Source organism: Alligator sinensis, unplaced genomic scaffold (genome assembly GCF_000455745.1).
Source record: "Alligator sinensis unplaced genomic scaffold, ASM45574v1 scaffold542_1, whole genome shotgun sequence".
Taxonomy (NCBI): Eukaryota; Metazoa; Chordata; order Crocodylia; family Alligatoridae; genus Alligator; species Alligator sinensis.
Genome location: NW_005841963.1, coordinates 395,069 through 467,157, shown reverse-complemented (window position 1 = coordinate 467,157; position 72,089 = coordinate 395,069). Strand labels below are relative to the sequence as shown.

Below are 72,089 nucleotides of genomic sequence, written 5' to 3'. Positions count from 1 at the left end.
ACCAATAGCCATGGGACACAAGATAAAGGTCAGTCAAAAATGTATATTATAACAAGTTCCACAACTAACATCAATAACAGGAACAACAAATCAAAACCATGAGGAGGCTAGGCAATCACCTAGCCAGGGTCTTTTTACCCCAGCATTCTTTCCTGCCCATGGCAGGGGGTTGGCCTTGATGATCTGCTCGGGTCCCTTCCGACCTTACCAACTATGAAACTATGAAGCAAACCAGTATATACGATATTTACAATAGGGAATCAAACAGCACCAACATATTGCGCTGAAAGATGGCAGTCCAGAGCATTAAGGGTCTAGTGGGGAAAAAGAGCGTGTTATTTTAGCCACACTCACTGAGGATTTCTTTGCTTTTGCCAGCTAAGTACTTAGCACTAGGTACTAAGGTATACTCAGATTTCGGAAGGGGTGATACTTTACCCTCACAATGAGTGGTAGGGCAGGTATACCAGGCGGATGCACTCAGATATGGTGGGTAATGTTCCACAGGTAAGTAACTTCCTGGCAATAACCCTTCACTTATACAGGCATTCTGTACCTCAGATCAAACACTGCCCACTCTTACACCCAGTAGCACACAATCCCAGACACACATGCCAATCTAGTTACATACACAATCCCACCCAGTTACACACACACTCGCCATCACATGCATACCTTAGTCACTTGCGCATGTACGCACACACACAACAACACATAGCACACTGTGCCATGGTACTGGCTCACACAGGCTTTATACAGGTCACATCACACTGCCTGTCAATCATGCTTTTATCCAATCATCAATCACATCACTCTATCAATCAATTATCCACTTCAGTTGGACCACTCAGAACCATTCTTACCATATGCCTCATTATCATATTTTCCCAGCCACAGCACTTACATCACTATGGTGGACTGTGCATGCTCAAAAAATATTAATGTATATATTTGGCCATGGCATCATTGAGGTAGAATTTCATATTTTCTGGAATCTTCAGCCCCTCTAGTCATGCCCACATGCACAAATGGTGTTATGATAGTTACCCAGCATAGGCCAGTATCTGGGGTCTACAGTTCCCTCCTCGATGATGGTTGGGACTCAGCGACTTAACAATCACCTTGTGACCATATGATGGAATTCTCAAGCCATAAACTCCCAGGTATTACTCAACTCCCAAGTGTTGCAGTGCTGGCAGATTCATCTGGGCAGTGCTATGTCAAGCCCCATTGCAGTAGATCACAGGTGTTGTAGCTGCCTTAACAGGTAACAAACAATAACAAACAATGGTAGAGAACACATTAACAAAACTGTCCACAATTACCAACTCATATATTTCCACTATTCACTCATTTCACTAGCATCCTCATTCATCTATGCAATTTACCCCAGACACACCATGTTCTTATCATACACAACAAGGTAATCACCTGATATACAAAAATTACTTTCACCAGATGTAGCAACGCGTTCAGGATTCTGGTTGCTCGTGATGACCATGCGAACACTGCCCCCCACCAGCTGTGGCATCTGGATTTTTCCACCTTGTTCAAAATCTTAACAATTCTCTCATCGTTATGTTCTGTTTCAATGATGATGTGCCTTATGCTCATTTCCTTCTAACGTTCTATGTAACTCAAGATGCTATACCAATCTTTGTATTACTTGGAGACTAATTCCCAAAGGAACTATCTCCAATTTCTGGTAAATAGTAAACTTTCTCTTAAATTTTAAAACTATTAACTCTAGCAGTTCAGTTACAAAATCACATCCCTGAATTTTGAATATTTCACAAGCACAAAAATTGCTGTGATGCTCTTTCACAGGATATGTGAACCAATTATTTATTATCACATATGGACATAATGTATTTACACAAGCACAACGTTCTGAAACTTGATGTACTATCGAATGGTTGAAGTGCATTTCTCTATTAGCCTGGTACTGACATGCATCGTGGCTCAGTATAATACAGCTAGAGGTCCAATCAAGATACCTTGTATGACAGCTAAAACCCAAATTAGCTTCTTTTTCACATTCAGTGATCTCCACTGATTTCCATTTCTCCTTATTGGCTGTTGCCCATTTATGATTAAATGTGGGCATAAGCAGCTATGAATTGACTCAAAGGCCTAAAGCAACAGTGGGAAATATTTGTACTATTTCCTCTGCAGATATTACAGTCAGTACTCGTGCAAAGATTTGGCTCTCAACTGGGGAGTATTCAAAGTAAACTAATTTCCATCAGTCTTGTAATGATTTCTCCACTTCTGTCCTGTTCTAGTATTATACCTTTGATCTCTATAGGAGGTTCTGTTGCCTTAATAATCCTAGCTTCTGGATCCAAGACTGGGCAGTCATTTCCCCCTAGCAACAGCCCCTGCTCCCTGATAGGCTCTAAAGTTTTCATAATGGAAGGATGGAAAGGGAACAGAGGGAGCTCATTCTAGGGGATCCCCAACCAGCACTGGAGGTGGGGGTGGGTGAATTGGAGCCCACCCACCCCCACCTCGAGGGGCCCCAATACACCTACCCCCTCTCCGGAGGGAGTTGAAAACTGAACTCCCTCCACTCCCTTTAAAACATTTAGACAGTATGTAGCACATGTTAACACCCTTTAATGGATGAATGCTCCTGTTTTAAGTGCCTTTATGGCAGTTTAAAGGTAATCTGTAATACCACCCTTAGTAGCTCAGTCCCTGCCATACACCCCCATAGAAAAGTCAAAACTTGCTAAGGCAGCCACATGTGCTTAAGAAAACACGTGAGAAAGGATAAAAAAAACTTGGGCAGACTTCACCATTTGGTGCATGGAATGTGGGAGGGTGCCATCTTTAAACATGGTGACAGTCACTCTTTGGTGATTGGTATCTCCTCTTTTAAGTGTGGTACAAAGGTAATCTTGGTGTCTAACCCAATGTTGTCAAGATCAAACAATCCAATAAAGATATTTCTAGTGTCATAGTAACAAAAAAAAGAAAGTAGGTTCCCAAGCTCCATATCCATGTAATTGAAAAATTTGGTACATATATTACTCTATCAAAATAATGATTGAGTTTTTCCAATGTTTGAGTTTGCTACTGACTTATTTTAATAAATAAATAAATAAAAGTTATTGAGCTGCTTAATTTATTGTGTACTCTTTTATTAACTGTGTATTGTTTTAATTTTTTTTTTACTGTATTAACTGTAGTTTAATGGGTTTAATGTTTTTGTTGAGTCATCATGTTTTCACAAGTAACTGTTTTGTCTTCTGTTTTTCAGTTGAAGTCTGTTTGAAATACAGTGAGATCATGGTAGATCATTTGGGGAGAACTTCAATTCCTGGGAAGTCATGGGAAGAACATCATGTTGATTTAAGCAAGTACATTATCTGTCAGGCCATTGAAAAAAGTCTAAAGAAGGCCACCTTGTGCTCAGAAAAAGAAAGTGACTGTCAACCTACCAGGAGCTGTTCTTCTGAAGAGGAGACACAATGAAGAACCCACTCTTACATGCAAACATCCATCCTCATATAAATCATCAGCAAAGCTTTTTTGTGTTATATGAGGCCAGCAAAGCCAAACAAAATAAAAGATAAGTTCTACATCTGTGAAACACAAAGGGCTTCCAAATTGTTGTCAGTTACTATTCTTCTCCAGGATGATGTCTTCTCTCAAGTTGCAGACCTGGAATCAGAATCCCAAGTGTTTGGAGCAGATGTACTTTATCACAAAGCATGCCTGGAAATGTACCTGAAAAATACAACAACACTTTTAAGCGGTTTGTTATCCAGAAAATACCCTATCTTAAGGATACAGCTTTTGAGAAAGCAAACGAAATTGTGGGGCCTATGTTGAAAGATGGTTATGGTTTCACACTTTCTGAAGTAAGAGATCTTGTAAATGATTTGGTGGGTGATGACATAATAAGGAATAATGAAGTTAAGATGCATTTGCAAGAGTATCATGGAGATAGTTTTAGTTTTAGTTATTTGAAATGCAAAAATGAGCCTATAAGGGTGCTTTCTGCTGATCTAACACCAGATGAAATCATTAAGGACATCAGAAAAGTAAATAACATTAAAACAGCAGTGAAGACATATGGGAATCCCCTAAGAAAGTACATTTTGGACTAAAAGATAGGTTCTGTGACTCTGAAGAACTGAGGTCAGCTGGTCAAGAACTCAGTTGCCAAATGAACTTGTCACAATTTTCACACTGCTACTCAATGTAAGTAAGAGAGTGTTAATATCCAATATGATGCCCGAGGAACACCAGCATGATCAGTCAGAAGACATCTCAGAGAAAAGAACTGATGAAAGTGGTGGTGAAGAGTGTAAGAAGGGGACATCTAAAAATCTTTCATATCAAAGGAAATCAGCCCTAAATGCTAGATCAGCAATTCCCAATCTGTGGCACGGGTACCACCAATGGTACGCAGACAACCTGTCAGTGGTACGTGTTAACAGATTTATTATACTTACTTTATATGACAAAAGTTTGCTGGTGGTACTTCAGGTTGTACTGAAAAATTTGCTGGTGGTACTTAGGGTTGTATCATTTTAAATTGGTGGTGCACAATGTGTTTGGGAACTGCTGTGCTAGAGTATTGTTACAGATCCTATACTACTCAGTTCATAATGACTGGGGGGAAGAACCCTCCACTTCAGATCATGACTGGTCATGCAGTATATGATAAATGCAAAAGCAAAGAATTAATGCCATGAACAAGTCATTAGTGTCTATAAGCTACAACAAAATGCAGCATCTCAGAAGAAAACTGTTCACGGCAGTGCTTATGGGGAAACTCCTTTACCTGCTCATTTCAGAAAAGAAAACTTTACACTCAGTGCTACAGGTAACTTTGACCATGAAGACCATTCAACAACCAGTGACATGCACAGTTCCCACGACACAGTGAGTGTTCTGTTTCAGGTGAAGCCCAGCCCCAGTGAAGTTCCAGTAAAGCCAAAAAATTCTGAAGCTGATGTGGCCAGAAGTGTAACCCATTTAATGAGCTGAGCTGTAGTGCCAAAAAATTCAAGATTACAGATGAGCACCTACTAAACCTTGTCTACCTGCAGATTTCCAGGCTGATGACCCCCTTATAAACTTTGAACACAAAGTTGAACTACAAGCAAAATCAGAGTTTGTTCTTTCTTTGTTGAAGAATGAGATTCTAAGTGAAAGCTCATCAGCCACACCCGCTCCTATATGGGCTGGATGTCATACCTTATTATGTAACCTGGCTGGTGGCCCAATAGTTGCCACCCCTGCCCAATATCAGAGATGGTGGGGTGAGAGTGGGGCAGGGCTTCTGGCCAGTAGCAATTTACTTTCCAGCTGGCCCCTGCTCCCCACAGAGCAGCCCGTGGTCCCAAGAAGGTCTAACACTTAACTGATTGAGGTACTTATACTTTATTTACAAAACAAGAATAATAGGAAAGGTTATTTACAAGTGAACTTAAATGGCATAACCAGAATCACAAAACAAACCAGAATGCATTAGTCAACCCTTGCCACAAGACCCACAGGTAGGGTAACTGGCAGCTTTTGGCTACTGCTGAGATGCTACCACAAGGAAGCAAGGTGGTCACTCCCAGCAGCTCCAACAGGTTTCCCAATAAGTGACAGACTGCAACAGGTTAGGCTCTTCTGGTCTGTAGCAATCAAATTGTATCAAACCCCAGCCCCGCAAAGAGCCTGAAGGGTGACCCTCCGTGGCAACTAAAAAGGCAAGCAACAAGCAACAGAGTAGGCTCCTGCAGCAATCAGCATGACCCAAGCACAAAGCTCAGGGACTCCATCCGATGACAATCAGCTGCAGAATAAGGGACAGGACTGAGTCCCCTCTGGGGCAGCCAGTGGCAGAGGGTCAGCAGCACAGGCAGCTCCCAGGGGTCATTGCTCCAAACCTCTGCTCCAGATGATTGGCTGGGCACCCCACATGCCTAACGGCTTGCCAATCCCGCTCCGAGCACTGGCCTGTGCCCCGAGCTCTTGGGGACCCTCCTCCTGGCACTCTGCTGCTCCTTGGGATCCCAATGCCTTGCCTGCTGCTGTCCCACTTCCCCAGGGAAGGGAAGGGGTTTCCTCAACTCACCGGCCCAGCTCCCTGTTCCAGATAAGGATGCCGCCTGCACTCCTGGCCTCTGCTTCTTCTCTGCAGTGGAGTTGGGGGCCAACTGCCACCCCTAGCCTCACAGACACCTGGCATGTCCAGCACACTGTGATGGGGCCTTGGGGCGCTAGCTCTGCCCCAAGCCCTGGCCGCTGCTCCCTCTCTGCTGCAGGGCTGGAGCCACGGCCGAGTGCCACTGCCTTCTTCTCCCAGGGCCTTCAAGGCTCTTCAGAGGGGTCTCTCTGCTCCCTCTGCTGGGTCAGCTCACCCCAGCTCTCCTTAGGCTTCCTGCATTGTTCCCCGGAGTCACAAGACAGGGCTCCCCTGCTCTACCCTTGGGGTTGCTCAGAGTTCACTGGCACTGTTTCTAACCCAGGGTAAGTATCTCAAGCCAATCTGGTGAGCCCACATTGGCAGTCTGTTACAATTATTAAGAACAAAAACACCACTGATGCATATTGGTTTCCTGCCAGTAATTCCAAAACCTGTTACAGGCTATACAATGGTTTATACAGCCCTTAAAAACCTTCAAAATGTTTGTTCTCAACTGAATCAGACATCTCTACCTGTCTTTTGTGATGAGGGAATATTCCATATAATCGCAGATATAATAATGTGTAACCCATCAGAGTTTACAGACATTGTTCCGATGATGGGAAATTTTCATTGTGCTAAAGTTGTTATGCACATTATTGGGAAGTACCTTCATGGGAGTGGTGCTCAGAATGCTTTGGTGGAATGAGGTATATTTGGTGTTAAAGTTGTAGAATCAGTTATGAAAGGTAGTCGCTATGTGTGGTCGTTCAAGGGATTTCTCATCTTGTCAGAAGAGATACAAAAACTGACATGAGGTGCCTTCTGGAAAATCACTCCATCAGACGAGTATTCTGCAGTACTCAAAAATGAACGAAAACTGAAGACAACTCTCACAGATAAGGATGCAAAGACATCTCAGGGCACCTATGAAACCCTTTCACTGGTGATTAATGATCCATATGAAAATTACAAGGCTTTCAGTGCTTCCTTTCAGGCAAAATCTGAAATGTGCCAAGTTTGGGGATGATTTCATTAAGCTAGTTCAGAACTCAAAAATCTGATTGCCAGTGATAAAGAAGGTGATTGGGAATCACATCTTCAAGCTGCACAGGATCTCCTGCCTATGTTTAGATAATTTGGCAGCAATCATTACATGCACTATGAATCTTGGTACCTTGAAAATATGAGATATCTCCAAGAACAACATGCAGATGTGTACCAACAATTTTTAGATGGCTATTTTGTTGTCTGACAACAGAATAGGTCATTCTCCTGATACATAACTGAAACAAACTATTCAGAGATCTCCAAAAAGTCCTGGTAGAGGTATACTTGGAGAGACTGGGCAACAAAAATATGTTAATGGATGGGAACTTGTTTATCATGAAATTCTTGCAATCAGCAATACATTCCAATAATTAACAGGGTCTGACAGAACTAGATATCATGAGACATCCACTCACCATGAGTTGCCTGGGAGTTTGGCCTCAAATATTGCATCATGTGTTTTCCTGTGCGTTCCATTTATGGAGGGTAGAGGGAACCCATATATCACAACCAGTCAGATGCAACTTCACAATTTCATAAGCAAGCAATGTGCCCCAAGAGAGGTAGATGAGAGACTGCTTTCATTCAGAAAACACACAAAGGAGGCTTATATGCAATTTAGAGATCAACATTTCATTAAGAAAACAAAGACGCTTTCAGATACCATTCAGAAGGTAAAATGTCCAGGATTTGTTTCTGATGGAGATAAACAGGTAGAAAAACATAACCAACTGCAGCATCAGAAAAGAAATCCTACTCTGCAGCTAAGAAAATCCAATATATAACAAAGGATCAAGGAGAGTCTGTCAAGAACATACTGAAGTATGATCTACTGCCATCTAAAGTGTTATTTAATGATTGTGGCCTTCTTACTAAACCAACCAAGCCAGTTCATTTAGGAGAGCTTGAGAAGCAACTGCAGCCATCTGGTTACAATTTCCGTCAGAACAGCAACAAAAAATGAAAACTTTTCAATAATTTTCGATACCATATGGAGGATAGCTTTCAGGCACAGCTGGTGAACTCAGACTGGTGGGGCGGTGGACTGTCAGGGGGTAAATATCACGTTTGACAGTTATGTGGAGAAGTCATTAGAAGAAGGTAAGTGATAGAGGAAAAAGACTAGTACACTGACAGAGTTTATGAAACTGGGTCCTGACTGCTTTACTTGTTCAGATGAAAAAGTCTTGGCCATCTTCAGCAAACAAAGAGTTATTACAGGTGTCAGCCAAACAATACTTCTATGAAAAAGGAAGAGTAGCATACATAATACGGTGTTAAGTGGAAAGATGACAGGAGAAAGTGACAGAATGGAGGCCATAATGATCGCAGATGGTGAAATTCAGGAATGCAATCATCTGTCTGCTGCTCTAGGAAAAGCAGATACTTGTCTGGTCATTGTTTATTTAATTCAGTTTCATCTGGTTTCAGGCGTGTCAGTGCTGCCTAACGATGCAGATGTTTTTGTCCATCTTCTTCAATGTCTGTTACAACTGTTTGAAGAAGGACTTTTGGAATTTAGGATTAAAGTAGGCTTAGGTGATAAAGTAGGATTGGTTCCTCTTCACATGCTTGGACAGAAACTAGGACCAACTTTGCACAGTGTTCTTATTAAGGCTCACATTTTCACCAGCAAAGTGGGAACAAAACTGTCAGCACTGAATGCATCACCAGAGAAATTCCTTCTGGTTTTGCTGAAGATAGCACACTTTCTGAGGACGTAGTTAACAGAGCTAAACAATACCTTGTTACGGTCCTACAGCTATCACTTCATTGCAAAACATTTGATGAGCTTTGTTTTGCACTGTACAAAAGTAAACTGATCTCACAGCTTCCCCCCACTTCTTTCTCTATTTGAAACGGACATCTCAGGAGATGCTTCTTTGTGACACATGAGTGCTTTAGCCTGGATGATAGAGCTACAGAAGTATTTTAAATTTGAAAGAATTTTGGTGGTACCAAGACAACAGTCGGAAGCCTCCAGATTGATTTGGAGAGATTCGACGATTCGGCCATAGACACAGCTTTATATGTTTTCTCTACATACCTCAAGGTAGCAGGGGTTTGTGAATGCTGAGATGGTGGGGTGGATGCAACATCCCACAGGAGTGCAGGGGGCCTCAGCACACTTGGCAATGGACCCAGAAGTGAACTAGAAGCACTTCCAGTCCATTTCTGGGTCTGCCCCAAACCTTGTGATGGACCCCCCTGCCCCCCCCCGGCTCAGCAACTGGTGCCTCTTGGGTCTGGGGCAGGCACTCAGGGTCCCCCTGTGGTTGATTGTGAAGCTGGGGAGGTACAGGGGGGGTTCCCCTGTGCGCTCCAGTCCACTTCCAGGTCTGCCACTGAGCATGCGGGGGCCTTTCCCCTGCGTTCCTTTGGGACACTCCATCCACCCCACCATCTCAGCATTCAAGAGCCATGCCTGGTACCTTGAGATATGTAGAAAAAAGATATAAAGCTGTCTCTATGGCTAAATCACTGATTCTCTGAATAAGAATCGAATCTTCAGATTTGGATTCATCTGAATCGAATCAGGACAGTGATCCAAATCAGCAAATCAAATCCCTGGCCCCTGAATCAGGCCAAATCCAAATCTGAATAAAAAATGGCCGCTTCGCACACCCCTACTGAATACTGCAAATGTGGTGAAAACTGTATAAGGAAAACCAAGTAGTCTAAAGAATGTGTTGGATCACCCCAAAACATCAAAAGAAAAATTATTTCAATAGTTGCATTAATTTGTTTAATAGAATGTTATATGTTATAGCACTTCTTATTAATTCCATATTGATATTTCAGTTTATATATAGCATTTAGATTTCAACTGGCATGTAGGAAAAATTTTCATAAATAAAGTAATATTTCAAAAACAAAGTAAACCCTACTTTCTTTTGTCACAATGACACTGGAAACAACTTTATTGGAGTGTTTGACCTTGAAAACATTAGTTTAGACACGAAGAATACCTTTGTACCATACTTAGAAGAAGAAATACCAGGCACCAAAGTGACTCACCATGTTCAAAGATTCATTCACCATGTTTACCTGCCACATTCTGTGCACCGAATAGTGAAGTCTGCCCAAGTTTTTTAATCCTTTTCCATATGTTTTCTTAAGTACAGGTGGTACAGGTGCAGCTCTGCACATGCCATCCCTGACATTGGCCCCTGGCTTCGTACCACTCGGGACTGGGCAGTTTTGTTACCATGCAGGCAGGTGGTGTGTTGGGAAGGGCACTAAAACATGGCACAGAAGTATAGGAGTGGATATGGGGCTTTTGGCCCACCACCAGGCCCGTCCCTGGGCTTGTCCACAAATTGTGCCCCCCAGACTCAGGGGGCCCAGTCACCCCTGAATATATGTGAGGAATAGTAAAATCCAATTTTTAAACCTCAAGAAATTTGTTGCTTCAAGTCTGGTTTAAAGCAGGACAGGAGTTTGGCCAGGTGTGAGCATTTCTGGTTTGTCTGTCTCTGGAGACAACTAACAATGATGGTAACAAGAGCTTTCAAGGAACATAACTAAGTATGGACAAGATTTCTTAATCGGTGAGTGTAATACCTGATATCAGTTTACATTTCCTGTGCCAATTAAGTCAATCAGTTCCATAGCCAGCAGTGCCAGGAGAACATATTATTTAAAGGGGCTGGGAGTATGGGGGACAGTATGGGGCAAGGTGCAGGGAGCGGTGCGAGGCCATTCCTCCCTTCCACAGGCCCATTGTAAGGCCAGTGTATGGAGGGGACACTGGGTGCAGTACTGCAGTGGCAGGGCAAGGCAGTGTTGCTGGAGCAGTGGAGCCACATTTGGGGGACTAAATCCCATTAGCCCAGCCTTCTGCCACATATGTCCATAGCTGTTTTAAAAACACCTGAAAATTCAGTCTTTAAACCATGCTCTGTCTCCGTATGGGAGAAAAGTACAAATTAATCAAGAAATAAAAGAATGTGAAGTCCTAATGTGAACACTTAACTGTCTATTTGAAAACTGTGCCTGTTTTTTAAACAATAAACCTCTAAACAGTTCTTTCTGTTAGAGTAAAATAGCTCCATTTTAGAGTCATGATGATGCATATGAACAAGTTAGTACTGTGGATTATGCTTTTTCTGCCCAAAAGTAATGCTATAGTCCTTGCATAACTGTATTATGACACATTCTAATACTGAATCCAGAAATGCCACATCTATTAAACTTGCTATATATAACAGTGATGCCTAACAATACCAGGTGAAAGAAAGAAAAAAATCCAAGTGTAATTAACCTTTTCAACTGTTGCCTCTCTATTCTAATAACTTTTCTGATACCCCATGTTTTATAGACAAATATATTCATTTCTGTTAAGGGAAGGGAAAATAGCAGAGGAGATAAATGGGTCACTCTAGGAATCTTGGTTAGTAAACACAGACACAGTCCTTTAGACCACTGACATTTACAAAGGTAATTGCTGTATTGACAGTAATGTTCAGAAACACAGAGAATTTGTCAGAAATTGACAAACTGACATCTGGCTATATCTGAGGCCAGACCAAAATCAGGTCTAAATAACTAGCTGTAAAAGTAGCTCTTGTGATCCATCTTTTAGCTCAGCAGTTACATGAACTTTGTTCCGTAGCACAGAGCAAATTTTCAGGTCCTAAAAGTGTGGGGCCTGACACTTAAGGGAGTTGATCCAAGCAGCGGTGTACCAATGGGGGCAGTAAGGGGTCATGGACACCGGGGTGGGGTGCTCGCTGGAAAGCCTCCCACATTTGCTGTGTAGCCCCCTACCCGCCTGGCGGGTTGTGGGCTTGTTCTGCTGTTCTGTCTGGAAATTCTGGCCATCACCCCTCCCACTGTGGCTGGTGTGGCACACTGGTAATTTCCACCCAGACTTGCCATGGGGCGGGAGGCAGGGTTCCGCACAGGCTGATTTGCCTTGGCCCCGCACCCTGCTCAGATCATCCTGGGGGGGCATAAATGGCGGCATTGGACTCCAGGCACCGGGGACCCTTAGTACTCCACTGGATTCAAAGCCCATTAACATCATGAGAAAAAGTAAAATTTACTCTTCTGAGGAAGGTGTTTGCCAAAGGAGGCCAAAATGCTCTGTTAATGCAACATATTTTACTTCTGGAAGAAGAAAGCATCTTGCTTCATTCACTAAAATTTAGTGAGAGAGAGATTTTTCAAGATTGCTTGATTTCTATTGTTTCATACTGTTGTTGTAAAATAGGATGGACAAACACCTATCTGTGATGATATAGGAGTAGCAAATATTTGAGCAGGGATTTAAATGAGATGACCATTGAGGTCATTTTTAACACTACATTTCTTTGAGTTCCTACCTTTGAAATCTAAAATGTTCATTATCTTTGAGAGACTGAAACACTGAAAAGTTCATAACACTTCAGCAAAAACATTTACATTTGCTGATATTTCCTTCTTTCTGCTTCACAAAGCAAAGATGATGAGCAATATTTGACACCAAATCTTGCCAAAGAAGGTCATAAATGGCAAGCCATCTTGCCAAAATGCAGCAAAAAATTAACACAGATTCAACAGAAAGTAAATGTGAATAAAATAACATCTTTTCAACAAACATATTTTACACAGACTCCCTCCTTATCTTGTCCATCTTGCATAGTTAATGGGTCACCTTAAGCCTTTCTTACCCAAAAGCAGAGTGAGATCTGTTGCAATGCCTTTATATAGGAAGAGGAGATGGAGAAAATCTATACAAAACCTTTACTTCTTCCCCAAAGAATAGCATGGTTGTCATAAGTAATAGAACATTCAGGTCAAGGGTTTAGGTGTGTCATTGGGGTGATTTAAGAATAGTACATTCTGCATCTAGACTAACAGTGGCAATCTGTTACAACTGGCCAGTTTTACACGTCAGTTGCACTTTGACACTTACACACAGGTAAAATTCTGCATGCTTAGACTATATATGCATTCAAACAGGAAATGCACAGTAGGTTAACCACTGGCCACATTATGCAAGCCCTTCTCTGGCACTCCTTATGAAGCCAACCCATTGGTAAGCCCCAAGAAGAAGTATGTAGCAAATATACGAGACTAGGAAGAAGAGATCAAGCCAGAAAGCCTTTGTCTTAATGAGGTGCTTTGCCCCCTGGGAAAGTGTGACTCCTGAACTGTGCTCACTGATGCGGAAGGTCCCCCTTGCACTGTCCACTATCTAGTCTTTCTGATGCAAATGTAAGGCACAGTAACTTGGGTTCAAAAGGTGCACCAGAGAGACTGCAGGATTTTGGCTGACCTGTGGTGTAGCTGGTTGAGTGCTGTAATAGGAAGTTAGAGAGACTCAGATTCAGCACCCCCGTCTTCTCACCCCAGTAAAGAAAACTTAGAACCTGGGTCTCTGGCTTCCCAGAGCCTTGGTCGCATTGTCATTAGGGACAAAATATGACCAAGTCCTACTTATCCTCTACCCTTTTGTTTCTGATACATATGCACATGTCCAGGCCCTGCATGTTGATGACTACAAAATGATATTTTGAGATTTGTTTTTAGGAAATGGCTTATATTTAAAGAAGTGAATATTGCATTAGAACAACAGTCCAGGGGGAAGGTAAGGGTTAATTGGTTTCTAAAAGTCTGTTTGTAACAAAGTTTCACTGTCTCAGCCTTTGAGGCAGACACTGTGTCTAGAGCTAACAGACAAACAGCCATATGCATCCTGGGAAATTGAAAACATAGAGACAGTGTTCCATATCAAAGATAAGGGACCCTAAAGCACTGGCACCAGCTCACAATGACCAGCTTCAAAGCCCCTGGGATTTCTAGTTTTGGTGGTCTAACCAAACTAGGACACTGGTAAATTACCAAATTAAGATTATTCATGTGATGGGTTTGTGGAAACAAAGAATTATGCTGACAGGACAGAATGTGGACAGTATGATGACAACAGGGAGACAAATCAATGGAAAGTCATCAGAGAAAACAGATTACAAAAGGAGGGATTGTCAGAGCAGCAGGGGGGAATCCTGGACCGCCAGGGCAAAGGGCGCCCCACTGGCCCATCTCACCCATCCCGTTGGTGACACAGGAAGCAATCTCAACCTCCAAGACTGCTGATGTCTGGATTTAAGAAAATAACCACAGGGTAGCGCTTGTGCACTTACCAGGAATACAGTCCCTCTGTGAGACACTGAAACTGATAGACAAGTAGGATCGGTAGGGGTTATTTTGTTTGCTTCAGTGCCATAGCAAGGAAATTTGGTGCCCAGGGCAAGCCCACAGCAGCAGTTCATCCTCATTGCACGCACAGATCCAGGGGGTACATGCCCTCCAATGCCTGTCCAGGGATGCATGCAGCAGTGGGAGCCAGCCCCCTTCCCCACGTCCCTGCAATGAGCTGCTCACAGCTCCATCCCATGCCCTAGCCCAGCAGAGCAGTGCCTGCCCCAGTCCCAGCCCCCCTTCTTCCTCACTGAGGAGGTCTCAATCTGCCCCCCCAATGCCCCTTCCCTCACCCCGTCCCTTCTCCCCCACAACAGACTCACCAGCTGGACAGTGGTCTCCAAGCTGCTGGGCTACACACATGCACATGGCATTTATTGGCCACATCAGCCAAAGTTTTTTGAAATATTTATAACAAAATGACTATAACAAAACAAGAATGACCAGGAGCCAGTGAAGACAGAGCCCAGCCTCTGGCCCTGCACCTCTGCTCCCCCTGCCCTCATCTGTCCCCCGCCACACTTCAGGCCCAACCATATGTCCTCCGCTCCCCTGTCACTTCATGCCTGATCCCATTCCCCCCTGGCAGTTTGGGTCCAGGGCCACTTCTCCCCTGTTCCCCTGCCTCTGCAGGCACAACCCCATTCCCCCGCACTGCAGCAGGCCCAACCCCATTCCATACCCCTGCCACGGCAGCCACGACCCCATCCTCACCCCACCCTACCTGCCGCCATGGCCTGATCCCTTTCCCCTCAGTGTACCACGCCCAACCCGTCTCCCCTCCCCACCGCTGCCATGGCCTGATCCCGTTCCCTCACCCCAGTGCAGCAGGCCCAAACCCATTCCCTGCTCCCTGCCATGGAGAGCCCAACCCCATTCCTCCCCCGCTGCAGCAGGCCCAAACCCATTCCCCACCCTGCTGCAGTGACCTTACCCTGTTTCCCCCCAGCACAGCAGGCCCAACCCTGCTCCTCCTCCCAGCACAGTGGGCCTCACCCCATTCTCCCCCACCCCCTCCCCGTCACGGCAGATCCAACCCCATTGCCCCCCCTCACTCTGCTGCCGTCACCACCTCCAAGTAGCAAGGGGGCAGGAGGGATGCTCGTCCCACTATCCCCTCTGTCTTCCTCGGCCAGCACCCCATGCCACCATTGCAAGCAGGGAGCAGAGCCAGTGGGGGTTTGCAAGGCCAGCAGTGCTAGCCTTGCCCCACTGTTCCGTCCCCTTTGTCCCCTCTGTCATGGTGGCGCTCTGCCACGCCACCTCCACCACCTCCTGTCCTAATCACTGTTGGAGCACTCTGATTGGCTGCTGAGACAACCAATCAGAGTGTGAATAAAGTGTTATAGACAGACAGACAGACAGACATACTAAGGCTTTTATAAATAGAGAATATATTGACTCACCTGTTAGCACCCCTTCACTTTAGTGCCTGGGGCAGTCAACCTGCTTGCAATGATACCAGTTTGCTTGCCTGCATTACTCTTATCTGCTATCACTAGGCACACCTATATGAGATATTTTACTGTGCAGTACCATAGTTTACTGTACAGTAAACATATGCTTCTACACCTGTACATGCTTACTGCACAGTAAACCTCGCTAATTGCGAGTAAATTTGCTACCTGCAAATGCAAATAGCAAGTTTACTTTCAATTAGTAAGAGCACAGTAGCACTCATGTAGACACCTGACTGGGAGCAAATCCTTATCTTCCAACCCCCACTTTGCCATTGCGGTCAGGGAGCAGGGGGCTGGGAGACCCTTATCTCACAGTGCCAGCAATGGGGCTGCAGAGCTCAGGCTGGAAGACCCTTATCTCCCAGCACTAGCTCTGTGGTCATGGGATAAGGATCTCCCAGCCCAAGCCCCATGATCACGAAGCTGGCACTGAGACCTCCACACTGGTGGTGGCTGACGAGCCTATTCCCCACCCAGCTCTGTGAGTATGGAACAGTGTGGGGAACAGTTTAGGGAGCTTGTCCCCACCCATCTCTGCACTTACGGAGCTGAACAGGAAACAGACTCCCCGATCTCCACCCCACAATCATAGAACAAGGGCTGGGAACTGTCCTAGTCAGGGACAGGTCTCAGCCCCATGCCCCAATTGGGTGATTGAGGAATGGGGCTTGGGAAGAACTGCAGGGGTGGGGCAGGTCCCAGCCCTCCAGCCTAATGTGATGCCCCATCCAACAGATTGGGACAGGTGGCTGAGACTTGCCCCTCCCCTGAATCTCTTTCTAAGGCCCCTGCCTCTGATTGGGGAGCCATGACCAGGAGCTCTGTGCTGCTGGGGCAGGGGGACATTGTCCCCACCTCAGCAGCAGGCAGCCCCCAGGGGCAAGGTCTAATGTCCCAGCCCCAGTCTCAGTGCCCCGCCCCCCCACCCCCAAGAGACCGCTGTCTTCTGGCCCAGTGCTCCCTTCCCTGGGCTAGCACCCAGGGGGAGCCTAGATCTCCCCCTAGTGGCAGCAGGGGGGCCTTGCAGGGGCCCCGGAAATGGGCCATGGCAGGGCCCCAGGAAGTGGAAGCAGTTTGCTGCCATTAGCAGCAAATCTGCTCTTGCTTCCCTGCATGTGTAAATGCCTGCCTGGGAGCATTTTCTCATGAGTAGTCTTCTCATGAGTAAACTAATCCAAGATCAAATGCATGTATAGATGCCCCCACTGTGTACCAGTAAAATTTGCCTATTATCAAATGGTGGAAGCCATGGTCAGTCTGAGGGTTTGGGTCCACCTGGAGCAAGGTATCAGGATTGGGTCATAAGTTTGTATGTGATTTTCCAAATATGCTGGCTTAGGCTTCCAGCAACAACATTTCTACCTGGATGTAAGTGCTGAAAATGTTACTTAGGGATCCTCTACACATGCAGGTAAAGGTGCAATAGGATCTCTCAGCCCAAGCCAATAAGATCCACACAATTGCAGCTTCTTCCATGCCACACATGTATAGCAGAAGGTGCAATTGTGGGATCCCACATTAGATGCCATCTCGCCTTAGTGCTTGTGCACGGGGAGCCTAGGATCAGGCCACAGTGGTGCCCACACACTGCATCTGCTCCAGTCTCCTAGCCCTGGGGGCACCCCACATATTCCCAGGGCCAGGAAAGCATATCTGCTGTGATCTCTCAGCCCCAGGGGTCCATGATCACAGCAGGTGTCCCTGTGGCTGGGAAATCACAGCAGCACCCCATGGCTGCTGGGATCCTGAGTCCCACAGCTACAGATTCTGGGTCCTGGTAGGGCCCCATGGCTGCCGGGACCCAGCATCCACAACTGCGAGACTTTGGGTCCTGGCACCATGGACTCCCATCCCTGGCTGTGTATGATTCATAGATGTTAGATTCATAGATGTTAGGGTCAGAAGGGACCTCAATAGATCATCGAGTCCAATAGATCATCGAGTCCAACCCCCTTTTAGCTGCAGGGGTCCTGATGCACCCCTGCAGCTGGAAACCAGTCAGCTGACAGGGCTCCCAGCCACAGGAGCAGACCTTGCTACATTAGCAAATTAAAGTGGGATAACAATGAGCTATAGAGTTAGTATACATTTTGAGGTCTAATTTATAGTAGGTTGGGCCTTTTTATGGCATGATAGGTACTTTGCATGTCTTAGTTAATTGTGCAATTAACCAGCTAATTGCATAATAACTGCAATGTGTAGAATGGGCCTTAGACAACCAGATCTTCAATATAAATTACCAAAACTGTGCCCTTAGATGAAAGAAAAGAAATAGAACATCATCCCATGTAACCCTTAAAGTCCCTTTCAACCCATTATTCTATGATTCTATGATGCCGAAAGTGTCTAATAATTGGGATATCATTTTGGACATCATTAAGGCCTCTTTTCTGAAATTTGTGACCCCTAAAGGTCTACCTCCAAAATGTCCAAAAATAAAGTGATCCACATTCATTAGTACCTTTTGCAAATCTCCAATTTAACATATAAGCCATTATCCTGATATACAAAACCCTCCATTTTGTTTGCAATAGATTCCCAAGGAGTTTGGAAAATGTTAATTTGGCCTCAGTTGGACCTGAAAAGCGTTATAATCTCTTTACATTGTGGCAGCACTGATATTTGTCATAGAGCAAATAACCTTATGAAGCACAAGATTAAATGGAGGGCCTGATGTCTGATGTTATTCTGGAAAAATCTGTAATATTGACATTGCAAAATTCAGAAGATTCAGAATTACAGTGTGTCCATTGGTGACAAAGGGGGTCACATGGTGCTGTAACACCTACTTGCTCCACTGCAGCAGAGAAAGTATCTTCCATAGAGAGAACAGTAATTAATTCTGTACAGTCACTTCTCAGAGTCAATGGTGGTTTTCACAAGAGTTCCAAGCAATATGATTGAAAGAAACCACCGCTAATCTCTACTGAGAACAGAAAGAAGTAGTCTTTCTGAAAAAGAAAAAAAATGTTTCCACTATGGAAAAATGTAATTGTATAGATGCTGTTTGTTAGATGTTTTCACATTGGCATCAGGGTAATACCTCAGATATTTTACTGACAATAAATACAGCCTCATGTCACCTTTTTTGACTTCACTTTTAGAACAGAATACTCAACAGACAGTGTTCCATAATGACCATTTTAATTCTTACAACACAGATCCATCTGCAGATAGCACTATACAAATAATTTGTATATATACAAAAAGCTAATTGAGCCATAGCAAGAGAGACATTCAAAATGTTTTGAGGAATGCATCTTGTGATAGAAAATAACTAGAAAAGCTCCAGAGAGGTTAAGAAATTCATCAACACTATGCTACCAAACTACATAAAAAGCATAGCCCACGCAAACCAGCTGGTTTGCTCAAGTCAAGCTTTGATGATGATGTCTGAGAAACATGAACTGAAGATATATTGGTTCCCTGTCAATAAGGACCTATGTGCTATCCCAGTGTTGTTCTCTACACAATTGAAACTGCCAAGGTAACTAGCTTGGGGAGTTCTGCCAGGAAGCAAGGCTCATGCTGTCTGTGTCACACAAAGCAATTTAAAACAGTAAATTGAAATTGAACACAAGTGAAATGTAAGCAGCAAGTAATCTATTATAAAGCAGGATATTTTTTCAGAGTGGGACATTGGTATCATCAGGTAATCACCAGCAAAGTGTTGGTATGGATTAATACAACTTTCTGAGGCACTTTGCTGTGCAAGGAGTCTGCCAGGCCTAGGTGAAAACCAGGGAGGCATAGGTGAGATAATCAAAGAGAAAGATGGCCAAGGTCAGAGATGACTCATCTTTCATATTATGGGGCAAAAAAAAAAGGGTCAAGTAGGATTGTGAGACTAAACTGATGGGGAGAAGTCAGGGGTGGAGTTGGCATTCTGGGTGTATTGATAACAAAAGTTGTAAGAGAAAATGTAAGAGCACGTGAAGTCACCCTGGGATAATGAGCGGAACAAGACAAGAAAAGGACAAAATAGAGGAATGTCAACAGAAGGCAACAGAGGGAACTAGCTGGAAAGGGAGAAAATGAAGAAAGAGTCGCAGAGGTTATAGGAGAATGGATATGAACTATTATGTGATATGCTGCTTGTTCTGCGTTAGATAAGAGTGGAGACCATTCATTCTATGCCAGAATTCTTCTGGTTCAGTAATTCGAGTAATCCAGTATTGACAAAATCACATACTTCCCAAAAAAGCACTCTAGAGTCTGAGAGGCATTTCTGATGTTGTCATTGAATCACAGTTTCACCAAGCCTGACGAGTTTATCAATTCGAATAATGGATATCAGTAATGTAACTAAGCTGGGGTGAGGGGAGAGAGGTGTCTGGGGAAACAGCCCCAGCCTCTACTTTCATGGAGGTGGGGGGCACAAAAATTGTCACTGCTTCAATGGCAACTGATAGTACCACCAAAACTGGCATGGTGGCAGCACACATTGCTCTATGTGTCATGACTGCTCCAGATGCAGAGCTGCCCTGCTACACCTCTGATTGGTATAACTATATCTACCTCACAACTGAGCTATACATTTTAACATTTATGGAACTGGATGATATTTGGATTGAAGGCACTAGGTTCAGATTCTTTCTTTTTTTCCCCCTTTCTCTCATTCTACCTGAAACTCCAATCCCTTTCTAGCTAATTAAGTGCAGCTTTCAATGCAATCTTTTCTATATATAATGCCAGTCTTCTGATTATACTGATGCTTACTCTCTCTAGAGCAGCAGTTCCCAAACTGTGGCCCACAGATGTGGGTCATGACCCTAAATAGGGTGGCCATCATAGAGGACATTCATGTTTTCTGCTAGTCTGTCTTCTGTTGATACAAAACCCGACTCCTTTATGTCCTCTATTTTTCTCTTCAAGAAAAAATAGAGGACATAAAGGCATTCGGTTTTGTATCAATAGAGGGCAGAGGACAACCAGACTGTCCTGTATGATAGTCACCCTAACCCTAAATGGGGCTGCAACATCAATGGATGCAGTCGCAGGGCTTGGTGGGGGAGGGGGGGGGGGCATTGGGAGTGAGGGACCATGCAAAAGAAATGGGGTCGTGCTGCGGAAATGGGGCCAGAAATGGAGTCATGCTAAGGAAAAGTTTGAGAAGCAGTGTTCTAGCATGTTAAACCCCAAAGTGACAGTAGGATACAACTTGCCTCTTCATTCTCTCATGGGGTAAATGTATTTTCCCTCCAATGTAAGTGTATAGTCCTGATTCATCATATCATAATAAGGCTATTCATGTGCTTAAAATCAGTATCCAAATCATCATGCAATGCAATGCAATAATTTGCTAATTTAAAGAGAGGTAATGTTACATTTCTCTGGGTATCTGAACAAAAGACTGTTCCTTGGGTCCTCACAACAATTTTCTTCTTTTTGTTCTACAATGATGCTAAATGTCAAATAGTTATCCTCAAAGAGGCAGAATTAAAACTGGGACATATTAGACCTTCGTTCATTGCTCTGTGAAACGTGGTTTTAATTAGCAGCAAGTTATTATTTTCTCTACTGTACACTAAGAGCTGGCTTCTGGTCATTTAAAACAAATGGCTAAATCTAAAAGTACATTTTACTTCATTGTAAGAGATTAAAGTTAATTAAAAAATATTAGGGCAAAGTAGATTCATTTAATCAAAATGCTAATGTAGACAGTGACTAGGGCTAGCTGGGGCATGAGGGTGCTAAAGTGTGGGGGCTGCCTGCCACCCAGTCCCATGCTTTAACATCCTCAAGCCCCTGCCACCCTTCTGCCACCTGACACTGCCACCTGGAGCCTGGGGTTGACCCCCTAAGTCCCCTGCTAGCCCAGGGTTTCTCTGCCCTGGCTCTAACTGCTGCAGTCCTGGGTACACGTAAAGATACTTTGCCCGGGAGCAGCTGACTCCAGTGCAAACTACTCTGGAGTTTATTGAATCTCACTAATTGCATGTGTAGTGCACCTACTGACTCTTAACGGGATACAGTAAAAGCTCTGTTATCTGGCACTTTACTAACCAAAATACTAACTGGAATTTCCAGCACTGGGACTGAATCTCCAAAGAGGCAGTAAATTATGTACAGTGCAGTACATGTAAATAGTTTTAGTTATAAGTGTTATAAGTTTAGTTATAAGTGTAGTGTTAAGTGTACTGTACTTTTAAGTGATCTAGGTGTACGCCATGCGCTGCCAATAGTGTACTACATGTAACTTTAGTGTACTCTACATCACTGTTTCAGGATTTCTTTTCATTCCAATGCTGCTTTACTACTACTTGATCGGTGAATACTTGTATACTATTTTCTTCTCTAGACAGTATGTTATACTGTAGTGTATTGTACACTAATTCTTTGAAAATTTATACTACAAGTATGGCACTGTATTCCTTGATAGTATAACTCTCAGATAACAAGAATTTTTAGATAACTGGCACCCCCCCTACCCCTCTCATTGCAGATAACAGAGCTTTTACTGTAGTTACATTTTAAACCCCACATCAATGGCTCCTAAGTCTTCAAGCAATATTTGTGTTACTGTTTATTATTTATATTACAGCAGCACCTACTAGTCTTGACTGTGAGCCAGATTTGAAAATCTTACCAATAATTTTGCCTAATTTTATTTTCAAATTTCCACGAAACATGGTGATTGTTTCCAGCCTTGAGAGCGAGGTCAATGAAGGCACTTAGCAGAAGCAAATTGTAACTGAAGTTTAATATACAATAAACACTATATATGATCCAGTGGTGTTACAGGCCTCACAAAATGATAGAATTATATTTTTAAATGTTGAGTTCTGTAAAACATTTAAGTTTCACAAACTTAATTTTCAATGAAAATGTCATTTAAAATTTTTTTAAATTCTAATTAAATGTAAGCAAAAATCACAAATTCTTTCACTAGAGATTTTTGATCTGTTTGTATGATTAAAATATTATATATATATATACATATATATATATACACACATCTGATATAGTCATACTATATATATATATGTATATACACACACAGATGTAATGCAGTGTTCCTGATGGTTAACCATATCTGGAAAGGACTTTAACTTCAACATACACATTGTTTTAGACATAATAAAGTTGACAGAACTATGCAGATTTACATAAGCTGGTCTTGCAAATTTTGATTTCCCTTCTGAATCTAGAACCTGTGACATTGGAGTTGGTTCTTAATTTGTTCAGACCACCATGAGCAATCAGCTACATTAAAAAAGCATAAATTATTTAGTTCAGGAATCAATATTTTTCTTTAAGTAACACCAGTTCAGCTATACTACTATTCAAACCAAACCTCTGACATGCCAAATGTACAGTAACATTCTTTAAAGTCATTTTCCTCTTCTCATTCAGAAATGTCTTTCTTAAGTGAAAGTAATAAGATTTTAACATGAGGTAGTCTCAAATAAAAAGACTTTATTCAATACTTTAGATCAATCATATTGTTAGACAGGTGAGAGAACCTGAAATTATTTGCATGGCTGTAAGATAAAAGCTCAAATGAATTTCCAGATCAAGTAGTACACTGATTAAATCATAATGACACATCTTGTTTCAGGTTGTGCCCATTCAGCAGAGTCATGGTGGTCACCGTGTTCCTGGCATTGCTTTTTAGAGAAGTCATCCGAATGGCAGAGGAGCTAAGCAGGTAACTGGTAGATCTCTCTTGATGAGATTTCCTCTCACAGCAAAGCTGGCTGTTGAAATGTCTCCTAAAGCTCTCACTGAGCAAATACAGTGCAAATGGGTTGACACAGGAGTTGCAGAAGCTGAGTACTCTGGCCACTAAAGTAATGATCATATGTCCTAGTGATAAGTCAATCTTATTGTAATTGAAGGACCGGTACATGTATAGCACATGGTTAGGGAACCAACAGATAGCAAAAAAGCCAACAAAGACCAGGACTATTTTTGCCAGGCGCTTTCGAGTTTCCATCTAAAAAGATAAATGAACAGAACCCAAATGAACAACACTGAATAGAGTTAATCCACATAACTGACTTAATTAAAACATGTAGCAGATACCACTTTACATTAACTTTAACAAAAACTCAAATAAGATCAGCCCTTCTTTCAAGACTCAGTTACCTTTTCCATCTCATTTACTTCCATTTCTCATGTACAGTGTACTTGCATTAACCAATCCTCAGGTGCTTGTAGTTACACTATATTGGTTTGTTACTCACATAAGTGTCTCAGGATGAAATCATATTTTAAGTATATACTGGCTTGCAGCCCAAAAGCACCCACCAAGTAAGCTAGTGAAATGTATTCCTTTTAACCAGATCTCAATGCTTGGTTGGTTTGGAAAATGACTAGTAAATTACAGGCATTAATAATCTGATAAGTAAAGCCTTAACCATGTAATCGTAATATTGCTGTTTTCTTCTTCCATAAAGATTTTATCAAGAAAGATGATCTCTGTAGGATTATGGAGTTGCCATAATCCTGAGTCAGTTGCTCCTGACTCAGCATTGCTTTCTACTTTATGTAACCATTTATATTTGTGTAATGAATAGAAACTGTTTAAAACTGCCATTTTGATTCCATAGGATTTTCACCCTCTTCACACACATTAATATAAATTGCAATGGAAACTTAAATATGCAATCTGAAGGTATGTACATACATTTGGGAAAGTTAGGAGGTTAGATTGAGTTAAAAACAGCCACTCAATCTAAAGTTAGTTAGGATGGGGAAGGGGGTAGAAGGGACTGGGGAGACCAGCAAGGTCCACAGGGGTGTTGGTGGGGTCCAGTAGGGTTTTGCAGGATATGGAGGGACTAGCATGGTCTGTGGGGAGGCTTGGGAGGAGTCAGGGAAGGGTTGCAGTACTAGAAAGTCTCTCCTAACCTACCACCTCCCCCACCCCTGGGACCTTCCCAGCCCCTGCCAAACTGGTCCTGATCCTGCCAACCACTCCTGGTTGGTTTTACTGGCTTTCACCAGTCTGAGGAGCCTGACTGAAGTAAGTCAGGGTCGGAAGAAGAGCAGAAGGATTGGTGTGCGCTGGTGGCTCTGCAGGGGAGTTTTGGCAGGATGGGGAGTTCTCTCTCCCCATGTGACCACCTCTACCCCAAGACAAATAACCCCCCCACCCCAGCAAAACAACTCTCCCATCTTCTTTGCCCCTCTCCCCACCCCAAAATGCTTCCTTGGCTCCCAGCACTTGTGAATGCCAGTAAAGCCAACAACTGGGAGTGGCTTGCAGGATGGTGAGAATTGGTGGGCTCGGGAGGGCTGGCTGGTACATGGGAGAAGTTGTTCATCTGGGAGTGGGGCAAGGGCCTGGGGGTCTAAATAGAGCCTGGTGCCTGGGAGGGGTGGGAACAGTACAGTCCCCAGGATCAGGCCAGCAGCTGGGCTTTCCCATCCCCAGGGCTGTGCTGCACAGAAGTTTGGTCTTACGGGACACAATCTATGTTAGTCTACCTCCAAGGTACAGTTAACATAGATTGGGTTGGCCATTTTTAGATTAATTTTACCTTCCTGAACTGCTGTACAGTTCACACTTAGATCCACCTAGCAAAGGATCTAAGTGTTAGGTCTGAACTTGGGCAAACTAAATTCAATTGGGTGGTCTTTTTTAACATGATTTAACTTCCCCCTAGCCTCCCTGAACATCTGTACCTAGCCTGTACATACATTTTTCTTTCTTTAGAAACCTGGTTAATAGAACAAATCTAAATCCTATCTTTCTGACAAATGGTATGTCCTATATTTTTCATCAAAAAGATAAACTAGAAAAATAAACTGACAAATAGTGTCTCTATTTAAAAAAAAAAATACTTTCTAGTAGTTTCAGCAACATGATGTGAATATGCTATACTTTTCCATTCTGTGAGATCAGCTAAATGTCTCTCTGCATTTCACAAATGATAAGATAAGAAAATAATCCATGCTGATAAGTATGTATTTCTGCTTTAAGAAAATCCTACAATATATTAAAAGTATTAAGTGAAAAAGGACACTGTTTTTTTTTTCTTATTAAGATTGTGCCCATTCTTCTCAGTCGGACTAAATGTACACAAGAATGTGGGCAGCAATAGCTTGCCTTTTCTTTTTGTGAGCACTATTATTAAACAATTTAAGTATTTCTGTAAAGTAGTTGTACATGTCTGAATCACTTTACCTCATCTTTGTAGAACGGTAAAACTATTGTGTCATTTGTTCTGATGAGTAGTGTTTTACTATCTTACTGTCTGCTTTTGTGTCACATTGATTTGAGTGAGTGGTTAAAATGCCCTTTCTCAAAAATCTTTATCAAAGGATGTAGAAGATGTTAAGATGGATGTGATTACTATCTCGGCATTATGATAAGCTTGGAAAGTTTTGGCAGTTTTATTCAGGAACACATCACCTTCCACAAGCCACCTTACTGTAGAAATGGGTGGAAAATTCTACAAGTTTTTTCAAGGAATTTCAAGCACTCTTTAGGTACCTATACACAAGTATGGAGGCTGCTCTGATGCGCTGTAATTACAGCATGCCAGAGTAGACATGATTGAGTCTGCTGGAGCATAGTAATTACCATGCTAGCCTCCGTGTCTCAAGTATCAGTGTCCTTGTACATCAAAATGGCAGTGGGGTCTCTTTATCTAAGGCTCGTTGAATGAGCTTTAGATAAAACACCCCTGCCACCATATTGAAGCATGGGGATGCTGATACATGAAATACTCCAGGCGCTTTAATTAAAGCAGCTCTCAGACCCACTCTAATCAAAGTTCCCCACTTCCAGAGCCCTTTGGTTTCAAGATGGATGAGAAAGTCCAGAAGGATAATCTTTCCTGTAGTATGTCAGTCCTTCAATTTTTGGTCACAGACAAAACAAGGGAAAATCCTCAAACTGTTCCCAAACTCCTAAAAAGATTGAATTTTCACAAAATTCAGTAACCTTTTCTGATGTTTTTCTTTAATTTTAATAGTTGCAGGGTAAGTAGATCAGGTGTAATAACATAGCTTCCACTATTCTGTTCACAAAAAAGCTGTTATGAGATTTCAGCCACATGCAAATCAAAACAGCTAAAGTCAGCCTTTGATTTTAGATTTCACCTACTGCCACCTCTAGAGGATCAGTTCTGAAGCTAGAAATTTCTAATATTATTACACCATGTAGAAAACTGGCTCTTTACGTTTTTTTCTATGTGGTAGTTTGGGATGTACTGGATTTTTTAGTAAAGCTATTACTAGGAGCCCCAGCTATTTCTTAATGAACATAAAAGTAGAGGTTAAACCCATAATATGTACGTATACACCCACCAATATCATACTCCATTAAAATACTAATTAATGTCATCAATTGATAACATTGATGGATAACTACAAATGTAATAGTAAAGAAAGAAATGGTCTTCAGCTGCTTTTTTTTCATTGCATTTCATATATAACATGAAATAAAAATGCTCACTTGCAAGTTATGTAGATTAGTAGCAGATGCAAATCAAGATTTAAGACAGATATTTTTGAATAATACTAATTTGAATGCCTGACTGTTGGAATGCTGAAGTCTTCATAAACCTTTATTGTGGATGTTAGAGCTTTTGCAATTTTATTTGTAAACTTACACAACAGACTCTCCCTCGCTGAGGAAAATAAAGTGCAATTCACTTACCTGTCTTCTGGAATGCTCACTATGTTCTCCAGGGATATTGTGTGCACTCTTAATTAAGGTCCTTGCAATGTGATAGTAGTAGATACTAATGATGGCAAGAGGGATAAGGAAATACACTAAGAAAATCAGAACGGAGTGGATCTTTGGGTGCATCTCATCAGTCTGGGGATATGGTATACAGTCCAGGAAACTGACGTTATCTGTGTCATTGATGATGGCCAACTCAGAGAACACAGCTTCAGGGACTGCTAACAGCATGGAGATGATCCAAATGGCAGTAGCTTTAATACAAGTCCACAGGACAGCACTGGATGCTTGGATATCCATGGGATTTACAATTGCTTTGTACCTGGAGACAGTCAAAAATAAATAAACTGTCATAAAATAATTGACACTTATTATATAACATTTTATGCATAATGAACTACGTGCTTTTGATGAAAAAGTGTAATGAGGTTTTTCTTCCTATATGACATCATACTTTTATTTGTAATCAGCCCACTTATTTGACTATATTTATTGGACTAATGTATGTGACAGGCAAGGATGCTTGTGGGTGATATCATTTATTGAACCAACTGCATTGTTGCAAGAGATTTTTGACAATCTGTTATAAATATATATATATATATATATATACACACACACACACACACACACACACAAACACACACAATATAAAATTATATTGTAATTATAATTATAATGTCATATTATAATATCCTATTGACAGAATTGATGACATTCATAATCAAGTACCAAAAAGTCAAAATCATTCAACTGAGCAGAACTATATTACCATAGTAAAGTAAAATGTATATTTAAAAAAATGGAAGTAGAAGTAATTGAACAAAATGGCAAAACTTTTCTGTTAGAAAAGACTGAAAACTAAAACTGTCCATGGGAAAGGACTGAATTTTACTTACTCAAAAATTATTTTGAAAGAGAAGTATCAAAACTGTTGAAATGTATTGTGTAGACATTTTCATAAACACTGATTATCCAGTTTGGAAAAAAAAAAAGAAAAAAAAATAAACGTGTCGGCTAATTATTGTTTAAATAAAAATTTCAGTTAACCTGACCTAATTTTTTTTCCAACATTTTGGCTCAAATGTTGAACTTATTTGAAATAGGGCTTTTAAAAAAAATTCAAAACATCGAAAAAAGGGGAAAGTTTTCCATACAACTCTAAACAAAAATATGTACTTGCTGTATATACATAAATTCATAGGCCACCTAAGTAGATAACCAAGGATAGACTTAGCCACAGTCTAAAAACAGCCACTATCTGTACACTGTAGTTGTACTGTTGGAACAAACTCTGACTCCAGGCATGCCTACACAACTGCATATAAACTCCCTAGATTACAGATCAAGGCACAGAGATGAGGGCACAAGTTCCAGGTCCAGTGCTTCTCCCACACTGTGAGCAAGTAGATGAGATGGTTTTGTGTCCATATGTACCTGTGAAGCTGCTGGGAACCAAGGGGAACATAAACTACGCCACATAAAGGCCAGTAGCAAATTTTTAATCTTATGAGCTGGGGAATTTTTTTCCTCCAAGGAGTTTGTCCGAGGCACAATTCAACATGAGTCTTCTATTGAGACAATAAGGGCTATCTACCTCCTGTTGCTCAAGGCTGTAAATGAGTACAGTACCTGGCCTTTCAGGCTGGGGGAGTCAAAGGCAGCTGGATATGATACTACCTACATCACTCTCTCATGAGGCTGGCTATAGGAACTGGCATGTCTTACCTGCCATATCCCAATGGATTGTTTGGTTCACACTGAACTTTGACTACTTTATACTTCACATAGTCAAACAGCTGAAAACAACAGACATTTCTATCCAAAAGTTCACTAAAGTCAGAGGAAAGACCTTTGTTGATTTCAGTAGGCTTAGAACCAGTCCCTGATGCAGAAAATTGAACTTGAAAAAACAAGCTAGTTGTGATCATTTATGTTCATTGTTTCTCCCAAAACAGAATTCCCTGGGCACCTAGGTCTACTGGATATCCTTAATGGTATCAGGCCAGGGACAGCAAAATTCTGTAGAATATGAAGGCTTCCAAGCATAAATCATGACCTTATTAGGCAATAATTTGTTTCCTACTGCTGTCTTCTTTGATATCATTACAGAATGACAAACTATCTGTTTCACTTTATTTGACTGAGTTGCCTTAAGCTGACATCTGCCTTTTTTTAAACGTTTATAGTGCCATTTTCTTTCTTTTAAAACTGTGCATTTACAAATTATATTTTTCTTTCTCCCACTACATGATTTTGGATTATTTTGGCCTCAACAATATCATTTGGGACTGTGGTCTCATCGGCCAAGCAGTATTTTGCCTGTTCAATACCTAGGCAAGAAGCTGCCAAAAATTGATGCTGGTGATTAGCAGTGACCCAGCTCAGCTTGTAGCAGTTCCACATTGTGCCACTGGAGGTGATCACTTTAAGATTAGATAAAAAACCAAGTGTATGATCACTTGAAAGAAAGATCCCAGGGCCCTTTTCACAGGATCAAGGATGGGCAGCCTGGCAAATATCATCTCTATGTTCTGTCTACCTAAATTCCCCGTGTAGTTTCAAATGGCTTCAGTATTTAAATGGTTACAGTAGTCAGACTGTCTTTGCCTAGGGTCCACTCCCATTATGTGGGACTGAAGATAACATGTATTGCAAGGCATTCAGCACCTAGAAGAATTGGACAATCGGTTGTCCCTGTAAAAGGAGGTAAAATAGAAAACAAAATCCAGATTAGAGATGAAAGAAATATAAATGATGGATTCAGTAGTACAGTTAAGGAAGGGTGCTAAATATAATTACCAATCTTCTGTCTTTGTACATTATTTCACTGAGTTAAATTAGGGATCTCAAACTTATGGTCCATGGGCCAGATCCAGCCTGTAGAACCATGTCATGTGGGATGAAGGGCTGGTAAAGGGACTGGGGATTCAGGGGAAGGGCCTGCCACTGAAATCCAGGGCACAGAGACACATTGGGCAAAGAGTATTGACTGCAAGAGGTGAGCAAGAGCTGTGTTAACCCCCACTGCCTCCACTCACCCCACCACTGCTGCTTGGCCCACCACCAGATCCAAATCCAGCCCACGTGGAGGTCTGTGGTTCAGGTCCAGCTAGAGAGGAGGGTGTTTGTCACCTCTCATATAGCTAATAGCATAGCCTAAAATCTATTAGATGCAAGTTTTCAATAAATAAAATTGACAAGGATTTATTCTGGAATAATATTTGGAAATGAAGCAAAATATGAAATATTTTTTATTTACTTAAATTATCAGTTAAAATCTACACCTCCCCCCCACCCCCATTAACCTCTTAGGTGAACCTAGTCAACTGTATGTTGCCATTTAGACCAGGAAGTTATTATAAATGAGTCCTTGTTTTAATTAAGTCTTCAGGCACATTTGAGCTTCCTCCATCCTTTATCATTGCCACTGCTGGAAAAAGCAATTAATTTCTAGCAATATTTTTATAGTCTTTCTTTGGAAGCTGGTGCCTCAGTCTATAAACACATTTACATGGTCTCTTGAAGCCCCACTGTGAAGAGATTAGGCAGAATCCTGTTGCTTTGGGCCCACAAAGGGTAGCTTTTGCGTAAGTCATAGATAAATGACCAAACTGTGTAGGCATGATTCTAAAATCCTCCAGGTAGCATAAGTGTCTCCATTATTAGTACAGGGAGACAGGCAGGTAGGGTATACAGGTAATGAGAGGGCAGCTATGGACTCCTTTGTGGCTAGCTGCCCACCACGAAGGCTGTACAGAGCCTGAACTTGCTCTAAGCAAGATCAAAGATCTCTTTCACAGGCAGCATCTTCAACATGCCAAGAGTTGCATGGAGCTGCACGAGCACACCAGCACCCACATATGGCATGCCTCACAAGAACACCTACCTGCATTCAAATGCTGTCCGCATCCCTGTCCTTCAACAGCCCATGAACCTCATGGAAGACACTCCCTGTTATTCCCCAACACACACTTCCCTTTGCCCCTTCATTTGTCCTATCCACCATCCTCCAGGGCATCCTCTCATGCTCAAGGGGAGCATTCTTGGTCACCCTACCATGCTGACTCTGAGGGATGTGCAGTATAGGGGGCACATAATCCAGCCAGAGCTACTGTGGCCCAGACCCTCCACAGGTGAGTCCCAGGAGGGAGAGGGACACTGCACTCCAAAGGAAAAACACCAGGACAGGAAAGGTTAGAGCAGAGCAGGGAGTGGGGCACACTGCCAGAGATGTGCCTCTCTCATTAGAGAGCACAAGCCTCCACAGCCCCCCTATACCCACTGCCCCAGGTTATGCAGAGGTGAGCTGCTCACTAACAGAAAGCTGCCTGACAGTGCAGCTCCTGTCTGCTCACTAACAGAGGTGAGCTGCTCACTAACAGAAAGCTGCCTTACAGTGCAGCTCCTGACTGCTGCTCAAAGCAGTAATATTGCTTGACGTATATGTGATTATGGCAGAGCATTTAAAATAGGGCTATTTATATACCCAAGGCTCAGTTCATTCTACTGTACTTCGGGGATGCAGCCCAAGGATGGAAAAACCATCCCTCTGTCTAGTCACATTGTGGCTTCACAACCAGGCAGGGAGTCTTCCCAGCAGGTCCTGACTGACCAGGCAAATCCAGGCTCCACTTAAAGAGACCTGCCTGCAGTCTGCCCACTGTTAGTGATCACAAAATGAAACTAGTAGATGGTAAATTTAAAGCTAACAAAAGGAAGTTCTTTTTTACACACTGTGTGACTAAAGTGTGATATTCATTGCCACAAGATGTAGAAGTTGACAGTTCAGCCAGATTAAAAAAGGGTTTGGATAGATTCTTGGAGCTACTGCACATGGAAGTTAGGGATGCAGCCTCTGAATCAGAACTTCCTAGACGTTAAATGCTGGAGGCTACAAGTGCGAGAGGAACAGTGGAAAAAACCCGGGTCATACCCTGTTCACTCTCCCTTTCAGGATCCACTCTCTGCCATGGTACAACACAGGATACTGAGCAAGATGGACCAATGGTGTGGCCCAGTAAATGGCATTTCTTACTTTTTTTGTTCAGAATGCACACAGCAAATACACACCTCCAAAGATGGAGCATGCTCAGTGGATCCACAATCAATACATACAGCTACATAATAGCCATGTAGTTCATCTATGCTTGTAAATGTAATTTAATTCTGAAAAAGGGGAATTAGAAGCACAATTATGCATGTTACCATCTAAGTGGCACTTATGCACCACTTACACACCTAATGAAGGAAAAATATGTGGTCCTTTGACTACCAATTGCTTCTTACTCTGGGTAAACAGAAAACAGAAAATTCAGGTGTGTTAATTATATGTGGAGACATGCCCAATAGCAATGAAATAGTATGTCAGGATAATAATGTCTACCATATATTGGTTTGTTTCATGAATAAAATGACAATCCTTTTATTTTCAAGATGTATAACTATGGGTGTTTATACATATGCTCCAGGAATGGTGGAGGGGGGCACTTTAATTAGAACAGCTCCAAGAGGTAACTCGCTTGCACAGGCATTGAATCTGCACAGTTAAAGCCAAGCCTGGACACAGTCAGGGCCTTAAAACCACACAATAAAAAAATCTTCATTAAATTATTTGCAAAAGCCAATACAGTAGTCAAAAGAGTATATCTTCACAATAATGCTTAAGGAACTTCATTTTCAGTTAAATCTTCTGGAGACAAGATCCATTTACTCAGTGTTTGACATGAGTCTTATACATATATAATGAAAACCATTTCTCTGCCGCTTTCCAGGAGCCAGTCCTTTCAAACTATTTACAAAGAATGATGATTAACATGGTTCATGTGCAGGAGAATACAAACAGATTTATTTTCCTTGTATTACCAATACAGTTATTCAGGTTAGAAAACAACTCTACTAAAGCCAGACTACTAACTGCAATTTCTTATGTCAGCGATGTCAAACATGCCCCACAGGCTGGATCCAGCCTGCAAAACAAGGCCATCCAGCCTGCCAGTCTAAAGGCAAGCTACTGAAAGCTAAAACAGTAGCCAAAGAGGGGCATGACCCACTACAGAATTTTGGGCCCCTGGACATAGCCAGCAGCAGCAGGGGGATGCCCATTTCTGTCCTGGACCCATCACAGTCACTGGCCTTCCAGATCCAGCCTGGAAGGAGCCTCATGCTCTGGCCCTGGCTCAGAGTTTGGGGTCAGTTTGACACCCCTGTCTTATGTAAATAGAAAATGTACTCTAGACCAGGGGGTCATTTCATCCTGACGCACCAAGCAATGCTAGCACTATTAGGTGTGCAACACCTACACATGATTCATAAGAAGGGATTCAGGTTTTCTGTTTGTGGCAGAAAAACAGGGATTTTTCAATTAAAGAAGAAAAACACAGATTTTCTCCTTTAAAGGAGAAAAACACAGGAAACCACAGGTTTCCCCTTGCCAGCTGGCAGAGTTCCAGCCTACAAGGAGCTAGGGGGAGCGGGACCCAGGTAAGAATACAGCCCCAGACAGTGGTGGAGAGAGCAGCTTCTGCAGGTAAGTCGAGGGGATTTGTGCACCCACAGCCCTATGCCCCACTGGGTGCGGTGGCCACACATTCCCACCCTGGTTCCAGGCCCCACACATCACTGTCCGCAGTCCTGTCTGCCAACCCTTCCCCACTCCCTCTCTCTCACCATGGCCACCTGCAATGTTGCCATGCAGGAAGGGGTGCCTCACTTTGGTGGTGCAGCTGGTACAGGGATCCTGGCAGCAGCTGTAGCACTGAGCCTTCCTGCCCTGCTCTGCCCTTCCATGCCAGGTCCAACCCATTGGGCAGCGGAGGCTCCTGAGGTGAGAGAAGCAGGGTCGGGAGCCCTGAGCTCCACTGCAGGCAGCCCACATCCTCCTCCCACCTGCCATGGGCTCTTCTTAGCTCCACTCTGGCCATTCCTCCCACTTGGGAAAGAAAGAGCCCACCTGTGTGTGCAGTGCGGCCAGGGCTTGGGCACTGCTGGCTGGCTGTGGTTGGTGCCCACCAAACAGGGAGCAGGCAGGATGGTCCTGTAGCACTGGCAGCTGGGGATTCCCTCCAGCAAGGCTGGGGGGTAGGCAGAGGGCTTTGAGTTGGGAATGAGGGGCACCAACAGAGCCAGGGCCCTGCAAGTCAGAATTGAGGGGCACCAGCAGGGCCATAGGGTTACAGATCAGGAGTGAGGGGCACCAGCACAGTTGGGGGGAAGGCAGGCTGTGGGTTGGGAGTGAGGGGCACCAGCATATCAGGGCTGCTCAGCACCACAAAGCAGCAGAAGGGACAAGTTCAGCTGGACCCACATCCTGGTGTGTGAAGTGAGTAGGAGGATCTCTGATTTTCTATGATAAAAAAAACAAAATCAAACACCAAAACATATAGACATTTAGAATTTATTTTCTTATAATGATTGTGGCCTTAGTAGGTTTCTAAATTGCTTTCAGATTGTAAATATGTCAATAAAACTTTGTGTTCAACTGATACCTGTATATATAGTGATGTTTCATTTTAAACATGGGGAAAATGGGGATTTGGTGGGGGTTAATCAGAGAATTTTAGATTTTTTTTTAAAGCAGAGAATTTGGGATTTTTAACCAGAGACAACCAGGATCCCTGTAAGATAAACCCAGAAATTTCAAAGAGAAATCCATAGTGTCAAACAGTCTGACCAGTTGTGGTCTTTGCAACAGAACTGCTCTGCTATTGATCCATTGTCAAAAAAATGAGTGAGAGCTTGCATTTTCTGAGAGCTGCCTAATTAGCTCCACAGTAAACATCTCAGCATCTACACATGTGGCCCTATTAGGGCACTGTAAACTAAACACTCTGCCACACGTTAGTACTTGTAAATACAAGTAATATCCTGCAGCAGAGCTTTTAGTGAACAGCAACGCACATGTAGATGCTGACCCAGCTGGCTAAGGTATAAGGATGCTTCAGTGTGGGGGCTGCCTGCCAGCTAACCCCACACTGAAGTACCCTTGTGCCCCAACCAGCCCCTTTGCAGCATGTTGAGCCAGGTCAGAGGAGTATCAGGCTGGCAGGCTGACCCTCCCAGGGTCCTCTGACTGCCAGGGCTGCTCTGACCCAGCTCAAAGTGCTGCAGTCCCAAGCACATGTTTAAATGTGGTGCCTGGGAGAAATACATTCTGGCACAATGTGTGCAGGAGTTTATTGCTTCCAATTAATTTCACGTGTAGATGTGCCCATTGAGAAAAAAGTGTTCTTCTATTTAATTTTGTACCTACTATTTTGATGACAGATTGTGTTTGTCTGAGACAGCAAAAAGATGCTAATGGTTCTAGCTATTGCCCAGGAGATGCAAAGGTGTTGATTCCTAAGATAAAATTTAAAGCCATTTACTGCAAACTGCTGTTGTATTACCCTGATTTATGCTGAATGTTGTTTGAATGCTAGTGGAAGTGTTTTTTGATTTAGGACACAGCTTCTGCTGGACGCCCCATTTCTGTGCATTGGGCCCAGTGCATGGATTGCAGCCGCTCACCACATAATGGCATCTACCTTGCATAACTATTTATTGACAACTTACTATGTGACTAGCTACAGACTGGAAGCAAAGGAAGACATTGCTGAGATTAACACTGTAAAGGATCATTGTGAGTCTAAACACAGAATGAAAATTTTGTACTCGGCATTTATTACAAAAAGACAGTGTCATGCAAAGTAGTCATGTAAAGTGAAACCTTAGACAGGTCCAAATCCTCTTTTTTCTTAGATGAGTAGCTCCATTAACTTACATGAATCTGTTTATTTGTCTCAAGGTTATAGAACCATACTATTTACAGCACAGTGTAAATTGACTTTGTGTTAAAATTTTTCATTCGATGTTTCAGTGTTTGAGGAACTTCTTTTAAGACACCTGGAATATCCCCATTTAGCATTTTATCAGACAATCAATTTATTTTGAAATAACTACAAGCTGCCTGTTCAAGATCTGTTCCTTTACTAAGTACAATTGGCTCAGCCAGAAGCAAATAGTTCAATGATATGATCATTCAACATGATCAACTGTGTTTGGAATGAAGATAAATTGATTGTATATAAACACAATTAAAGTTGTTTCTCAAAGTGAATGTCAGTGACACATGTTCATGATAGGTAGGCACCCCAAGGAAAAAAAAAATATTCTGCTCCAAGAAAAATGTAACATTGAGCAAGGAGCTGGCAGCAACAATACTCCAGCACAGTCTGTTTCTCTTCCTAAAATATCCCCGTAACAATTTTTTAATTTTATCTTTCATTTTGAATCCTCTAATAGAAGGAAGAAAAAGTTCTATCATATAGAACTTTTCCCAGATTTTCCCTTCTCCCAGATTTTCAGAGAAGAAAAAAGACATTTCTCTGCCATTTCTCTTGTCTCTGCTTCAACATATCATCTCCAATTAATCTACTACAGTTCTTTAAGGGTAATAAAAATCTTGCAAAATATTAGCCCTTCAGCTGAAATCACTAAGTCCTTCTGCCTGGCACAGCAATCATAATAGTCCCTGCTGCCAGAATAATTTCTAGGATATTTTTCCATGATTGTCTAATGCAAAATTCATTAACAGTTCTGGCATCAAGGATTAGAAGCCAGGTCCTTTCCCTCCTATGTCTCACTTGATTTCTAGACAAAAGGTAATATGATAAGACAATAGGAGAGCAATGGTGGATGAATTAAAGGAATGATTTCAGGAGAGCTCCCATTAATCAATTTTAAACCTTGTCGTGTGCCCAAAGATTCACTATTGGGCACATTTTATAAAAGTGTACTAGGGCAGCTTTAGCTAATACAAGCCTTGCTCATAATGGATAGTGGTATCTGGGAAAATAGAAAGAAAAAGGGCCAGATCCAGATCAGCCTTGTAAGTACAACTACTTAAGTGTTACAACTCCTAAAAAATAGGTACCTTGTTGCAGGTGGGCAATCCAAATTGACAGGATTAGGTACTCATGCTCTGTGTACAAAAGGCATGAACAGTCTTGGCACAAAGGATGAAACACTAGGTCCTCTCTTCCTCTTCCTGTCCACCAGGTAGAAAGGTAATCTTCAAGACAAAAAGTGTGTGGCAGTACCACTACAATCTGTCCTTGAGTGATATTCATCCTGACCGATCCTGTTCTCACTGAATTCAGTGTTGTCAGTGTGAGCATGTTCTGTGAGTTCCTAGTAGACTGGAGACATAGGTAAACTTCAGGTGTTTCTCAGCCCCATTCTATATTGCAACAGATCGTAGGTAGGAATTAGGCATCTGGCTGCTTGAACTGGATTGCTTCTGAGCATGCTTAGAAGCCTGCATCTAAGTGCCCAGACATCTTGTCAGGATCAAGCAAAGGCAACTAATGAATTTAAATATGTAAGCAGTCTAAGGCCCCTGACACATGTTCCATTTATTGTGCAATTAACTGGTTACTATTGCATGATAAAAATAGCCAACCAGTCACCAGCTTGTTTTTATCAAGCTTGAATTTGAACATGTGGGATGTCACACATTGGGTGATGTGCCTCACACACGTGATGTGCCTCACACATTCTCCAGTATCCCAAGGTGCGCTACTCCCTCCTCCACTTCACCAGCCACCTATATGCTGATGCTAACAATCACCTGGTTCTCAGCAGCAGCATGAGACTGGTGGTCAGCATCAAGACTGGGACAGCCCCAGTCTGAACGCTGAAAATGAGCTGCTTGGGAAGCAGATCTCAAGGCTCCCTAGTGGGAACCTAGCAACCCCCAAACCTGACAGCCATTCCTGCCTTGCTCTGCATCCCCTCAGTGTCTCAAACCAGTCCCAGGACTATCCAGGATTGGGTCTGACAATCAGCTGATTGTTGGACCAGCTCTGGACAGCTCTAGCTGTGGAACCTACTGGATTAGGCTGGGGGGACCCTCTGCAGCAGTTGGAATTGGAGGAATTTTATGTTCCATCCCAAACATTGCATCTCCTACCATACACACATGGCATGGCAGGAGGCATGATGTTTGGGATGGTGCAGAAAATTCTCCCAATCCTGCCATTGTTTTAATATCTGCCAGGGGCCTCACAGCTGCTGGATGGCAGTGCTCCCCACCTTGCTGTATGAAGCTGAGACATGTACAACATACAGGAGACACCTTAAAGTTGTTGGAGAAGTACCATCAACACTGCCTGTGGAAGGTCCTCTGAGTTCAGTGGGAAGACAAATGCATCAACGTTAGTGTCCTCCTGCAAGTAAACACTACGAGCATTGAGGTGGTGATCATCCAACATCAGCTTCATGGGGCAGGCCATGATATCTGGATGTCTGACTCCAGACTCCCGAAGCAAGTTTTATTCTCCCAGATCAATCAAACATATAATCAAGAGGAGGGCAGAGAATACACTTCAGGGACATCCTCAAGGCCAACTTAAAAAAAGTCATCAATGTCACCTTGTGAAAAACTTTTGCCTAGGACCTCCCCAAATGGAGGATGTTTGCTGCAGGGATCTCAGTATTTGAAACCTAATGACAACAACCGGAGATGAAAAAGCCGAAGCAGAAACTGCATGTTGCAGACCAAATCAAGAACCCAGCACCACCCACCTCACATGGAAAAACATGTCTGAGCTGCAGTAGAGTCTGTCAGTCCCAGATAGGCCTTATCAGCCATCTTCAGACACACAGATAAGACAATCATGGAAATCAATCATCCTTAACTGCACAGGTTTCCCGAAGAGCAAGAAAAGGGCAGCCACTGGAGTGAGATTTATCTGAATTGTTTTTTGCTGACTCTCCATTCAATCCACTACTTTTAAACCACCACAACTATATTATAATAACAGCCTAGGGAGAAAAAAAAAACTTATTTCTATGGGTATTTTCTCTTGGAGTTTTGAATTACCAAGGCACTTTTGAGGCAGAGTAGCAGATGGAAGTTTGTTTCTCACTCATTCTCCCAAGTATGTGCCTAATACAAAGCCCTTTGAAGATACACCCCTTAGTGACACATTGATTACCTTTATATAATCTACTGTATGTGCAATGGTTCTTCACATCCTTAGGGAAGCAGTCAAGAGTTACCTTGCTGATCTGCACATGCTCAAATAAGAAAGATTGATTTCCATCTCCTAAAGGCATGACTACAGAAGCAAAAGGTCAACAGCAATATCAGTTGCACAAAAGCACAAGTGACTACAGGCAGAAACTTACAGTGCAAAAACTGTTTAATAACAGTTTACCTTTGTAAATCTATTATTGTTTCAAAGCCATGTCTTCTGTTTCCTTTCATAACATAGCAATAGCCTATGCCTGTAATAGGTAGAATAATTAATAAGAAGCTCTTAAAAGGAAAATAACATCCTCCTGATTTTCAGATATCTTACATGCCGCAAAGCGTAATTGAGCAAACCTTGATTGAAGCTGTAGGAGCTGTGCACAGTACAACAGCTGGAATCTGCTCCTACATCCTTAACTCCCGAATAAAAATGGGTTTCTGTCTTATCTAATTCTTCACGTATTACTATTTCCATCAACCCATCCTCTGCCCCCCTTTCCAAATTGTTATTAGGTTTCTTTTCATTTGCATATTCCCCTAAAGTTTTGTATTATAGCAGCACAGAGAAATCTACAATAAACCAATATATGCAGTTCTAAGAAAAAAAAATATTAAAGGCATAAAAGTACATTTAATATCCCCAAAGGTCACACAGCTAATGTAGAAATACAGAAATGAATAGAAGTATATGTAAAGGTATTGAAAAAAAAAACAAAAGTCCAATATAATACACAGAAAGGGGTGAGTGGGGACCGGCAGAGCTCTGAGGGGGGTTGGAGCACAGTGCAGCCAAGCTGCTACAGGCAGCTGGAGTTGGCTGCTCCTGGGGCCAGGGTGAGTGCCATGCCCTGCGCCACCCATGGCTCCGCTTGTCCTCACTTACCCCATTCCATGCTGGAGCGACCCCAGAAGCAGCTGACACCAGCTGCCTGCACCAGGGCACAGTACAGCCCAGTAGCTGGTCCTGGTGCCACTCCATCATGGGAAGGAGTGAGTGGGACCGGCAGAGCCCTGGGGCACAGTGCAGCCCAGCTGCTACGGGCAGCTGGAGTCGGCTGCTCCTGGGGCCGTGTGAGTGCCATGCTCTGTGCCACCCAGGGCTCCACTTGTCTGCACTCACCCCAGCCCCTGCTGGAGTGGCTCCCGGCGCAGCTGACACCAGCTGCCTGCACCAGGGCACAGTGCATTCCAGCTGCTACAGGCAGCTGGAGTCGGCTGCTCCCAGGGCTGGGGTGAGTGCCAATCTGTTCCCCCTGGTTTGCTACCTTGTGGGAAAGCCCCGGAAGCAGTACCCCTCCCCCTGCCCCTTTCCTAGTCCCAGCCTCACTCCCTCCCTCCCTCACTGCCACGGGAACCTATCCGTATTTATTACATTATAAAGTGGGTTCGCTTTATGCAAATTTAATTTATGCTCCGTTCTCTGGGAAACCATGTACCACATAAATCGAGGGAAACCTGTAAATCCCATGTTCGCTGGGAAAGACTTGTCCAGCTAAAGAAGTTCATTTTACACATGGTCTCAAAGAAAACATTGAACAAAAATTATTGAGAAAGTAACAATAGAACACCAATGTTTCAGGTTGGGTGTTCTTAATAGCCGTTCCACAGAGGTTTTTGTACTTTTGACAAGGCAACAAAGAAACATTTCCAGCCTTCTCAGAAGGAAAGTGATACCATAAACCAAACCGCCTGTCTCCTGATGTTTGCCTCTATTGTTAGTAAATTTTTAGATGATTTGGGCTATCTCACCAAAGTTGGACTTTCCTCCTGAAGAATATCCCCTAGTCCCAATCTAGTTGTCTGTCTCATAATAATACTCTGATCCCTTTCATTTCCAGTTTAGAATTAATCATTTTAATCTGTTAGGTTGATTTAGGAATACCATATGTACTCAAATATAAGATGACCCTGATTATGATATGATCCCCCAATAACTAGATCTTATATATGGAAAATTAATAAATTTGATATCATTTTCCAGGTAGAGAATCTAATTATTGGAAGTTTGGCTTGAATTTCTCCCCCCTCCCACTGCTACAGCAAGGAAAATAAATCTCAGGGATCAGGTGGTCCCTTTGCTCTCTGCTTCCCTCTAACTTCTTCCCCCTGCAGCCCCTTCCCCTTCTCCCTTCTGTCAGACCCTGCTCTCCCAGAGCCCATGGAAGTGAGGGGCAAATTTGAAAGCACTGACCTTGAAATTAAATGTAGCTGTAGAATTTGTATATAGTACCCATAGACTTAGTTCATTCAGAATTGATGTGTTTGACCTTTTTTGAAATTGCTACAAGTTTTAGCACACATACTCTATACACATACTTTTAAGTAGCACTTTGGCACCTACTGGGCATGTCTACATGAGATATTTACTGCAGAGCTGCCTAATTATCTCTGCAGTCAATGTCTCAGTGTCTACACATGCAGGCCTGTTAGGCTGCAGGAAAACGTATTAACTCTGTATTTACAAGTACTTACAAGTATTTACAAGTAGTAGCCTGCTGCAGAGTTTTTTACACAGCACTTTAAGCTGGGCAGGAGCATCCCTGGGCTGGGAGGCTGACCCCCAGGGCCTCCTGCCAGCTGAGGCTGCTTTGACCCAGCTCAATATGCTGCGAACCCAGTTGCACATTCATTAATTGTACACCCACTTACATATAGCACAAACTATGCATAATATTAGTCTAAAGCCAAAGGGCTCATGATTTACCATATGTTTTATTAGGTTGAGCCTCAACAGAGTCAGTAGGACTTCAAGCCATGGTAACTACATAGCTCATCACTGCACAGTTTGTGTATGTACTCCAGATACCCCTGACAAAGGATCCATGTGCTGTTAGTTCTCCATTCATGACTGGAACTGGATGTTCTTGAGTCCTAGAATACTCCAAAAATATATATACAGATGATGCACAGGGCATCCTGGTCCAACTTTACCTCACGGAGGTCAGAGCTACACTAATCATTAGGCTCGCCAAAGGTTTTGGAAACATCTGAAGCCCCAAATAGGGGTGGAGGATGTTTGCCAGTAGTAGGGCCACTTATGGTTCTGGACTCAGGGATTTGGAATTTGTTTTGGCTAATTTGGCCTGGAATACAGAATTTTTTTTAAAACAAAATTGTCAGCTCGGATCAAGCATAATTCCTATGCTTACCTAGCAGGGGAAAAACCGTGACTACAGAGGCAGTTTTCCTAGTCACGCCTGGGGATGGCTGCTCTCCTGGCATGGGGGTAGTACCCACAAAGGTAATGCATTAGTTAACCTCCCACTTAGCTGCTGGAGTAAAGAGATCTTGACTTTATGCCCACTTTATGGAAATGGGAGACTCCTCCCTAGCTTGCTTCTGCAGCCATATGGCTGAAGGCAAGCGAAACTCCAAGTCTCCAGGTTTGGGCCTGCATGTAGGATACCCGCCAAAGGATTTGGGAACATCTGACATCCTAGATGGGTGTGGAGGATGTTTGCCGGTAGTAAGGCCACTTATAATTCTGGAGTGACTCATGGATTTGGAATTGATTTGGCTGATTTGGCTTGGACCACAGAAAATGTAAATGTATATATGTAAGTGTGTGTCTGTACACACATGCGTGTGTGTGTTTTATAGTCATGCTCGTTTTGAGCACATGTTGCTTTTGTCAGCAGTTTAATGATAGACAATGTATTTAATGAGGTTGACTTGTATGTGAATGTAAGATAAGGACCTTTTCCCCTATACTGCCTCATCTTATATTTAAATACGGTACTTCTGCATCTCTGTGAGAAGTCCTTGACATTAACATGTCAAAGCAGAAGAGCTTTGTGTAACATCCTAGAATATGGTACCCTGTGAATATATAGTGATATGAACATTTCTGTCCCATTTGTTCATCAAAAAGTAGTTTTTCACCTAGAAATATGGGGTTGTAAATAATGCTAAACTTCGTGTCTTTTAGAACTAAGCCAACAGGAAAGAGCATATACGGATATGGGTATCAGGATGAAACCTTGTGCTTTGTGGTTAATGCCTCTATTGAATGTGTTGTCAATACAGTTCATGTCCTCCTTAAAGACTGTTATCTTGTGGCATCAACTAAATGTGATACAGGCTCAGTAAATTCTGTTTATCAAGCAAGTGATTGAACAAGGCCATAAGACAAGGCAGACACAGAACAGTTCCAACAGGATGCGTCTACACAAGATGCTACATCGCCAAAGCAATGCGCTACGGTGACATAGCGCCGGTGGGCATAAACCATGATGCCGCAGCAACATCAATGCACCAATGTCACCATAGCAACACATTCTGTCGCTATAGCATGTTACTACAGCCATGTAGCAGCTAAAAATAACTGTGCGCTGCTGGCATAGTGCAGTATGGGCTGTTACTGCACTGTCATTTAGTCCTTCTAAAAGGAAGTACTAAATGATAGCACAGTAACAACAGCACATGTAGACATGGATGCAGAGTATAATTATACTATTCAAATTCCAAAAAGGATGTAAACAAAAGCCTGAATCCAGCAATGTACATTTGCACAACTTGAGGCATGTCCTTATGTGCTCTGGGATCAGAGACAAGAATTAATGAAAATTTCACAAAAATACATGAGGCAAAGCCCTGGCTCTACTGAAGTACTAGCCAAGTTCCATTTGCAGTTCCAAGATTTCACCTATGACTCTTACACACCTAGGCTAGTATCTGTCTCATCAGAGCAATCCCTGACTTGCTTCTGAAGAAAAAGATAAGCGTATTCTATATGTATGTTGTAGCCTGGTCTAACTTCATTGATTTCAAGGGCACAATGCACAAGGAGGACTGCATTTGACACACTGCATTTAAACTCACCCTTAAAAAAGAAAATTAAATTTAGGGAAGGCAACAGAATTATATTTCAGTCCAATAATAAAAAATATATGACTAAGCAAATGAAGTATAAGCCATAAAAAGAGCCAATGGGGTTTTTAAAAAGAGGTAGCACATGTTAGGCCAAATCCAGAGCTACTACGAATCAGAAGAACTTCATTTACAGAAGCTGGGTTTCTGCTTTATTATCTTAACTCAGTCAATTTGTACTTATTCTATTTGGCTTCCAGGCATATTTAATACTTCCCTTCCAGGCATTTTGTAGCTACTACTGTTTCTAATTGACATTTGTACTACTCTTATAGGAATCCATGTATATGGAATGATTCCTACTTTCTTATGTTTTAAAGCTCTGATTTTAAAGCTCCTCCCATATCGTGCATCCACAGGTACATCTCAAGTAGGGCCAAGGAGGTGATCCTCCCCCTCTACGCGACACTGGTCAGGCCACAGCTGGAGTACTGTGTCCAGTTCTGGGCACCCCACTTCAAGAGGGATGTGGACAACATTGAGAGGGTTCAGAGGAGGGCCACTCGCATGATCGGGGGACAACAGGGCAGACCCTACAATGAGAGGCTACGGGACCTGAACCTGTTCAGCCTTCACAAGAGAAGGCTGAGGGGGGACCTTGTGACCGTCTATAAACTCACTAGGGGGGACCAGAAGGGTTTGGGGGAGACCTTGTTTCCCCTAGCGCCCCCCGGGATAACAAGGAATAACGGCCACAAGTTGTTGGAGAGTAGGTTTAAATTAGACATCCGTAAGAACTACTTCACAGTCAGGGCGGCTAGGATCTGGAACCAACTTCCAAGGGAAGTGGTGCTGGCTCCTACGCTGGGGGTCTTTAAGAAGAGGCTTGATGCCTACCTGGCTGGGGTCATTTGAGCCCAGTTTTCCTCCTGCCCAGGCAGGGGGTCAGACTTGAAGATCTACAAGGTCCCTTCTGACCCTACTTCTATGATTCTATGATTCTATGTATAAGCATTCTGATAGGGAAATTAATATAAACTTGACCTTCACCCAAAACAAGTCAAAGGTCACTACTCAAAGGTCATAGTGTACAGTCAATGGTCAATTATGAAAATTGTACTTGTAATATTTCATTCTCAGAGACCATCACTACTGTAGCACAGGGGCTCAAGCATGTGGCCCATGGACCAGATCTGGCCTGTGGAGCTGCTTCATCCAGCCTGCTATACTATCAATGGGCAACCAGAAAAGTGGGGGGGAGGGCGTGACCGTGGAAAATGGCCTGCTAAAGAATCCAAAACCCCTGGGCACCAGTGGATGTGTCCATCAGCAGCTGGATGGTGATCAAGGGTCATCTATACACAGCTCTGCTGGCCCTGTGGTCACTTGCCCTAATGCTGCTGGTCCCACACAGCCACCACAGCCCCTGATATGCCCTCCCCACCCAACTGCCCCTATTCAAGTCACTGCTGGCCACATCACCACACAACTGCCAGTTCCACTGTCCCTACCACTATCCGCATCAGGATTAGGTAAAGAGATTGGAGAATATCAATCTTTGGGACTCCATAAGAACAGGTTATACAAACACTTGGTTGTGATAATTTAGATGGGAATGATCCTGCCTTGACCAAGGCATAGGAATAAATGACATCCTAAGATTTCTCCCATCTCAGTTTTTCTCTGACTGTATGTTTTTTAATGTTTCAACCCACTGAAGTTTAAAGGAAAACCTTTTATCCCTTTTCCATCCAAAAGCTAAAAAAGAAATATGAATCTCTTCTTTAAAGTAATTTGCATTTTCTAGTGGAGACCTAAAGATTATCAAATTATGAATAAAAAACAACAAACTTTTTTGTTACAATTTACTGAAAAATACTTCAAAGGATACCAGTAAAAAGAGTAGTCCATCAAAAAGAATGCATTTATTGTGCATAAAATTAAATATATATTAAAATATAAGCCCCTTTAACACATACTGTAATCCTGCATCCCATTGGCATCAGTGCCTCCTACTTAGCTTATTGTTTCTAGCCTAGAAACACACACACAAGGAGGCTTTAGAAGCCCATTAAGTTAAGACTCTAGTTGGCTTCTATGAAAGTTAAATCAGACTCCAAAGTAGCAGAGACCTAATTAGAAACCTAATTAAGTCAGTGGCATCAAGGTTGGTAATTATCTACTAAACCAATACATTCTCAGTAAAAGAAAACAAAATCTATGAGAAAAAGGAAGAAATTGAACCATGAAATAATATGTTTGGCTTTCCCTTTTCTGAAATTCATAAAATAGCACAAACCTCTGAAATGTTGAAGGAATACACCTATGATGAAATTATATTTGTATGGTGGAGTTACAAGGGCATAAGCTGTTTTCCAGGTCATGAAACACTAACTTAAAAATAGTCTTCATAAATGTAGTATTTTTACTACTTACATCTTCACTAGTTTTAGAGCAGAGATACACAATTGTACATGCAATACAAAAATAATCAAACACCAAAAAGCTGTTGAAAGTAAAATAACTGAGTAAATCCTGAACCGTTACACTACCACTGCCTCCCTTCACTCATGTATCTCTGAAGTTTTGACATCCCTCTCAGAAAAATTCGTCCCATATCAAATAACATGTTATGATTATATTTTTAAAAGAAATATCACATGTAGCAAAATGCAGCTTTCTTGCATGTCCATGCTTTATACAGTTGAGGGCAATTTGAGATAAAGTACTGAACTGATATGATCAGAAACTTGCATGTTTTGTTTTTTATTGTTGCAGAAAAGTATAGTATATTGATATGCTGTGAAGGCTTCATACAAAAATAAGCACACACATATACAGAGATATATAGATATAGAGATATATGTTTACATTTAGATATATATGTATATATCTATATCTATATACCTATATAGATATATATGTCTATATATATCTATATAGATATATATGTATACATGTGTATATATGTATATATGTGTGTAAATACATACATACATATATATATATGTAGACATCTCTCCTTCTCTCTCTCTCTCTCTACATATATTTATATAGATCTATATAAATATATAGAACTAATCCAAAAGCCAGTAAAAGTCAAATTAACTTTAGAGGATTTTGGAACAGGTTGTTAGATAGAATCAAATTCCCTAGGAAGGTGGCTGAAGACCTGAAATAAGTACCCCAAAGATAAAATTTTTACAGGTTTTTTTTAAAACCTCCTACTAATGTTCAAGATATATTTTTCAAACACAAACCTTTATAAACATTATACATTCAAAGTCAAAATACTCAGATAAAACTCCTGTAGAAGTCAACAAGAGCTTTACCTTGTGGAATTCAGGGATGTTTATGTGTAGCTGAAGAAAAAGGTCAGAAAGAGGAAGGAAAGAAGGTTGGAGGGGCTGAGGGGGAGACTTCATGCAAGTTTAAAGGAAGCTGAGAATCATTTTTGCAATACTTTGTCTTGTAAGGCTCAGAGTCTGATGCTGTCGCTTTTCACACCTGGAGTAAGACCTTTAAATCAGTTAAGAGAAAAGGCTGCAGAGCTGAAAACTTTAAATACAAAGAAGTCTTGAAGGTTTTGTTTATATGGTGACTGGGATGGTGGTGGCTGGTGATCGTTCTTCCAGGTGCTTGCAGTGAAGCTGAAAAGGGCATGGTTGCTTTCTACAAACAGTTTAGGGGAGACTATCCACCAATATGACAAAACAAAGAATGGGCATTCCTATAGTAAGAGACTAGTTCTGGTAATAGTTTCTGGCAGCTTGCTGCTGCTGCTGCAGAGCAAAAATACTATGTTTAAAACACACTCATACGCACACGCCAAGCAATCTCTCTGCCTTGCTAGGAATTCTTTAAACTAAAATGAAACTCTCTCTAAATATGTCCATGATAGATTCATACCTAAAAAAATGAAATGTGACAGATCCATGACATCTGGCAGATTCATTTCTGAAAGTGGATGGTTTGTTCCTTAAACTCTTGCAACAAAATGTACCTGGGTCACTTTGGGGACTTCAAGCCTTGGAAGTGATGTTTCACTCTTATGTGGCTATCCACAGTAGTGAAAAAAAGAAATGGGATATGGACACTACAAGTTCTATGGAAATTAATGAGTCCTACCAGGATTAGCACTTCTGTTCCACAGTTTCCTATCAGGGGAACAGCAATAGGAAAGTGTGCGTCTATAAATGAAAGAGAAACGTTGAGGGAGTGAAGCATTGGGAATTGCAATAGGACCACCTGGACTGTGATCTGTTAAAAAAAATGAGTGGTTTATGCGGCTTATTTCTGGGAGCCTCAGTTACTCATAACTAGGGATCCTGGTTTTGTCTGATTTTTGAAAAATCCCCAATTTTCAATTTAAAAAGTAACCCCAAATCCACATTTTTCTAGGATTTCAATGAAACACCACTAATATACATACATATGTTAGTGGTGTTTCATTGAAATCCCAGAAAATTGTGGATTTGGGGTTACTTTTTTTTAATTGAAAATTGGGGACTTTTTTAAATCAGGGAAAACCAGGATCCCTGCTCATAACACTTCTCTCTCTCTCTCTCTCTCTCTCTCACACACCCACCCTTACCTGTCCGCGCTCAGGGCGGTGAGCGTGAAGACAGACACTCCCACCGAGGTGAGCTGGATGGCCGGGATGAGCTTGCAGCCCACCTCCCCGAACATCCACTCCTCCAAGAAGTAGCGGGAGGCATCCACGGGCACGCAAGTCACCAGCAGCAAGAGGTCTCCGGCAGCCAGGCTGGAGATGAAGATGTTGGGCACGCTCCTCATGGCGCTGTTGGTGATGAAGACCTTCATCAGCGTGATGTTGCCCAGCAAGCCCACGGTGATGATGAGCAGGTAAAGCGAAGGGATCACACAGCGGATGATGAACACGGCGGCTTGGGGGTCAGGAGGCAGGAGGTCCTCTTCCAGCTTCCCGGGCACCCCGGCGTGGCTGGCATTGCCTGCAGGGGGCTGCATGCTCAGGTTGGCGAGGGGCTCCTCAGGCATCCTTCCAGTCCCAGGGGATCTCATGGGGGGGAGGGAGAAGCACACCCAGCCTGTCTGTCCTTCCAAGTTTTCCCCCACAAAAGCAGCTGCAGGGGAGGACTTGCCTGCAGTCACATCGAGCTCCCTTCACCTCTCTGCTGTTTTTCAGAGCAGTGCCTAACCCCTGAGCAGCGAGGAGAGGGTGGGAAATGAATGATCTCCACAACGCAGCCCCTGCTTGCCTCCCTCGCCGCTCTTCAGGATGCTCGGCGACGTCTTTCCTCGCTGCTGGTCAATGCGGGGAGTGCAATAACTTCATAGCCGGATCTCCCCTCCCGCCCTCTGGCAGGGGATGCAAAGCTTTCCAAACTCTGCGGGTTCCCTCCAGCAGCGGTGATGCTGCCTTGCCTCTCCCAATAGCCTGCCCACAGGCTTGGGTGGTTTGCAGCGTCTTTCTCCGACGTGTTTCAGGTTGTTTCTGGCAGACGCCAGCAGGGAAGGGGAACGCAAGCCCTTTTCTCCCTTAGTCCTTTCCATTTATTCAGTCTCCCAGATCCGCCTCTGCTGGGAGGAGTTCCCCAGCCCCCTGGTACAAATGCCTGAAGTTTGGGCTGCTGTGGCTGGGAGGGGCTCTTCAGTTCCGGGGGATGGGCGGGGGAGGACACTGGGTTGCGTCTCACGCCGGATGGAGAAGCCCTATTGACTGGATCCCCGAGTGATCCTAGCCAAACTGCTGCTCCAGCTACGGGTCTGAGAAGGTGGGAATGCACCCGCCGAGGCTGGGGAGGAAAGCTGCGGGAGGTGCAGCTCGGGACGCGGAGGTAACCGGCTCTTCGGAAAGTTGCTGAGTTCCGAACTGCTGTAGCAACTTGTTGGAGCGTCATGTTAAGCCCCTACCTGGCCCCGCCGGCCAGGCATTGTCATAAGCCAGATGGTTCTGTGTCTTCGAGACAAGGAGCTACCCCAGCCCGCTCCGGGAGCTGTCCAGCCTCTAGTGCTGAAATCATATAGGGTCCCTCCATAGGGACCCGACGCGTTTCAGAACCGGGTGGATTCATTCTATTGCAACCACATAGTTTTAAAGCGGGGTATAGAAGTGTGGAGGGAGTGAGAGGAGGGACCTATATGCAATCATCTTATCTATTGATGGTTGCTTTCATGAGTTTTGACCCAGGTATTTGGAAGTGTTTTGCCTTCAGGGTGTGTGTGTGTGTGTGTGTGTGTGTTTGTGTGTGTGTGTGTGTGTGTTCTCCTATGTTGGGCTATTGGTTGTAGCCGGTTGGTCTAAGGGCATACGCAGGCAAGGTTCCTTGAGCAGATGTGATATATCTTTTATTAGACCAACCCAGAAGCTGGGGGAAAAAAGTTTCTTTGCAAGCTTTCGGGCGCGATCCCCCTTCTTCAGGCATAGGGAGTCTCTGCTGGTCGGAGACTCCAAGCCTTAAGTCTCCTCTCAAATTCCTTTGACTAAGGGAAGCAGGAAATAGGAAAGGTTTCTGAGAGGTATAGCCTTGCTTTCATATGGAGATAGCAAATCCAAGTACATTATTAGTGGTGTTTGTCGCTGTGCAATGCAACAACAGAATGGTTTCGTCTTCAACTAAGGAAAATTCTTTAGGGCTTTTTGTCCAACACTATAGGCGGCATGGAAGTTCCTAGACCCCAGCTGGAGTGCATTATGGGTGCCTTTAGCATAAAAGACCCATGCATTTGTTTTCCTGAAGGCACCATTCCTTTACAGTATATTTCATGAGCATATATTATGAAGGAACCGCATCTGAAAGCAACTGTGGTTTTCAGCATGAAGAGCTTGTACATCTTAAGACAGTTAAATAAAGCCAGTTGTCATGTTGTCATGAGCATTGCCATGGCATTGGCTTGGCTTTTCTTTTCCTTTTCCCTCCTGAATCCCACCAAAAGGCATTGAACTAACTTTTAGTGTGTGTATGACATGGGTCTTTGACAAGCAGATTTAAAAGTGGATGAAATAATAAAAGAATCAAACAAAGAAATAAACACAGAGAAACCAATTAAGTGGAGTCAGAAACTTAGAAATGTAATATCCTCAGAAAAAGTCACTCGTCTATGAGATAATGTTTACCCTACTGGTACCATATACCCCAGAAAGAAAATTACCTTAAAAAAGTTGGGTTTTTTTAAAGAAATATTTATATTCATAATTTTATAAATGAATATCCATTATTGTTTTTCAGGAGTTCCACTGCATAACACTGTTTAGGAAATATATATATAATTCTTCTAACCTCTCTTCGAATACACATTTTATTGCAGAAACGTAGATTAGTGATTCGGGGAATGTAGATGGCTGCCAGTAATATTGTACAATAACATCCTACCGAAAACAACCTGTGCTAATACTCAGAAACACCCGACATGCAAATTGAGTGTTTACCACTAGGCGGCTGCTAGAAAATCCCACAGCTCTTTTGAAAAACGTACACTTGCATGTTTGCACACTTAGGCAAATTAAACTGCAGGTCCTTTGGAAAGCAGCCTTGCCTTGAGTAGTCCTCAAAATTTCTTGAAGATTACACCTCACTGCATTTATTCTGGTATAATTCATTGTTCAAAATTGCTGACATTAGGTTCCCTTTAAAGTTTTCTGCCCCATATTCCAGACTACTGTGTCATCTTATCCATATGTGCATTTAACCCTCGCCAAATCAATCTAATCGCAACATCAGACATGGTTTCCATAGCTACTTCTTTGAAAAGGACTCACGTTTCCAGATAATAAATAAGACTCGAATTGGGGTGATGGTTTACAAGAATAATCTTATTTCACAATGCTTTGCAATTGGTTTCATAGATAATCATGTGTTACAATGAGAGCGGAGCTTAAGTGGAAGTTAATTTGTTGCATTTGGAATGTATTTGGCACATGCCAAAGCTTGAGTTTCCTTGCCCCATGCAAACTAAAGGAGATGATATTTATTCTTCCGATTGAAGGGGAAATTTTCCAACACATTTAAATGATTTAGAAACACGGGTTTGGTCTCCAAAATCACACAGGCGCTTTTGAGAATCACTTACTAAAAGCCAGGCTTTAATTCACTTCTTTATACTTGTTATATTTTCAGTACTCAGAGAAGGAATGAATGTACTTCTGGTGTCGTTATCTCTACCCTACAGCCTGCGCTGCGAACAGAGAGAGAGATCTTTCTTCCAATGTCATTCAAAGGATAAATACATAGACCACAAAGAGCAAATAAATTCCTTGGGGGAAGGGGAGGAAAGCAGACACAGAATTCAGGTTCCAATTCTCAAACTGCTTAACAAGCATTTGTCGAATAAGAGAGTTAATCCATGTCTTCTTGATGCTGTTGTTTATGTTGGATCACAGCCTAGAGGCATTCAAGAGAAATGGCTAAAGTGATGTTGAGAGCAAAAAGAGGGAGAGAGAGCTTGCAACAGGTTTGTAACACCAGCAAGAGAGAAAAAAAAAACATGGAGAGGTTGAAAAAGAGTCAGCCCATTTTCCATTAGCACAGGAGTACGTATATATCGGGGTGAAAAATCACAGTGTAGTGAATCTGAAGACACTTAATATGCTTTACTGCTCCCCACAGAGGGAAAGGCAAAACCAACCATTCATTAAGCCAACAATCCCTATTACACGACTAAATAATGAAGCAGTGTGGAAATGAGGCTCCCATACTGGCTCCACGCATCTCACAAGCGCCATCTACCGAGAGCTGGTCAATAAAGAGAAGGTTTACTTCCCTCGTATTTGTTTTGCTCAGTGCTTAAGCAACAGGCCCTTGTGCATATCAATAGATTATCTCAGGTTTAGAGCCTACAGGAGATTTGGGTGCTTAAAAGCATGATGGCTATTCTTGCACTAAAGATAAATGATGAAAATAGTATTTAATCATATTTTCTTGGTATACTTAAATGTTCTTCCACATCATTTGATGAATAACTTTGAAAGATATCCTTTTCTCAGTTGTAAATCTGAACACTAATGGCTTACGTAGACGCATGTAAAAGTATCTGGAAAAATGGATTTAGAAAGATGGATTTCTTGAGGTAAGAAAAATAATAGAAACCTGTCAGAAAAAGACACAAAGGATGAATAGTAAAGCTAAATGGGATTAAACAATTCTGTATGCTCTGAAAGATACATGATCTATAAAACCACTTGACACAAAAATGATCAAAGCAATTTCAGTTTAATTATGCTGCGCATCTTCTCAGGAATGAACTGAAGTGTTTAAAAGATGGTGATGCAAATAATATTGCTTGTTTTATATCTCTCTAATCATTTCAATATAGAACTCAGTTCCAAGTAATATGCAGCAGAAAAAAAACATTGACTGTAAAAGGGATTTTCTGACAGACAAAAAGACACCTGGCTTCTGTACTCCAAATATATTTGGAGCAGAAATGAAGCTGCAAGGTGCCAGACAAATGAGAAGAACAAATGTAGTCAAGCTGTTTCTGTTATATTCAAAGGGAAAAGGACTGTTTTGATAAGAACTGGTAATGTTTAAACATTAATAACTGATTTACAGACAAAAGAGATAATGGTTAAAAAATTAATAATCATTTGGTTTAAACACTGTATTGTCGGAGTAATTATTGCAGAGTTCTTGGAAGCATACAGGATTGTTGGAAGCATTTTTGTCTACATTAAAATAGATTATATTCCCAACTCACAAATGTGCCAAGGGATTGTTCAGGATGTTTCCTAGAGTGAGTGGGTTATCCTGACTTTATAGATGGTAGACTTGGATTTGGTAAGGAAATTAGAGCTCCATTGAGTAGACAGATAAATTGCTGTATTTTGGACACCAGGATCACAGATCAGGAGAGGAAGGAAAAACCTGGGTATACTAGTGACCTATGTGATGCAGCCATGATGAAGGCAAATGTCATTCAAGATATATCAGGTAATAAGGCATATCTTACCAGTTGTGATAAGGAATTAACACTATCACTGATCATCTGAAACATTGTATACATTTTTGTTACTGAAGTTCAAGAAAAAATAGTTCATATTAAAACACAGAAAGGGCTCCTAGAGGAATGGGGATCCTGTTATATGAGAACAGATTCAACAAGCCTGGCCTGTTTAGAGTAGCAGATCACAAGATAAGTTTCTTTATCCTGTTCAGAATGAATTTGCAGGCCTAAATCAGCACAAGTGATGGTGCTGCAATGATGACCTTGCAGGAGGCCTGACTCTACTAGTGAGGATGGTAGATAAGAGCTGACTTTTGCAGGGATACCCAATCAGAGCAGCAGCAGCAGCAGCAGCACCAGAAAAAATACAGTCTGACTTCATAGTACCACATTGGGCAGGGGTCCCAGAGCTGAATTCATAGTACCTACCTCTCCAGTGAATAGAAGCAGGTATCACAGAACTGGACCATGCAGCTGCAATATGATTACACATTTCACTCTGCGCTGAAGAAAACTGGCAGAGAAGAGGTAGCTCTGGAATCAAACCCATAAATCAAGGTGCAACTAGGCAGTTTGTGAAGGGACTGAAAGTTCTGGATCTCCATAAGCCAGACAGCTTGTAACTGCAACTATGAAGTTGACCAAACTCCTGACTTAGGTTTTAGAATCATAGAAAAGTAGGATTGGAAGGGATCTCTGGAAGTCATCTAGTCCAACCGCTTGCTCAAGGCATAAACACCACTATCTAAACTGTCCCATGCAAGACCTTATCTAACCTATTCCTAAAACTATACAATCAACCCTGTTGCACAATTACAAGGCACAAGCGTTTTTTATTGTAAATATATCTCAAATATGCACATTTCTTTTGGTTGCTTTTCCTTTTCCTTCAAATTAAAAATCATTCTTGTGGCTCCATTTTTCAGAGTCCTGCTGGGCACCTACAAGATGGGAAAAACCACCTGCGAACAAACCAGGTTTAGGAGTGAATGTGGGTTCTGGTCTCTGCTCCAAGGACTGTTTATGCATTTTTGTAGTTTAGGTTAAACAGTTATTGGCCAAAAAGTATAGAAGCCTTGCGGGAGAGTGGAATCCAAGACTCTGACCTTGAACCTGAGTATCTAAGCACTGCCTAAGCCAGTGATATCCAACCTTTTTGCCTCCTGGTCCCTCTGTGAATCAGACCTACCCAGTGGGCCCAATCCAGCATGTGGGGCAGGTATAGCAGAGCCCAATCTGGCACATGGATGTGGTGGGGGCAGCCCAACCCTGCTCCAGACATGTGTGGGGAGGAAGCGTGGCCTGGCCCCAACTCAGCCATGCAGGGATTGGGAAGGGGACACGTGGACAGGGGAGGGGGGGTGGTTCAGCCCCAATCGGCCACATGGGGGTTGGGAATGTGGAAGCAGTGGAAGAGATAGTTGGATGCCCTGGCTCCATGAGCCAGATTTGGCCCATGGGCTGGGGGTTGAGCACCTGTGGGCTAAGCTATAGAGCCAGGCTGTCTCTCACAGTTTCTGTTTCTGGCCTGATGAGCATTGCATTCCTTTCTTCACCATGGCCCATAGCTCTAGGTGCTTAGGACATCTTCCTGGGGGGTGAAATTGTGCTTTGCACCAGCACAGCCTGTGGAGAACCTTTCATGTTCTGCATAAGTGTCCTAATTTGAAGCCATTTATAAATAAGGCAGTGATAGTGCCACCTTCTTCTGGCTGTGTTTTTAAAAATAAAGCAGCCATGACTGCATTTTGTGAGAATCCCTATGCTGAGCGTTAAGGCATGCTCTGAGAATACTTTCTATATTAGGCCCTTCATGGGATTTGGCATGACTGACTGCTTTCAAGACCCCCATGATACTTAAGTGGGAGCTAGATGCTTAGCTACTAAGGGCGGTTCTGGGCTTGCTGGGTTCAGTTGTCTGTACTTAGTGAGTTTAGGTCCCTCCATAGTTAGACAAATGCTTTATGTAAATTGAAGCCCTGCTAAACATTCAAATTAAAGCTGGGTAAAAAACAGCTATAGAGTTATTACACATTTTCAAGCACTAACTGTATAGCTCGTTGGCTCTTTTTATAGCTGGAGAGTCAGTTTTATCGTGTAATTATTTTGCGCCTGTGGCCAGTCTTACTTTGCATGTGTGGCCATGTAACAAGGTGCAGGGCTCAGGGGCAGGGGCCCAGATGCAGAGGGCTAAAGGTTAATAGCCTGCCTTCCTAGGAGCACTAGGCCAGCTGCCAGGGCTGATTAGCTAGCCCTGGAGGAAGGTAAAATCTCCCAAAGAGATGACGCTGGGGACAAGGGAAGCTGAGAAACAGGGCAACAGTGCAACACTATGGTGAAGTCCTTGTCCTGGATAGGAGAGGCAGGGCTCTATTGCTATTTTGTTGCTATTTTGTTATTCTGTTTAGTTTGAGGTAGGAAGGCTGGCTCCTGGGATGGGATAAAGGAGGTACAACCCACTAAAGACCAGTCTAAATTTATTTTGTGATTAACCAGTGAATTGCATAATATATGTAACATATAGCAGAGGCCTGGCTCTTCTTTTGGATTTGGCCTCAAATGAAGGTGAACACAGTAGCAGTACCCTAAATCCCTCCTGGGCATAGCAGCAAACCAACAGAAATCTGATGTTTGCTGGAATACTGATTTGACTCTATTTCTAAGAAACATACATATTTATTATGGACCTAATCCAATGCCATTTCAATAAACACAGGTCCTTCCATTAAGATCAGCTAGGTCAGGACTATTTAGAAACCTACACAAAATCACTTCTTAAGTTCATTCCAATTGCATTCACAGATGTTCTCACAGTAAAAGCTGAGCAACCATGGCAAGTTAGGTTTTCATTTTCTCTTGCTCTCTCTTTTTCTCATAAAACAAACACACAGAAGTTTTCTGGAGAAAATATTTTGACATTTAGAGATGATGCACAACTTGTGAAGTTTGATTGTTTAAGCTATAATAGATAGCTATCATTGCAATAATAGATAGTCAATTCTAAGACATACGCTGTGCAGTATTATTTTGCATTCTGCATCTCTTTATGCAAAATATATTTTCATTGTGGGATCTCTATTTCCATTAAAATTAAATATATTATAACCTGGTGTAATGACTATTGGGTATTAAGTCTAATGTTAATGTAGAGACAAATGGTCATCATCTGCAAAAAAACTATTAAAACCCATTAAAGGATAGATTTCTGTAAAAGGATAGTTTTCATTCCTTTTAATAGGAAAGGATAGTTTTCTTTCCTATTAAAGGAAAGATTTTATGTTATAAAAAGGCATACTTCAGTTTCCCTACTGTGGCTTTTAAGCATCTCTATCTAAAGATGTCATTAATACTACAAAAACATTTTTCTTGAATACACTAAAAATGGGTTTTCACTGACAACATATATTCTAAAGGGAGTATATATGAATATAAAAGTATTAATATTAAAGTGCAATCTAGCATGTTCAGCTGATTCTATAAGGTGGATGTATGAGCATTAAATCTTGTTATGTGCATGAGCATCAAACTCTTCCTGCATTTTTGTGCAGAAGACTTATTTTTTTATATATTTTCAAAAGATATATAAATCACTTAAAGTTTAATATTTGATCAGAAAAGTTCAGGATTTTATCCAAAATATGTAAAGCAGTGACATGCAAATCAATGCAAAAAATTAAACGTTAGTATACATAAGGCTTAAATAAGGCTAATACTCATCAGATGCCAGTTGGAGGGCAGATTTTTTTCCCCAACAGACCACTGAGATTCTTTATAAAGGTAATACCAATTCAGTACCTTGAAAGGTCTTTGAATGACTATTCACAGCCCAAAGCACACAGAAAATTGGACAGCTAAATAGCCGTGACCCTTCTATCATGTATGCCTCTTTTTGTTCTATCCCTCATACTCTTTTTCCGGTGTGAATATGTTTTGGAATAGGTGCAACCCCTCTCCACACATGCTTTATTTCATTATTTCTGCAGATCAGAGGAAAGGGAGTGTCGCCGCTGAGAGCCGCGGCGCGGGGTTCGGGGCCTTAGGAGCCCTAGTCGGCAGGCGGGTACTTGTGACGCTTGGAGTGGAATCAGGTACTCAAGCATTTTGATTGAACAAAAAAGATTGTTTACTTACACTGCTCATACAGTGCAGGCCAGAAGCTTGCTTCGATTACAGTGTAAACAAAACTTGGGTCGGGCAGAAATTACAAAGTTCGTTTGGTCAGTCTGCAAAGTGTTCGGGGTGTTTGGGGTGTTCGAACCGGCAGTCGTCTTACGTCTCGGGTGGGGGTGTGCTAGGCCCCCTTGGGTCGGTGACGGGGAGCAATTAGAGGTTGATCAGGCCCCTAAGTTCTTCTCTAAGACACACGTGGAGTTTGCTAGGCTCCACAGCGTGCTCAGAGTTCTCCACGAGATGTATGTGGAGTCCTCCAGCTTAGGCGGAAACTGCTTCAACCTCTTATATGGCTAGCAAGCCAACCGCTGGTCGCCACGTAGGAATAATTTAAAACTGGCCAATAATAATGTGAATTTGCATATGAGTGGCGGGAACTTTTTTCTAAACTGTAATTTTCCACTATTGTAGCATTTGGTTACTGGGTTCAGGCATAGCGGAATTTTCCTCCATGACCTAGGTACTGCCACCAGAATGACTGACAGCAAAACTATGCCATATGTATCGAACCCATGGAATTTTCCTCTGTGCTATAGACAGACAAGGTTCCTTGGGTGAATTTGATATCTTTTATTAGACCAACCCAAATGGTTGGAGAATAGTTATTAAGCAAGTTTTCGGGTTCAAAAACCCTTCGTCAGGCTCAGGAAGCTGCAGCAGTTGATGTGTGCTCTTCCTGGATGGAATGAAAAGACTCTGTGCTATGTCATTTCTCCTCTGGGCTATACCAATTCTCCTCTGGGCTATACCAATTCTTCTCTGTGCTATAGGCATCTAATTAATGGGTTCTGACAGGGAGTAGTTCTGCTGTTCTTAAGATAGTTGAGCAGAAGATTTGTAGCAGGGAATTTGCTATGCTCTTTGATAAAGAAAAACTGTTATCAGAGTTCTCCAACATTTTAGAAGTTCAGGCCCTACCTCACTACAATTTCTGGAAAGCAAAACAAACTGGATAAAAGTAGTTCACTCAGTGAAAGACCCTAGAAGAGGCAGGAAGCTATCAGTCAAGAAGGCCTCAGACAGTGTGGAAGATAATCACATGGGATTTCATGTGTACATTTTACTTTCCTATGAACAAATTCTGAAACCAACGTAAAAAAAGGCTGGAAAACACAAATCCAGGACATGAAAATTGTTGGGTGCTACCAGGTAGGAGCTACTAATGGAATTAAAGTTACAGGAAAAGGAAGGAGAAGGAAACCTGAAAGTTGAACAGCATGTGCATGAGAGCGATAAAAGTAACCTATGGGGTTAACATATGCAGAGCAGAGTGGAACATTGTATCATGCAAGCCATGCAAACAGAACAGAGAAACAAGACAGCAGGGATGTATGAGGATGTAAGTAGGAGACTACAAAGTAGAAAAGGGATGGAGTGTAATAGAAGCAGAAACATTGTAAACAAAGCAGACAAGCTTCTCTGGGAAAATTAAGTTTCTGCTGGAGAAAGTATGTGGAAATATCAGGAAATGACACAGCAATGCATTGTGCAGTGTTTATTAGTGACAGGTGGACTATAAAGCTGACAAAGGTATGGAGTTAGAATTGTTTTCAAGGATGTAAGGAGAATATGGAGTCAAGAGTAGAATGGGATGGGATAACTCAGAGAAGGGATAAGGGCAGTGCTATTTTGGGTCACGTAGCATCTTGCCCTAAAACTCTCCTTGACATTTGCTCTTCAAAACTCACTCTGATATATTTGAATATGAAATCTTGTGTTATCCCTATATTTACCACTGTGAGCTGGTCAAAACATGTTCTTCATGCATTTAGGTATTATTCAAATAATAAATAATTGCATAATTATTTGAAGACACAAAGTTATTGTTTCACTGAATATATAATCTTATAACTAAAGCTTTGTAAGGTGTATGATTTCTGCTTTGTTTTCATTTAGAAGTGCCTCCTACATTTAAATTATCTACTAACAACAGACCATTAAAAACAATAAATGTTTTATTTAAAATTACAGCAATCTATTAGTCCTCTTCATGGAAACAAGTGATAGGGCTTTGCAAATCTTCACTCTGCATTAAAAGTCTTCTCTGTAGCCTTCCATAATGGTAATAAATACCACCCAAATAAAATTTATATTGAACAGGAGACTTGATGGATCATCTGCTCTGTAAGCAAAAAACATTAAGATTTGATCTTGAATCAGAAAAGAAGGGAGCTGCACATTCTTTCCACACATGCATAAACACTGTCAATAGACCTGAGAAATAATAATAATGTTAGTTGCATTTGATCTAAATAATTAAGTCCCAGGAACAAGGCTTTGCTATGAAACGGTTCACTGAAGCACACAGAATTGTTGAAAGCTTTATTGTCTATATTAAAGTAAATTATATTCCTGAACTCAGAAATGTGCCAAGGAATTGTACAGGATGTGTCCTGGATGAGTGGTTTATCCTGATTTTATTTGGATTTGGACTTGGATTTGAACTTGGATTTGGTAGGGAAATTAAGGTTCCATAGGCTGGACAGAGGAACTGCTGTGTTGTGGACACCAGGATCTGAGTTCAGGAGAGGGAGGAAAAACCTGGGGATGCATCTACACATGTATTTTACTGCTGAAGAGACTAATTAGCTCCACAGTAAAGTGTCACCTTCTACATGTGCGCTCATATTAGGGTGCAGTAAATTAATGAACTTTGCCGTAAGATAGTATTGTCAGAGACAATACTGTCTTATGGCAGAGTAATTAACTGCAATCAAACCCGTGTGGATGGTGACCATAGGCATACATTGCCCAGTCAGCCTGGCCAGACTCCTAGCTGTTGCCGAGCCACATGGCTCTGCACTCTTACCACTCATGTGCCCCACCCAGACCCTTTACCACCTGATGCCACCACCCAGAGCCCAGGACTGACCTCCCCCACTACCCTCTGCTAGACCAGGCCTGCTCTGCCCAGCTCAAATTGCTGATGTCCCTGGCACATGTGTAGACGCTCTACCCAGGAGCTGTTTACTCCAACTCAAATGGTTCCAGAGTTGATTGCATTGATTTTATTGCACGTGTAGATACACCCTGGGTGTACTAGTCCAACATGGGTGAACTGGGGAAAGGGTGCAACACTTGTACCAAGACATGCTGACTCCTGAACATGTTTCTCAGTCTGGATAGAAAGCTGGATAGAAACCAGCAGCAGAATTGTTCCTCCTTTTGAGGCCCTAACTTTGTAGCTGGTTGCCTCTTTTTTAGAGCTGGGCTAGTCACTTCTACCATGTGATCATAACATTACCCGTCCATATGTATTGCGCAATTCGCCAGGCAACTGTGCAACAAGGGCAAGGTGTAGCAGGGGGTCTTGCAGGCTTCACATGCCTGCCCCATTCCATGGTGGGGCTGGGATTCCTGGATACCAACAACTGTGGAATCTGGGGACTTCAGCAATCGCGGTGGGGGGAGCAGGGTGAAGTCAAGGTTCGAGTTATTTCAAATTACAGATTTTTTTTTTTCCCAACAGACCACTGAGATGCTTTATAAAAGTGATACCAATCCAGTGCCTTGAAAGATCTTTGAATGGCTATCCACAGCCCAAAGCGCACAGAAAATTGGAAAGCTAAACAGCCATTATCCTTCAATCATGTCTGTCTCTTTTTGTTCCATCCCTCATACTCTTTTTGCAGTCCGAGCATGTTTTGGAATAGGTGCAACCCCACTCCACACATAATTTATCTCATTGATTTGCCCCTCCTCCCCCATAAGAGACAAGAGCCGCCCTGTAAAGGTAGTTTCTAGAGAAGGAAGAGGCAGTTTGTATTTTTTTGGAATATTTACAATTAGAGTAATAATAATTTCTTAGACATTTTTGTTTGTTGAGTGGCAGAAAAATATCTTTGATTTATAAAAGTCAAGCTCTCTTTTGCCTGCTTCATCAGAGTCCACTGCCAATAGATTAAACTCAGTCTTATATTTCAGTATCAGAAAGAATAAAAATATTCTTGATGGAGACTCAAGAAAACAAAAGATTTTCTAACTCATCCATTTGAATGAGCATGACTCAATCCACCGCCTATTGAAATGAGTGCTTTTTTGTTAACTGCTGGGGGCCCTGGATAAACCTATTGCGCTAAGAATAAAACTCGAGGTACGAAAGCTACCCTTCTTCGAGAAGTGTAACGCCTTTTTAAAATAACTTTTCAACTAACATTGAGCATGAGCAGATAAAAAGTTGCCATTAAAGACCCCGGGCCTTTCAAAGTTAATTTACTTTTGAAAATTGTAACCTGGTGTGGGGAGGTCTCCAATTTTATTAGGGCATGCTGCTGGGCAGCCCAATTTTTTTTTGCACACCCCCCACCAAGAGTGAAAGTATAATGAACCCTGGGTGAAGTAGCCCCTGCTGACTCAGAGGGACACTCAGGGCAAGGCAGGGGGAGGGAGGCAGCAGGGCAGGGAATAGCCATGGGTGCTTTTTAGGCTTTTTTTTTTTTGGATTGGAGCCACGAGCTCTCTCCCTCCCCGCGGGTGTGTTTGTGCATTGGGCGGGGGGAGCGGATCAGCCCCTCTCTTGCAGGATGCTCCAGCCGCACTCCCTGGCAGGGGCCCGGCGGAGCTGCAGCGCGCGGGGACTGAAGCCCAAGTGAATGGGGCGCCCCAACAACCCGGCGCCGGGAATGCGGCTGGTGCGTACCACACCCCTGCTCGGCCCGCGGGGGAAGCCCGGGGTCCCCTCCTCCGGGCTGCTCCCTGCCGCGAGCGGGCCAGGGACAGAGCCCCGTGTGCCCGCTCCGGGGCTGCACCGAGCTCCAGCCAGCATGGGGCACGGGGGCCACAGCGCCTTCCTCCAGCATCCCTTCCCTGCCCCACACTGCCCCTTTGCCAAGCCCCTCCAGCAGCCCTCCCCTGCCCCCATACTATCCCTTTGCCAAGCCCTCCAGCATCCCTCCCCTGCCCCATACTATCCTTTTGCCAAGCCCCTCCAGCATCCCTCCCCTGCCCCATACTATCCCTTTACCAAGCCCCTCCAGCATCCCTCCCCTGCCCCACACTTCCCCTTTGCCAAGCCCCTCCAGCAGCCCTCCCCTGCCCCATACTATCCTTTTGCCAAGCCCCTCCAGCATCCCTCCCCTGCCCCATACTATCCCTTTACCAAGCCCCTCCAGCATCCCTCCCCTGCCCCACACTTCCCCTTTGCCAAGCCCCTCCAGCAGCCCTCCCATCCCATACTATCCTTTTGCCAAGCCCCTCCAGCAGCTCTGCCCTGCCCCACACTGCCCCTTTGCCAAGCCGCCCCCCCCCCGAGAGGGCTCTAGTGCAGCAAACTTTTACTGGCTCCCCTTGGGCGAATAAAGCAAGAAAAAGAGATGGGGTTGTCACTGAAAGCAGGAAGAATCACTCTGCCCCACCCCAGGTCACTTTAGTTCTCAAGCCCCCTAAGTCCTGCTGGGACCCAGCTGCCCAGGCACGTTCCCCTGCTTTTGTGTCCCTTTGTTGTGTGCCTTGTTTCTGCTGACTGTAGTCACTGGGGATCAGCAGGCAGACCACATGCCCTCGCCTTTTGTTTCTAAGCTTTTTTTATTTTTTGGGGGCCTGAAAGGGTCAGGTTGCCTGGGGCCCCTGAGATAAAAAGGCAAAATATGCAGTGACAAGTGTTTTCCACAGCAAGAGTCATGGGAGAGCAATAGCATCAGACCCAGTCTGATGACGGCCACTTGGCAATGATTTCCTCCACCATTGCACGAGGCTAGCATCCTCCAAGACATGTCTTTAAATTACATCAAGAACTTCTATGAAGGATGTGTAAGTACGAAGTGAATCATGAAATGAAAGGGAAAGGAATAATCTGCTTTTTATTTTTATTTTAAAATTTTTTTAGCATTACAATTGGTCATGTTCAGAGACCAGCTGATCTGTTAAGAAATTCTGGAGGAATAGATTAGCATGAGACTTGTAACACTGTACATAACCCATGCTTTCCTTACAGGAAATATCAATGAGGCACAACGACTAATGGGAACTGGGGCATAAACTGGCCTGGTTCTTACAAGCCTTACTTCTGAGAAGTCAAAAGTTAGCTTCCAAGGATTCATAGATGGAGCCAATCATTCTTTTCCCATTGTGACAGTTTAAACAACAGCAAAACAAAATATGAAGTCTTCATTGAAGGATTCCGTCTTCAGTCTGTCTGGCATGTTTGTAATAGGAGAAGGCTGAATGTATATGATATCTACAGCTACTATTGATTTCTTTTTAAAGAGCTGTTAAACAGATTATCTGATGGAGGCTAAAGGAATGAGTGCTTATGAAATCTTTTAGAAACAGTGAGACATTTTAAGGCATTACTTGGTTACATATCCACTACAGTCTTCTTGTTGTGGTTGTTTTAAAGGGAGAGAAAGGAATGAGGAGGATTTTTCCAAATGTAAAGTACATTTTTTTGGTAAAGTGAAAGAATATACCTGCAAGAATAACAATATTTATCTTTGTCTTTTCTTTCAAATAATCCTGTCATTTGCAGCTCAGGCCGCCAACAGTAATTGGTCAGTTCCACACACTTTTCTTTGGCTCAGTTCGAATGTTTTTCCTTGGCGTTTTGGGCTTTGCAGTTTATGGAAATGAGGCCTTGCACTTCAGCTGTGATCCAGATAAGAGAGAGCTTAATCTCTTCTGTTACAATCAGTTCAGGCCAATTACTCCTCAGGTATTTTTTTATCTATTTTTTTTAAGTCAAGTTAGCAGAGTAATCTAAGAAGTACTTTGACAACGTAGTGATATAACTTAGAATATAAGATCATTTGTGGCAAAGAAAGGTGCTGTGCTTTTAACCTTATTCACAAGAGTAATCCTCACTGAATAGAAAAATAATCTTTAGTTGCTGGAAACAGTCAGACTATTTGCCAGAGTAAGGATAGCTCAGGTGAGAAAAGTTTGTAGGATCAGCTCATAAATGAACTATAATAAACAATATCTAACCTGAAAAGACTTGTAGACTGTAATGGCTGGATTCTGTGACTATATGCACACACCCATCTTTATTCACATGGGTATTTCCGCTGACCCTGTGGAATGGTTGAATGGGTAGTCTCCTGAGTAGGGTAGGGAAATGGGAGGCTACACCTGATTTTAATTTATGGCTCGGTGACTAACTGTGTATGATCCCGAACAAGTCAGTCAATTTACTGTGTGTCTCAGTTTACCATCCTTAAAAAAATATGGAGATAATACTTATTTGCAAAGGTGTTTTAGAGATAAAATCCTTCAATGTCTAAATAACCACCACCAGTGGTTAATAAGAACTACCCACACAAGTAAGGATTACTTATGTGAATAAAGGTATGCAGGCCCAGGACCTCTTCATTGTGACCTATTGTATTTATACCATAGTTTACCTCAATTCAGAGACTGTTAACAAAAAAGTAAATGAGCTCTAAATCCAGATTTTGGGGAAAAAAATGTAACATTGATTGTTCTTACCTTACATAATCTTTTAATTTTATATGTGTTTTATATATTGAATAGATTCTTATAAGAAATTCAGGTGTGAGTCTACTTTTAGCTGGCTCAATGCAGTTGCAAATGATCTGACAGCAAGTTTTCTGCTATACTTTAGGTATTCTGGGCATTACAGCTAGTGACCGTACTGGTACCTGGAGCAGTGTTTCATCTTTATGCAGCATGTAAAACCATCAATCAGGAAGATATCCTCCAAAAGCCTATCTACACTATTTTTTATATCCTCACCGTTTTGTTAAGGGTTGTCCTTGAAGTTGTGTCTTTTTGGCTTCAGAGTCACCTCTTTGGTTTCCAGGTGAACCCAGTCTACCGGTGTGATGCAGGAGCCCTCAATAAAAAGTTTAATATTACCCGTTGCTTGGTGCCAGAACACTTTGAAAAGACAATTTTCCTCATTGCTATGTACACATTTACTGTGATTACATTGGTGTTGTGTGTTGCTGAGATTTTTGAGATTTTATGTAGGAGGCTGGGTTTCTTAAACAATCAGTGACCCTATTTTCATACTGAATCATTCCTCTTTATCATTCATTCACACTTTTTTTGAATATGTACCACGGAGATCTCAGCTTGAAACATACCTTTCCTGTACACCTGGGTAAATTTGTACAGGAACTATATCTTTCTGTGAACTTTTATATTAATGTTTTAAAATGCAATATAAGAACCAGATCCAAAAGAAAATGATTATTTTACTTGCAACTTAATGGAAGATGCTATTTAAGTTTCCATATGGATTTGGAACAAGTCTGTTTGCAAATGGTGTGGTGCTTATGTAAATGATCTCATGATTTACTTTTAGTTCATTGAATTCTAATGTTTATGAAGTGAGCTTCTGTGTTCAGGTAGTGCCTGACATGATACACCAAAGTTCCCCAACTTTTCCCAAGAAGTTATGCTGTTGCAGCCTGAATCCTGAACAGCCACATCCTTGGCCTCCCATGAGACTCCTGACTGTGCTGTGGTTTTAATGACATGAAGCAATGTCTGCAAAGATATTGTTTGCAAGAAACATACTATTTTGTGTCATGCTATATGAAAAACTCTTTTTTAAAGCAAATGATAGGCACACAATTACTTGTATTGCTCTGACCACCCCTCCTCCATTTTTTCTTTGTAATATACCAAAATATATATGCATGGGTCATATTTATTTATGAAATAAAAGCTCAAGGGTACCACACTTGCCTCCATTATATAGCATAGAATGATTCATAAATATTTATTATACTTTCAGTTACAGTGATTTTAATTTTTTTAAGACCCCCATTGCTCTGGGCACAGGCCCACCTTGATTTCAATGAGAATTTTTTCTGATGGATGGAAGGACTGGGCCCTGAAGATTCCTTTTATTTAATTTTTTGTCAGGCCAGTTCTGCATTTCTATCACATTGCATACAGTTGTTAAATACAAAAATCAGCACACGAAAGTGATAAAGCTTTACCTTGAACTAAATGGATTTTGAGTTATACCTTAGTTATACCTTGAACTAAGTATTCTTTAGATCTATTTATATATCTTGTATTCTCTTGCACACCAGTTTCCATCTCAGAACTAAGGGATATCTTCAAATGAAAATTAATCATACTCCCTGGTTACGTGTGAGCTGACAGAAAGATAGATTTGGAAACTGGACAGAAGGAAGAGGTAGTTTCTGTTTTTTTAATGTTTACAATTAGAGTACTAATAATTTGGTAGATGTTTTTGTTTGTTGAGTGGAAGAAAAATATCTTTGATTTATAAAAGTCAGGCTCTCTTTTGCCTGCTTCATCATGGTCCATTACCAATAGATAAAACTCAGTCTTGTATTTCAATGTCAGAAAGAATTAAAATATTCTTGATGGAGACTCAAGAAAACAAAAGATTTTCTAACTCATTCTTTTGAATGAAAGTGACTTGATCCACTGCCTATTGAAGTGAGTGTTTTTTTGTTGACTTCTGTGGGCACTAGGTAAACCTACTGTGCTAAGAATAAAATTTGAGGTAGGAAAGCTTAACTTCTTTGAGAAGTGTAACGTATTTTTAAAATAACATTTTAGCTAACATAAGTTGCCATTAAAGATCCAGGGCCTTTCAAAGTTAATTTACTGTTGAAAACTCTGAGGAGAATCCCAGTACAGTATACATCTAGCCATCTTGTTCAAAGCCTGTTCATTTTACTCATGTAAGCAGTCTCAACAGTTGCAGTTCTGCAAACTTTGTAGTCTTTACCCACACAGAATATCCTATTCACTTTAGCAGAACTGCTCAGATGAGTGTAGAATTTGATCTTTGCTGGACCTATCTGGATCCAAACTGTATAGAGGTTATGTAGTTCTTACTTTTTGATGAGCTGGCTGATGCTGACATCCTAAATTCTAATGTGTTTACTGTGTAATAGATTTAATGTTCTGATCTTTTCCATGGAAGTAAGTAATGTTCCTCTTGTCCCTAAAACTAAACAAATATATGTTTAGCTGACCATGGATATAACTATTTATTTCTCATTTTCAAGTAGCACAAGAGGAGAAAAAATACCTGCCTTAATTTGTTGATTATATATCATGTGTTATGGTCAGTACATAGGTGCTTAGTTTTTGCTGTATACATCAAATATCCATCCAGCTGTTTACATATATGCAGGGACTGTTTTTTCAAATTCATTCTGTAATCTCAGGTATAATAAACCTTTTATGTACAAAATGCAACATGTAATTTATGTTGAAGTTACAATTTATTTGTACTAACTACAGAGCTGTTCAACCATACTCCAATCACATTTAATGAGATACTGGGATGTTTGTAGAGCAAAATAAATAAATATAAAAAGAGTTCTGTTACAATTGTGTTATTATTTTGTCCTGAGCTTCCATAAACAAAAAGCTGAGCTGACCGCATATTAATAACTAGCCAATTGCCCATCATGAATGACAGATTTCAAAGGAGTGCTTACATGACCAGCCCCAAAGGGTGCCCCTGCCCCTGTCCATTCTGTTGCCCCTCACTGCCAAGCCACAGCCCTCCAGCCCTGCTGCTGCCCCTCACTCCTAACCCACTGACCCCAGCACTGCCAGTGACCCTCACTCACCAAACTGCAGTACCCTGCTCCCCTGGGCCCTGATGGTGAACCTCACTCCCAACCTACAGCTCCCCACCTCGCATCCCTGCTGGTACCCCTGACTCCTGACCCACAGCCCCCCCCGCACCGCCAGTGACCCCCGCACTCCCAGCCCACCCCCCCTCGCACCCCTGCTGGTCCCCCTGACTCCTGACCCACAGCCCCCCCAGCACCGCCAGTGACCCCCGCACTCCCAGCCCACAATCCCCCACCCCCACACTCCTGACCCACAGCCCCCTACTCCATCAGCCCTACCAGAAGGGCCCCAGCTGTCCCCATCCTGACTGGCCGGAGTATGGTGACTCCGATACTGAACTTTTAATTAAAAAGTGGCAATGGGCTGATTCATACCCAGAGGTAAATCCAAACACTGTAACACCTACTTGGCCCCAAATAACTGTGCACGTGCTCCCCTTCAAGGGCCTGGCACATCAATGCCAGAACAAAGAAAAATGGTCAGCAGGTGGTGGCAGTGTGTGTCTGGCCCCAGTGCGGGCTGGAAGGAAGAGGATGGGGAGGCTTGGGCACCTCCTGCCCTGGGATGAGGCTGCTGCACTGCACCAGGCAGCCTGGCCACAACCCCCTCCCTCCCTCCCCCCTACCCACCCAGGATCTCGTAGCTGCTCAGCCCCTGTGAGCAGAGCACAGGCCACAGCCCCTGTTCTGCCCTCCCAGCCAGGGATTTCCCTGCTGACCTCCAAACCCCACCACCCTTTTCTCTCACTGAAGAACAGCAACCCTCCCTGCCCACCTTGCCCTGTTACAGCCCCAGCCCCTGCTCCCCCTGCCCGAATCAGATGTCCGGGATTTTGCTGTGCTCTGGGGGTGGAAGCTGTGGGAGGCGATCGGAGGCAGCAGGGAGCACCGCATGGATCTGCACCTCCACAGCTGCAGGCAGATATGTGTGCGCTCCCTGCTGCCCCCGATCACCCTCCCCTGCTCCCACCAGCAGAACAAAGGAAAGTCCTGGACATTTGGGCAGATTTAAAAAAACAAGCCCTGACTGAGATCAGAGGGCTTAAAAAAGAGGACACGGACATGTGCTAACCCTATCTCGGTGGCACATGCACACTTGATCAAAAGAGTTAGACAGACAGACAGACAAAGCCCTTTATTATATTAGAATATAAATGTGTATAAACTGAATTTATTTACAAAGAACATACATTAGAAATACCAACTATCACTTTTTTAACTGAAACAACTCAGTTGAAAGACTTTTATCCATGTTGATGGCATTTAGCAAAATGTCAACATATAGGCCCTTGCTCATCAAGGCATGTGTATTGTAGTGCCTTAAACTTAGGTATCTCTGCCTACAAGCAAAATTCCAAAAGAAGAGTTATGCATCCTAGGTCCCCATACCTAAAATGGTGGTACTGTTTCACAGCATCCATAAAACTAGTTTTAGTCAAGTAAGGATTTAAGATACCCAAGTCCAAAACAGCCCTTCTCTGTACTCCTAGATCTCAGTATTCCCAAAGTTCTCTTCCTGCTTCTCCAGACCAACAGCCCTTCCTTCCCTTGTTTCCTCTATAGCATCTTTTCATTAGCACCCTTGTATGTAGTTTCCTTCAGACACCAGAACCTCTGCACCTTTATTCCATGTTCCCATATTGTGTGTCACATGCACCAGATCCATGTCCCCAGCTGGAGTACTTGGCCAGTATTTGGAGGTACAGTGAGCTATTTCCATTAGAAGACATTTATGATTTTAATCATGTGGTTTTATGTTTCCCTGGTTGGGATATGAATCAAACAGAAAAAGGTAGAGGAGTGCAGTGTTGCCAGCCATAGCTATTTTTAAGGGGCCTACACCAAGTCTGGGTGAATGCCTGTTCACCAGAGCGCCCCATGGGATGACAAGGTCAAACAGTCACAAACTTCTTCAAGACCATTTCAGGCTGGACATAAGGAAGAATTTTACAGTCTGAGCCCCCAAGGCCTAAATCAGACTGCCACCAGAGGTAGTGCAAGTGACTGCTCTGGAGTCAATTGGACGTTTATCTTGCTGAGATCCAGTGACCCCAGCTGACTTTCTGCCCCTGGGGCAGGGGGCTGGACTCGATGATCTTCCGAGGTCCCTTCCAGCCCTGTCTATGAAATCTATGAATGTCACAGAAACGTAACCACAGCAAAAGGCCCCAAAGCAGCTAAACCAGCTAATGAAAAAACTGGTTAAAAATGTAACTGTAATCCAGGTAACAATTCCAAAACTCTTTTCAGTTAGCACTCTGCCAAAAAAATCTTGCTTTGTAGATTTTATTTTGGGAATCCAGTACATGTACTTCTTTTGCTTTTCTCCTAGTTTCCTACTTCTGACTCTCAGGGAAATACACATGCAGAACAATGAAATCAATCTGCAATTAATATATCTGCATCCAGTTTAATTTTTAGGTAATGGTTTCCATTGAGCTTGAAGAGATAGAAGGGACTACCCACAACCACCTTATTCAGGTGGTGGGATTGACCATGAATCAAAGATACAGTTGCCTGAGACCATCCAATTTTCAGCATAACGTTACAATGCTCCAGTACCCTAACCAGTCCTATTTTCCATTTTCTTTAGGAAAACATAAGAAAGTAGACCTGGGAGGGACCTCACAAGGTCATCTAGTCTAGCCCCCTGCTCAATCTAGTATTGTCCCTGACTGAACCAACCCAGCCAAGTGTCTGTCCAACCTGCTTTTGAGAGTTTCCAAGGATGGAGATTCCACAGTTTCTCTAGGTAGCCTGTTCCAGTGCTTGACCACCCACACAGTCAAGAAGTTCCTCCTACTCTCCAACCTAAATTTCCTCTGCTGCAGCTTAAGGCCATTGCTCCTAGTCCTGTACCCTACAGCCACTGAGAAAAGCCCATTTCCATCCTCTCTATAATTACTCTTCAGGTCTTTAAAGACTGTTCTCAAATTCCCTTCTCAGTTTTCTCCAGACTAGGTGACCCTAGCTCTTTCAGCCTCTCCTCATAAGTCATGCTTCCCTTGCCTCTAACCATTGTTGTTGCTGCTCTCTGCTGGACTATTTCCAATCTGTCTACATCTTTCTTAAAGTGTGGGGCCCAAAACTGGACATAGTACTTCAAGTGAGGCCTCACCTGTGCTGACTAGAATTGCTGTTCTTGATTTGCAGCTGACAATCC

At 42.6% G+C, this 72,089-nt stretch overlaps 2 protein-coding genes across 2 annotated transcripts; one reads left to right on the top strand and one right to left on the bottom strand.

The window, feature by feature from the left end:
- Positions 1–23,368: 23,368 nt before the first annotated feature.
- NMBR (neuromedin B receptor) lies at positions 23,369–49,316 on the bottom strand. The gene is made up of 3 exons (XM_006020680.1): positions 48,892–49,316; positions 27,446–27,794; positions 23,369–23,770 (listed from the first exon to the last, which is right to left on the bottom strand). The coding sequence occupies exons 1-3, from the start codon at positions 49,314–49,316 to the stop codon at positions 23,369–23,371; spliced, it is 1,176 nt and encodes a 391-aa protein (XP_006020742.1).
- Positions 49,317–62,983: 13,667 nt separating this feature from the next.
- GJE1 (gap junction protein epsilon 1) lies at positions 62,984–66,345 on the top strand. Its single transcript, XM_025200304.1, has 3 exons — positions 62,984–63,022; positions 64,858–65,040; positions 65,950–66,345. The coding sequence occupies exons 1-3, from the start codon at positions 62,984–62,986 to the stop codon at positions 66,343–66,345; spliced, it is 618 nt and encodes a 205-aa protein (XP_025056089.1).
- The last annotated feature ends 5,744 nt before the right edge of the window (positions 66,346–72,089 follow it).

Coding starts and splice junctions, on each gene's coding strand:
- NMBR (XM_006020680.1), bottom strand. CDS start 49,316: ATGCCTGAGGAGCCCCTCGCCAACCTGAGCATGCAGCCCCCTGCAGGC. Junction 27,795..48,891: donor ACCGCCCTGAGCGCGGACAG/GTAAGGGTGGGT, acceptor GACTGTCTCCAG/GTACAAAGCAATTGTAAATC. Junction 23,771..27,445: donor GTGAGCATTCCAGAAGACAG/GTAAGTGAATTG, acceptor TTATCTTTTTAG/ATGGAAACTCGAAAGCGCCT.
- GJE1 (XM_025200304.1), top strand. CDS start 62,984: ATGGGGCGCCCCAACAACCCGGCGCCGGGAATGCGGCTG. Junction 63,023..64,857: donor CGGCGCCGGGAATGCGGCTG/GTGCGTACCACA, acceptor TGTCATTTGCAG/CTCAGGCCGCCAACAGTAAT. Junction 65,041..65,949: donor TCAGGCCAATTACTCCTCAG/GTATTTTTTTAT, acceptor GCTATACTTTAG/GTATTCTGGGCATTACAGCT.